Source organism: Bidens hawaiensis, unplaced genomic scaffold (assembly GCF_021521415.1).
Source record: "Bidens hawaiensis isolate Kalapana, Puna unplaced genomic scaffold, B.hawaiensis_p1.1 tig00001842_1, whole genome shotgun sequence".
In the NCBI taxonomy this organism is placed as follows: Eukaryota; Viridiplantae; Streptophyta; class Magnoliopsida; order Asterales; family Asteraceae; genus Bidens; species Bidens hawaiensis.
Window position 1 is genome coordinate 2,748,131 of NW_027491102.1, and position 72,089 is coordinate 2,820,219.

Consider the following 72,089-nt stretch of genomic DNA (forward strand, 5'->3'; position numbering starts at 1 on the left):
TCGAAGAAACCCTTTGGCACCTAAAGGAAGTAAACATGAAGCTCAACCCGAGCAAATGCACATTCGGCGTAGAAGAAGGGAAATTTCTAGGTGTAATGGTCACCAAGGATGGTTTCAAGGTGAACCCAGAGAAGGTGGAGGCTATCCTTGACATGCCCTCACCATCCACCATGAAGGAATTCAAAAGTTGAATGGTAGATTGGTATCAATTAACAGGTTCCTAGCGAACCATGCAAGCAAAGCTACCCCATTTGTTAACACATTGAGAAATTGCCTAAAGAAAAGCCAATTCAAGTGGACGCCTGAGGCCGAGCAAGCTTTCAGTGAGATAAAAGAATGTCTGATAAATCTGCCTGCGCTCACAGCTCCACTTCCTGGCGAAACTCTAACATTGTACCTGTCAGCAGGAGAGCGCGCCATCGGCGCAGTGTTGTTGGTGGATCGCAAGGGAATCCAAACACCAATCTATTATGTGAGTCGGGTGCTGACAGATCCTGAGACGCGCTACTCCATCATGGAAAAGTTAGTTTTGTCACTAACACACGCGTCGCGCAAGCTTCATAGATATTTCAATGGTCATCCTATTGAAGTCCTGACTGGTTACAACATCCAGCAAGTCTTGCGGCGTCCCGCGCTCTCAGGAAGGCTGACAAAATGGGCGCTGGAATTAGGAGAGCACACGATCGCCTATAAGCCCCGTCCAGCAATAAAGGGACAAGTCTTAGCTGATTTCATCGCAGAAATCCCTGAAGGAAAAATTGAAGAGGCTCAGCGCGAGGTGGACCCTCCGCAAGCCAATAATGAAAAAAATGTTTGGAGATTATTCACTGATGGAGCTTCAAACAATGAAGGGTCCGGCGCAGGCCTCAAGCTGGTGGATCCAGAAAGTCATGAGTATACTTACGCAATCAGGTTGGATTTCAAGAGCACCAACAATGAAGCTGAGTATGAAGCCCTGCTGGCTGGTCTGCGCATCGCGCACAAGTTCGGAGTTAAAAAGCTAGAGGCCCATGTTGATTCATACTTGGTAGCAGCACAGGTCAATGGCCTTTATGATGCCAAGGAGAACACCATGCCTCTGTTTCTAGAGCAGGCGAAAAAACTCATCGAGCAATTTGACTTCTTCAGAATCATACATATTCCGCGCAGTGAAAACAAGTCTGCCGACGCGCTGAGTAAGATGGCATCAACCAGCTTCGATCACTTCGGCAAAGATGTCAGGGTGGAAGTAATAAGCAACCCATCAGTGGGAGCGAAGTCTGTCCTTGTAATTCATACAACACCTTCATCATGGATAACTCCATTAATGGAATTCTTGAAGGAGGGAAAGATACCGGACGATCGCGCACAGGCGAGGAAGATAAGACACAAGTCTCAGAACTACGAACTGCTTGATGGTATGTTATATCGACGCTCTTATCTTGGACCGCTCATGAAATGCCTAGATGCTGAGGAAGCAAGCTATGTGATCAGAGAGATACACGAAGGAATCTGTGGAATACATGCTGGCCCGCGCATGGTGGTTGCCAAGGCAATGAGCGCAGGTTACTATTGGCCAGGCATGTACTTGGACGCGTTAAAAGAGATCCAAAAATGCAAAGCGTGTCAAAGCTATGCGCCAAACACCATGCGGCCAAAGAACAACTTGATTCCGGTGACCTCCGCATGGCCTTTCCACAAATGGGAAATCGATATTGTGGGTCCCCTACCGCAAGCGCAAGGGCGAGTAAAATTTTTGGTAGTGGCAGTAGACTATTTCATAAAATGGGTTGAAGCCAAGCCACTAGCAAAAATCACAGCCGAGGCGATGAAGCAATTTATTTGGAGCCACATCATATGCCGTTTTGGCCTGCCCATGGAAATTGTGAGCGACAATGGCAAACAATTCACCGACAGGAAGATATCCAGTTGGCTCAAGGAATTGCGCATCAACCAAATCTTCACTTCAGCATACCACCCTCAGGGGAATGGCCAAGTGGAGCGCGCGAACCAAAGCTTGCTGAATGGGCTGAAGAAAAGGTTGGAGGGAGAATCCCATTCATGGGTCGAGGAGCTACCTAATGTCCTGTGGGCGCACAGGACATTAAGCAAAACCAGCAATGGCGAATCCCCGTTCAGCCTAACCTATGGAACGGAGGCTATGATTCCAGCAGAAATTGGATGCCCATCCCATAGAGTGCTCATGATGAGTAAGATTGATAACGAGCGCGAAAGGAGGTTGGATCTCAACTTACTTGAAGGGCGCAGAGAGGCGGCTATCATCAGTGAAGCCAAATACAAGAAAAAACTAGAAAAATATTACAATCAACGCGTGAAAGAATGCCACTTCAAGAAGAACGATTTTGTCCTTCGGAACAATGAAGCTAGCCGCGCAATACCTCCGGGAAAAATGTCCCCCAACTGGGAGGGACCTTATCAAGTCTCGGAAGAATTGGGAAAAGGCGCATACACTTTAAAAGATTTGAATGGAAAGAAGATCCCGCGCGCATGGAACGCAGCACAGCTTAGAAAATGTTTCATGTAAAAATTGTCAAGTTTGTAATCAAGGCTTTTTAAGCCATTATGAATAATGATAAGCGCTATTTTCTCTTAATGTGTGTTCTATTACCTTTTGCATACATGTTTCACACTTCCCTTTATTAATTTTGAGCAATATGACAACATTGTATTGACATCAAAACTAAAAATAAAACGAAGTAAAACATACATGCATGAGCTTCAAGCTCAAACGCGTTAACGAGTTTTAACTCTAAAACGTCAGGGCCTTAGCCCAATAATATGAGCCTTAGCTCAGGGCCTTAGCCCAATAATACGAGCCTTAGCTCAAATCACTCACAACATCCATCCTACATGCTGCGCAGCTAGACCATAAAAATACATAAGCACAACTAAGGCAAAGCACATGCCAAAACATAGTTGTTAAGGTCTCAGGTCGAGATCGCGCATGGAATTGTAATGGATATCAGAGTAACACATACTGACACGTAAAGGCTAAAAAACTCATAATTCCCTATAATAAATGCGCGATAACGTCGCGCAAAAGAGGAATAATGAAACGCCAAGGCACGTGTCAGCATAGTCAGGATATTGCAAAATCACTTAAAATATGACAAGGATTAAGTAAAATAATTTCCTTACAACCTTGTTCAAATTTCAACGTGCAAGCATATCTTATATTCAACAAGCAAACATGCAATATAAAGAGATGAATGGGGAATGCGCAAGATGCGAATAAGGGAAAAACAAAATTTCATTCCAAAACATAGAAGTTTACAAATTTACAAAATGATGAGATACAAACTACAAATAAAAAAAACATGAAGGGCTTCTCAAGTCTCTATATCAACGTCAGTCTCTTCATCGCCCTCATCATTACCTCCCTCAGCATCTGGCGCAGCCCGCTCCTCGTCATCTCCAAACTTGCCATAGTCAAGCTGTTCGTCTTGAATGGAGTCGTCTTCTATCACAATAGTGTCAGGAGCGGGTCCTTTGGTCACGCCAGAGCCGCTAGCAGAGACAGCATTGCCCGCGCCATCATCGCCGCCACCAGCCCCTTCACACTCGTCAAGTAATTTCTTTAGAGTGCCGAGATCGGGCTGGTCAGCAAGCGAGGCTATCTGCAAATTATAAGGAAAAGTATGAGTACAAAAAGACTAGGAAAATAAGTCAAGGTAAACTCATTAAGGTTAAAATACCTGCTCAAGGATGGGAATGGGAGTATTCAAATACTTCTCCCCCACCTCGACCATGTCAGCGCAGACAACGTCGAGCTGATAAGGGTAGTCGGATGGGTTCTTCTTCAGCATGTTATATTCACAGCCATCCTTAAACCCTTCAGCTCGACCCACCAAGCGCGAGGCAGCGTTGCAATCCATCACAAGGGTCTGAAACTCGTCTGAGTATTTCATCGCATAAGCGCAACGAGTCATACCCTGTGAGACTAGCCATTGGCGATCCTGCGCGAGGGAAGAAACAGACGTCTCAAGAGCAGGAATCTGAGAGTTTAACAACTCAACAGTTTCCTTGGTCTGTCTTAGCTCTTCTCTGTCGGACGCTGCTGCCGCCAAGGCCTCATTCCTTTCCGCTCGCGCAGCATCGAACTCTTCTTAGCCAGACGTTGCCGTCGCCAGGGCTTCATCCGTCTCTGCCCGCGCGGCCTCAAGCTCTTTCTTCAGGCGCGCAACCTCACTCTCTAATAAAGATTTGTCAGTGATAGCCTGCACAAGAGTTTGATCACGCGCCTCTGCATCTAGCTCCAAATCGCGCACTCGCCGCGCATACTTGGCCGCATCCGCCTCTGCTGCCTGCAGCTTCTCCCGCGCAGCCTGCAGCTCATGCCCGCGCTTCACGAAGGCAGCGTTGGCACTTGCTCGGTTCTAGCTGAGTTCTGCTTGGAGTTTCTCAGCTCTCTCTCGAGCGTCAGAAAGATTCCAAGCAGATACCTTAGCCTCTTGCTTGGCCTCCGCAAGAGCATCACGCACCTTTACATAATCATAGCGAAGCTCTTGGGAGGCAGCAAAAAACGCAGACCCAGCAAAAAGATGGTCATTGAGCAAGTCCACGCGAGCGCGGTCCTCCTGAAACCTCCTTTCAGCTGGAGGCACAGAGTGAGCCCAGAAGTCTTCACACACACCCATGGACTGAAATGAGCTATCCTCAGTAATATTCCATCTCGGGCGGTATATATGATCGGCTTCCTGCAAACACAAAGCAACGTTCTAGTCATCTAAACACTAATATGGAAGTCCGCGCAGCGGAGCAAAACGAACTTATACCTGCGGAGAGCAAGCAGAAAAGTCAGCGCCAGCCCCACGAGAAGGCTGCGCCACGAAATCTCGTGGCGCTACAGGGCTTGCGCGGCCACCATCGGAGTCTTCAAAATTGACCTCCTCATCATCCTCTGTAACAGGTCTTTTCTCCTGCGACTTGGAAAAATCAAAACCAGTCTCGCGAGGAGGGTTGCGCGCAGAAGGAGGTGAGGGAGGTCTCGACGCCGCTAGATCAGCGCGTAAAACAGTCTCCTGCTCCTTAGTAATCCCAATGAGGGGAGATTCAGTGCTTGTAGGAGCAGGAGCAGAACTAACGGCGCCAGCAGTGCCGCCAGCAGCTTGTGTGCCAGCTATAATTCCTATGAAAAAACCAACAAAGAGAAATGATTCATGACATGATCTAAAAGAAAAAAGTCAGAAAATAAAAGCGCAATATATACCTTGGCGCACCGCCGTTCGCGAGTTAAACATCGTCATGAAGTCCATTTTCCCCCTTTTCGAGGGTAAAACAGGGGACTTCAAAGCAACCTTCGGCGCAGCCTCGGTACCTTGCTGTGCCTGAGGTTGATCCACCAAGGTCGCCGGCTCTACAAACATTTGAGTGAGCAAAGATTCATTAATAACTCTATCGGAATCACGCTCATAAAACCACAAAGTATAAACAAAGTATACCTGTTGGAAAGAGGAAACAGCAGGCGCAGCGCCGCTTCCCTTTTCCGCCGCGCGAAGAGAGGAGGTGGCCGAACCATACCTCGTGTGGACAGGAGGACTGCCCACACCTAGAGGCAAGGAAGATGAGGAAAACTTGAAGGTAAACCCCTTGGTTTTCTCAAGTCCCTTCGCTTGGGTAGGAGGATCCTGAGCAACAGGGGCATCATTTTTCTTCTGTTTTTTACTGGCCCCTGCGCCAGTTTTCCCTTTTGCTTTACGCTTGAGTTGTGGCACCTCAGCTTCCTCCTCCACCTCCTCTTCCGCAAGCTCCAGCTCATAATTCTCGAGCGCATCTACAATACGTGCAACAGAAATGTTAACCAAATTTGGTATTCTAAAGGCATAAGCATAAGTACAAAGGCCTACCAGGCGCATCGCTGTCAAAGCAAAATCCCAAATCAACAGGGATGAACATATCATCGAAGCGATCGGGGAAACCAACTTCCCCAGCGCCCAGCGCGACAGAGCCACCCTCCATATGCTCATCATAGGCGGCGTGGACGTACTCCTTACTTACTGCATAAAACAAGACAAATGATATCAGCAAAACGAATTATATTCGCGCAGAAATAATGCAATGAGCTAATAACTCACATAAGCCATCAACTTGGATAACAGGCTCAGTCGCGCTGTCGGTCCACCTCCTGCTCATACCAACCCCCACCAGCGCCTCCTCGCAAATATTCTTGGCGGGGGATGGTTCAGCAGTCAACTTATTAACCCATGCGCCAGTTGGGTTTTTAAGAACATTCTCATCCGCGGGCGCAGAAGTGATCGCGCGCATGGTCATGCGGATGGGAACCACACCAGCCTTAATATAAAAAAATTTCTCAGACCAGTCATGAAGGCTTTTGAAGGAAACAGTGCAGCACTTGACCTTCTGACTGCGAGGAATGAATGAGAACCAAGAATCTTGGATTTTTGGCTTATAAAAATATTGAAAGCGCCGAGGGGTGGGCTCCTCGCGCTGAGCTTTGCACATGAACTCAAAATGAGTCATGCGCACAAGTCCAAAAGGATGGACTTGGGATATGTGAATCCCATGAAATTGAAGCAGCGCACCCATAAACCTTGTCATCGGGAGACGAAGGTTGCAGTGAGTGAAAAAATGGCAGTATAAGGAGATATAGCCGGTGGGCGGATCTGCCGCCGTTTGCCCGGCCGCCGGGAGCAGACAGCCGTACTCAGGGAGAAAACCCTGAGAGGCGATGAGACTGTCGAAATCAGACTGTCTCAATTTGCAGGGAATCTCATCCCTCCTCTTCACTGTCTTGCCCTTCCCCACCTCCTCCGACGAGGCCTCGGCAGCCCGTTTTCCCTTGCCGGTCTTCTTCAAAGTGGACATGACTAATGATTTTACACGGCGTTTGCTGGGGGAGATTGTGGCGTCTGGGTTATCAGACATACAACTGTGAATCAAACAGAGGTTACTTCAAGAACGGAAATCTGGAAGCAAAAGACAGGCCCTTAATCGGAATAAAAATGGAAGGAAAGAAAAAGCTCTGAAATAACAATGAAGATGAAGAGTAACAACTCAAAAGGCTTGCTTTTATAGGCCCAGGAGAGAGAGAAACAGGTACTGATCAGAGTTCACGCGCCCCCACTCGCAGGTGCAGGCCAACGCGAGCGCGACACGTGTTCCTGACACTGTGTGAGGGGACATGAAAGGGAACGAAACAGGTACTGATCAGAGTTCACGCGCCCCCACTCGCAGGTGCAGGCCAACACGAGCGCGACACGTGTTCCTGACACTGTGTGAGGGGACATGAAAGGCAACTGTAACACCTCGAGCACACGAAAAGTCTGACACATGTCTCCATCTCTGACGCATGTCAGCACCAACCAACCACGTACATAGACGATTCATTTCAACCAAAAGGATAGAATTTCGCGCAACGATGAGAAATAAAAAAGGAAAAGACAAACCCTATTAAAAGAGAAAACTATTAAGTCTAATATCTATCTTACCTCGCTCGCGCGAGACAAGACACACATTAGACTGGGGGGGCTTGAAGAGGTACGTACCCGCCTTAACATCGAGCGGGGCGGGTCAACCCACAAGATATAGACAAGAGGCTTGAAATCAAGATATCATGAAGGCACAAAGCCAAAACCTATGCGCATGGCACATATCACATATGCTCACGCATATCACATATGCTCACGCATACCACATATGCTCACGCATCACATATGCTCACGCGTATCACATGCTCACGCACCATATATGCTCACACAAATCACATCTGCGCGTGGCGCATCTGCGCGTGGCGCATATCACATGCTCACGCATCATATATGCTCACGCATATCACATCTGCGCGTGGCGCATATTACATATGCTTGCGCATATCACATCTGCGCATGAAACATCTGCGCGTGAGAATAAAGAGAAGACCTCGTGCATCCTCAGGATAGGCGCATATCACACATGCACATAATCAACCTCGTCCTTATCCAAATCAGGATAAGGACAACCTTGATTGTGCTCGTCAGACAACCTTCCAGAAGGTATCCTTTATGGAATAAGAATATGCTGATGTTGACAGCTGCCAATGAAAGGTGGACAACTCAGCGAAACCCATGTGCTACCACGTGATTGCACATGGGTCAGGTGAAATACCTGGGTCAGAGAATAATCAATGAAAAAGCACCAGGTGTCCTAAGGACACGTGGCGCAAAGCAATAGGAGGAGGCCAAAAAGGCCCTAATGGGATCTGAGCCCAATCATTGGAAACCCTAACACTATAAATACCACACGACCTCCACAAGGGGAGGTAAGCAAGAAAATACATTCCAATTCCTTACTCACTCTCAGATTATTATTATCTTCTCCTACAATCTCTTATTCTCACGCCGGAAGGTTACCCCAAAGAGGACCCCTCTGTCCCTTTCTGAGGGGTAAGTTCACGGTGCTGCTCGTTTTGTAGGTGGAAGAATTCATACTCCGGAGAACCATCGGTGAAATAGCATACTCATACCCGAGGAAAGTTGATCGTCTACCAGTGAGCCGATCCACGTTTCTTCAATAAACATCGGCCATCGCGGACTATCGTTTTTTTCTCTATTGCTTCCATCTACGATGTTGCAGGTTAGAAATTAGCATCTTCAATTCGAAATTGGTTTTAGACTTTTCCGTCTTCGTTTTTGTTGTATTGCGATATCAATTTTCAGTCATAGAATGGGAAATTGAGGTTGAACGTTCCTCTTTATTGTTTGTCGATGAGATGTGTCTTTCTGATCATTGTGTTTTTTATTACATGTTTGGGATCATTTGATGTAACGCTTCAAACTATACTTTTAGTTTTGACATGCATGCAAGCTGTTTGATGAAATGCTTGATCGAGATAATGTTGAACAAACGAGTTTTTTATTCCTTTAGGTAGTGTGTGGTAATTTGGTTTGTAAATTGATATCAAATGGTATGAGTCATGTAATGTTTTGTTGACATTGACTTTGATTTCCTACTGTTATGAGACTTCAAAATATGTCGTGCAAAGTTTTTAAAACATTTTTTATTGCTATTTTTCTTAAATTTCAAAACATGAAATTCAGGAACTCAACAGTCTGATATGATTTAATTGGACTACAAATGATTATTTATAACTACTTAAGTGTATTTACAAAACTATCTTGGATATGATACGCCGATACGGTTTCTTATTTTTTATTTGACATCCTATTAACATTATGCATTGTGCTTTTCATTAATGTTTTGGGGTTTTGTCTATGATTGTAGCAGGTCTCTTTTCACTTTTGTTCATGGTGACCGACAACAAAGTTGTGTTTAAGGTATGTTCTTTGTAGTTTGTTTTATTAGTCTCATGTATTAGTGTGCTCTCAGTGTAAGGAGAGGTATTTTTTTTTCAGCTGACAATTGAGTTAAGATAGTTTAGTTGTTACCACCATAATTTTTTCTTTTTCTCCTGCGTGTTTGATTTGTCATAAAACCAAGATTGATAAGACATCTGTTTGCTTTATCATTAAACTGACATGTTACAACGTAAAAGAACACTCAGACAACACATCACCAATACACCCCCTTTACATTATTGTATGCGAAATGATAATACAACACTTTAATGTAGGTTGTAGGTGGCATCCAACACTAGACAAAGAAAAACAAGTCACCAAAAAAAATGGCAACCATATGTCACGATACGTGTTTTGAAACGTTGGGTATTAAAAGGAAGGCGGCAACATTTATGATACCTATTCGTTGACCACCATGTAAGTAGCCACCACTTTCAAAACTCATATGAACTAACACAACGAACCTTACAAATCACAAATTTTTCCACTTGATGCAGCCTGCATGATGACGCAATCGATGTCGTCGCAGACTTGAAAGACCAGTCACACTTTGACACGCGCATCACATATTAGCCATGCCACTACGTTACCAACTACATAGAAATTCCATCAAGAAGATCGATGTTGGTAACGTCACATAAAGCTTCAATCTTGATTGGAAGAAAACCAAGTTCATCCCAATCTCTAATGACGACATACCAACGTGCTACTACAACTTTGCATGTTACGAGGAGTTAGGAGGAGTTAGATGGCGATCACATCAACAAGAGTAAGAGAGTACTGTGGTAAGTACCTGAAACTACTACTTTTTTTATAGAAATAAACTTTACATAATAAGAACATGAACTATAAGTCTATAAGTTGATATGCTAGCAGCGGTAAAACAATTGGATTCCACCCATCTAACAACCATCATTGTGAACCCAACGGGCCTAAACACCCAACAATACATAGACAGGTACCAAGATACTAAAGTATAATTGGTGTACATATCATACGACTATATAAATAATATGTTAACCATTAATCTAATGAGAACAGATTGAAGCAACTCCCGTTGACCATAACACAAAGCCAAGAGCGGATCCCATACAACAGTTAATAAACTGTTGCCCAGCATATCACACCAAAACATGGTAAGCATTCTCTATACTCACACACTTCATTAATGGATCTATTTTGTTGTCACCAACAGGGTAGCTAATTTTGTGCATTTTATGTAACTAAAGTGTATGGTATATGTTTTTGTCATCTTAAGTTTAGGTGTATCGTCACAACAAGTTGAAAACATATAATGTATCATCACAGATTCACAACTCCTGTAGAACATAAAAAATAGAAGCCTTTTTTATTTTGCCTATATAAAAGTCATCATTTTCTCTTATCAGTAAGCAACAATCTAAGCCTAAATGTAACTTATTTTACATTAGGTTAACCATACCAACAAAGGTGACAATTAAAAAGTTGTTTTACATATAAGGCTGCAAATGCAATGGTGCAGACACCAAGCATGCTCTTCTATTATTAAGCATACATCAAGAACTCATTAATACATTATTATATTAGTATTAAGGACAAAATACAAGTGAATTTTTCTTCAAAACCCTGCCCAAAACAAATATGTTACTTAATAGTAGAATCATAAACATCAATAAACTAATCCAATGACACAAAAATACCAAAGACCTTTAGGCAGCACAATCCACCTCAACAGAGATGCACACAGGGCTGTCACCACCAACCCCGTACCCAAAATCAAAGAGGCCAATCTAAGATCTTGTAGGTACACCTACTCTAAATCTTTGATTATTGCATGTAATACACACCACACTAACACATACAACATCAATCATTTAAAATGCAAGTTCATAATGATTATCGTCATTACATCTGATTAAAGTGTCCATCTAATACAAATAGTTTTTTTTAAATTAAACATAATTATCATTTGACCTTTGAATGATATCCCTTAAAAAGAATTTGCATAAACTTATAGATATGTAGGAAAACTATATATTAAACTTTACTGTATCCTATATGACTAGCACACCACATTATCTGTACACAACATGCATTAATAAGTATTATTAGGCAGCGATTAGTATCTGCTTTAACCTCATGACCTATATCGAGAATCACACATTGATAGCGCATTTTTGTGCACAACATGCATGTCACATGACACCTTTTAATCATTTTAATCATTCTTAACCTATCACAGACCAAGCAGCATAGGATGGTCAAACATGATCGACATTTTGGCAGGTTCAACACATTTTTGGCAGAAGACAACTTTTGGCAGGTTCAACACATTTTTGGCATAAGACAACTTTTGGCAAAACTAACATCTCCACAAGACATAAATAACAACCTTTTGTAATTAGTTTCTCTACATGTTTTTTAGACCCTCTAATATGATGTAAAGAAGGGCAATATGGTTAAAATGTAAACCCTAAAATATGTTAATGCAAGCTACAAATGTATAACCACGTTGGTTAATCACCATCCAAAGTCCCCCCCACCCCCCGCAACGCGAGGGAGGGGGGGTGCAACCATCTAGTTAATTAACGTTTACTATATATATTCTAACTTTTTAAAAAACACATAGATCTATATACTATCACTTGGTTTTTATTCATTACTTACTTTTTTATTCAACTAGTTATAAAATTTAACAAATTAAAATTTTAAACTTTAAACTTGGCCAAGTGTTGATTTAACATGTTTTATTTGCCGTTCAAACTTTTTTTTATCTTTACTTTCATATTTCTTATAGCTGGTCTTACAATAACCGAAACTTTAATCATGACTTAAAAATATCCTGTCGTTACATGTTTTTATATCCACGCTTTGACGTTTGCGCCTTTAAAATATATTTTTTTGCTTACAAATTCATGTTTACGAATTTATGTTAGTGCCGTCGATACTAACAGAATTTGCATCGGTTTGCAGCTATAAGGTGCCTTTTTTTTGGCTTTACATATTATAATTTGTTGTATTTTGGCATTGACGGGTTTATTTCTTTTGTTTAGTTTCAATGTCGAACCTAATACATGATGAATTCGCGTCAACTCGTAACGCGTTCGTGGTTTAACGTTTTGACGTATATTTTTTTATTCAGTTCAACTGTCCTGTCGTGAAGCACGGGGCTAAATCCTAGTTGTATTTTAAATTGTTCTTTAATGATTAGAGAAAATGTAAATCAGATTTTTTTAATCTATAATAATAAATATATAATAATTTAAAATTGAATAAGATGCATATTTCTAAATTTTAAATTTTCCTAGATGACAATAAAGAACTTTAATTTGATGATTTGATACAATGATAATCTATTCGATGAAACTAAATCATGTGGTTCTCCAAGGTGAGTATGGAAGGGATTGGGATTGGGATTGGGATTGTGAAGACGATAATATATGTTGAGCGATTGAAGAATGAGAATGAAATTTTACATGAATATCAAGTTACTAGTGAAAAACAGGATTTGAAACTATGCCAATAAAGCTCTATTCTTGAGTTAATTTGAGAGTTTGAGTTAATTTAAGAGTGAAAATAAATTAAATGAAAGGAAAGAAAAATATTACTGTGTTTTAGAGGTTTTTTTATGAAAGAAAAAAAAAAGAATTAGAGAAAATTGTGTTCATTAGTTTTGTTAAATAAAAGAAAATAAAATGAAAACAAAGAGAAATAAAGAGTAAGTTGGAAAGAAATGTTTACTTTCTAATTTAGAAATGAATAAGAAGAAAAGGAAAGGAAGGATAGAATTGAAATGAAATAAAAATTTTATTTTCTCTCATTAAGTAAACTCATTCGGAAACAGAGTGTAAGTGTAGAAGAAGAAGAGAAAAATAAAAAAAGAAAGAAACACATGTACACCCATGAAATGCTAGAGCATATAATTTTATATTTTTTTAACGACCAACAAAATTTATTAATCAAACTATCAAAACGTTAAACACCATTACAACCACAAACACTGAAAGAAAAATAAGCACGCCGCCAAAAGAACAAACATTGAAAGAAAAATAAGCACGCCACAAAAAGAGCAAGAAAGACACAAGTATAGATACCCAAACCCGTTATATAATAAACCGACACCAATACTTCCAAGTAATACCTCTTCTTTCCCCCTATTTTTTATCCAAAGAAATCCCAACACCTTGTTTCTTTCACTGAACTTACAAGATGAATAAGACTTCCCTTGTGAACTAACACATTCCTTTTTTTCCATTAATGTAACATCGTGAAAATATCGGATCAAAAATATCATGTTTATAAAGTAAAAGGACCAAAAATGACAAATTCTAAACCTTAGGGTTGAAAATGAAAATTATGGTTCCTGACCCATCGCGATACGCGATGGATCAGAAGGGAAACCCATCGCGTATAGCGATGGGTGGACTGACAGGCCACATGTCCACACATAGCACAACGTCCGCCACGTGGCATCACGTCTGCCAAGTGGCAAGCCTATATGGCAACTCAACATAGCTACGTCGTGATATGCGACGGGCTAGCTAGAAGCCACCGCGTATCGCGATGAGGCTGCGGATTTTGCCTATTCTCACTTCTCACCCGAAGTTTTCACATACAATTCTCTCTCTAACATCTCTCTAGAACCCGAAAATCGTACCCTTGAACCACCTCGAAAAGCGTGTCCACAATCCTCAATTTCCTTACCCTCGTTTTCTCAAAGTACGTGCCACATACCAACGACGTTCCAACGAAGAAGGTGTTGCCATCCCGACGTCCTGACGACCCGCCTCGTAAAGCGTGCCGACGTGTGGAGAAGTATTGGTGTGCATCGTTTTACGTGCCAAAGAAGGAGTGTCGAAGGAAAGGTGTTTGATCAAGAAGAAAAAGAAGGCGAAGCGGCGTTGAAGTGCTGCTCGGTTGTTTAGGGTTTTCATAAGCCGACAAAGGTAGTCATAATGACCAAATAAAATAATGATAAAATCTTATAAAGGCTTAACTCGATAAATAAAAGGAATATAACAAAGAAAAGAAAATATAGAATTATGAATATATATATATATATATATATATAATATCAACGTGATTATATTATATGTTTCTTTGTTATAGAAATATTATTTAAGTAATAATACATATTCTTAAATAATAAAGAAAAGAAAAAAAATATATGTTTCTTAGAGAAGAAGAAACGTAGGTTTAAAGGAAATAAACTAAAGGTTTATATTATAAAAGAATATAAGTTATAAGAAAGACTTTTAATTAATTTATAAAAGAAAAGAATACTTTTTAACTAAAGGTTTTAATGTAAAGAAAAAGATATTTGAAGTAAAGGTTCACAAAAGAAAATAATCGAGGTAAAGATTATAAAAAGACTAAAGGTTTTAAGCCGGATTGTATATCCGACTAACAAAAGGTTATACTCGTACTACAGGTACGAGATAACAACGGGTGAGACCCCTCGGACGGTGTATTGAAGCCGATCCAAATAAAAAAGGTGAATACGCCCCAAACTTTACAAATTTGTTTTAAAACGAGTCAAACGTGTTAAATGAAAAGGTTTACATGAGACTATGTGTCTCTAAAAATTTATAAACAAGAGTATAAGCCTAGCCCTCAGGCTGAATATACGTTTGTCTGGATCTACATATGTGGTGGGTGATAAGTGGTCCATGGGACAACCCTTAAGTGGTTTAAGTTCGTTAATATTCATGCGTTTAATCGATTTATCCCTTTGAATTAGATGACTATTGTTACTCATATAATTGCAGGTAGGAGAATATAGAGGATGTAATTACGAGAACGTTGGTGAAAACGGTGAAGAAAACTGAGTTGAAATGAGAAAGTTATGACGAAAACAAGGAGGCTTTGTTAAAAGCCACCGTAAGCTACGGTGGGATCTAACGAAAAGCACACCGAATGGCAGTTTTAAGCCACCGTAGGGTATTTGGAAGCCACCGTAAGCTATGGTGGCCACCATAGCTTATGGTAGACCTGACGAGGAAAGTCGTAAAAACGTTATAACTTGTATTTTTGGACGGCTTTTGATATCCGAATCATATCTTTTGATCCTAGAGCGACTTAGAGGCGATTTTGGGGTAAAATAACATTATTGTGAGTGTGGTAATCATTAGAGACTCGATTTTGATTCTTATGCAAACTTTAATTGAATGAATGATGAACCGAATCATGCTCGGCTAAATCCATTTGTGTTTTCCCTCGGATTGTAAGGTTTATTTATGAATGTTTGATTGAATGTTTATGCAATTTCTGAGATAATAGTTTGATCTTATTGATTTCATTATTATGGTGTTTATGCATTGATTGATAGATTGTTAGTTTATTGAATTTGTGTTCTAAACCATCAGTTCTTGGTGCTTTAAGCCATCGAGATTAATCGGGAGGGATTTTTGGATGGATAAACTAATTGGTTTTTGAGTGATTACCTTGCGTTGTATAATCCAAGTACTTGATCCTCAATTATCGCAATCGTTTACATAAGCACGAACTTTATTTATTGTTCATCTCAGTTTAAACATTAACTTTGACATTCATAGAAACCTGAAACCGAGGGAAGACATATTTTCCCTTATTGTTTTAAAGCTCGTTAAATTACTTTCAGTTCTTTTTGTTAATCAAACCAAACAACCAAATCTTTGAATTTATTTTCTGCACTTAGATTAATATAGATAAATTAAATAGCTACTTAGTAACACATTTTCCACAAACTCCCTGTGTTCGATACCCGCTTACCGCTATCCAATTAGTGGTAATCGGTTTATTTTTGAGTGATTCTTCGACCTCACGTCAGTGGGCACACCACACCTAGTTATATTGATGCTTTCCTGCGGGGAGTTAATGACCATGTGTATACATACGGGTACATAACTATGTCAAACGCTGCGGTGTTTGCTGAGGTATTTAGTGTAGAGACTCGAGTTTATAAATTGTATTGTTTAAACTTGGTTATTCCAAAGCCACGATGGGCCGAGACCTACGTAGTCTCGAGGGGTAATCAAGTAAAAGAAAAGTTTTTTAGCGTCAGCATATTCACCAGCATGCGTTGCTGACGTATTTTCTAAACAATTTGCAGGTGATCAAGGTTAGAGCTTGGGATGATGAAGTGCTCAAGATATCCGATGGCTCGGATCTTTTGTTAAACTTAATATAATATGAATGGTGGTTTTGTAATTAAAACAAGTAATCCTTAAAACATTAAACGGGAACTTTTCAATCCCGTCTTTTGTGAATGTAAATATTATATTTTAAATCCACATGTTTCTAAAAGACTTGTTCTTTAACACGTAACTCTGATATATTTACAAATGTGGTACCAACTGTTGGTCATACACCCAGACCTAATATGGGGGTGTGACAATTAAATCCAAGTCTCAATCAAACACACCACATGGAAAACTCTTGCATTTTCCTTTGGGAACTTCGAAAACCTCCATGTCCTTCTTAGATGGTATCCTCTATGTCCTTCCTCTTTCACCGACTCGAGAACCCCTAAAGCGCACTGGAAGATAAGGATATAGGGACTCTATATTTCATCTTTGGTGCCATTGCTGGAGTGATGGGCACATGCTTCTCAGTACTGATTCGTATGGAATTAGCACGACCTAGTGATCAAATTCTTGGTGGGAATCATCAACTTTATAATGTTTTAATAACGGCTCAAACATTTTTAATGATCTTTTTTATGGTTACGCCGGTGATGATAGGTAGATCTGGTAATTGGTTTGTTCCTATACTCTTGCAAGTAAGGCGAGAAGCGATTCTCTTAGCCGGCATACCTACCCAGTTGAAGTAGATTCTTATTTTTTATAAATCAAAACCCCCTCCCAAACTGTACAAGCTTCTTCCAAAGCATACGGCTTTCTGGATGTAGATGGTGATATCTATACAGATGGATCTTATATATAAGGTATAATGAAGTACCACATGGGTGGATATATAGGAATCAAAATCTGCCGAATCTCTCATTTTATGATCTTCTACATCCTATGTCTTCCCGTTCCATCATCTGGCTTATGTTCTTCATGTAGCATTCAGACCGAATGACTCTATGAAATTACGTTGATACTTCCACATATTATGGGTAACGTAGGAGACATCTCTATTTTTCCCCCGGGGAATCTTTAGAATTACCACTGCTTAGCTTTCAATTCGCCCCTGACCATCAAATGAAATGTGAATAATCCGTCCTCTTCTCTTTGAAAGAAGGGGCGCTTCCTGTTCTGTCGGTGCTTGAACAATTTTGTCTTCTCCATATTATTATATCTTTAGAGTCAATAATTTTATATGAGGAACTACTGAACTCAATCACTTGTTGTCGTTACTCTTCAGTACATCTTTCCCCATAGCCCTGGGCTGTGTCTCGATCTCCTATGTGCGAAATCTAAGGGACTTGTTCCTATGGAGATTCCCCTTGGTCTAATTCCACGCCTTATGATGAAATGGGAGTCGGCGTGGCGTAAAGTGAAGATTGAGGGAAGTAGAGAAAAATTACCTTCTGAATAATTGTGTCCTAAATTTCCAGAATTGGGTCGTAATAAAGGATATAATTGACAACCCGAAGTTGCAGATTATCACTTTCCGTCGGGAAAAGTCTTCCTAAATTCATACCATCCTTTTTTTTATGTGGGACTACAGGTTGAACCAAAACAAAATATCTTTTTTCATACTTGGAAAGTTTCATTCGTTGGATATAGAGCCAATTTTTTATTTTTTTGTATTCTTTGGAATTTTGTTTTCCCCCTCCTGGTGGTATCAATCGAAATGCCTTATTTACAAAACTTATGAAGTTCTAAGATATCCCGAAAGCTAAAAAAAGGAAGAAGACATGTATTTTACACCATTGCAAAACCAAACTCCACATAGATTGTGCAGGGCCGCACGACACAAACACATGTTCAACTGACTCCTCTATCTCACCACAAATTGGACAAAAAGCTAGCGAACCAAGATATTCCTTTTTGTCAGAGCGTCGAAAGTTACATGTTTACTATGAAACACTTTTTTATTTTTTTAATCATATCTCATGTTAAAGGAACCATTAACATTGATAGGTTTATCTCATTTGGTACAAAACTACGTCGATTGACAAATATAAAGGCAAACAGTTTTTTTTAAATGGTCATTTGAATCACTTTTACAGACAACTGACTTATCCGATCATCTACAATCTATCATCTAGAGGAAATCCATCACATGTGAGAAAAATCCATAGCCCAATCCCAAACCTCCAATTTTTATTTTTATCACATAAGAGACTTGAACTAAGATACCTATTTTTAAAATCGAATTCTTTACGTCAACCACTTAAACCAAGATCAGATATACAAGTAAAATTTCATAGCTATTAAAATATTATATTATATTAAAATTGTAAGTAACTAACTTCCCAAGAAAAGGAAGCAGTCCAGATCAGTTGCGTTGCCGGTTGGTTACCCGTTCCCTCCCGTACGTATCCACTATTTCATTTCACAGTTGCACTCTGTCTTGCTCAGAAAGAAACCCATCACCTCTACATATACATACATATAGACACAAACACACACATTTGTAACAAAATGCATCATCATCATCGCTATAACGCCTTGCTCGCCACCACCAAAGAGAAACAATCATTCTCCGCCGTCGTAACTTCCGTCAAACAGTCCTATCCTCACTCCACACTCAAATATATTTCACTCATCCACATGTAATGTAACCTCTAATTATTATTACACTCTTAATTCGACATCTGCAACTTACTGCCATCGCATGCTCCTTTATACTTCATTTTACCGCCAATTTTTTACTGTGTGCTTGTCTGTTGAAATTGATAGACTGTTTACCTTAAGAGGCTAACTGTTGCTGGTTATCTAATGAATTCAAATTTTGACAACAGTTTAGATTGCTCATTGAAATAGATAGAATATTCTAAATATCAGGTTAAACATCCACGAATCCAATTTTCACTGCTCAGAATTAATTGAGTTATTAGAATTTTTAAATGCTGAAGCTGAATTCGAATTTCGAATAAATTCAATTATTATTGAACCGAATCGATTTTTACCGCAAGTTTTGATCGTTTACTTGTTTTTTTGGCGTGTTTGTTGAAATTGATGAATGTTTTATTGAAATTTTGATGTATTATTGATGTTTTACCTTAATAGGATAACTGCTAGTTCTGTAATAAATTCAAATTTTGACAACGGTTAGATCCTTCATTGAAATAGATAGACAGATAGATAGAATATTCTAAAAATTAGGTTAAATATCTGTTCAACGAATTTCGAATACTCAGATTAGTCGAAATCGAGTAAATTCAATTCTTGAGCTCCAATTTAGCCGAATCGAATTTCAAGTTTTTCGAGTCCGATTTGCGCACTGAACAAATTGTTCTGGAAGTCAAAATCAAATTACAAATCATTAAATGAAGTAACAAGTTAAATGAACTTCAAATAAGATACAAAAGCGTGTGTGCGTATATAAAATAAAAATTTAATGCATAATTTGAATTCAAATGTCAAATCAAATCTAATTGAAAATCACAAACTCGTATTCGAATACTATATTCAGATCGAATTTGAATGTTTAAAAACTGAATATAAACAAGGAATTCGAATCGAATTTGGAGTTTTTAGAGTCCGATTTGAATACTGACACTTATTTGTTATACAACGCTATTATGAATCATGCAGGTTCATTGAGGCGAAAAGTGAAGTATCACTGGAAGATGTTACTGCTCTTGTGGAATTTGGGCTGCAAGTGTTTAATGCATCACAAGACAAGCTTTATGTTCAGGTCAATATTCTTTCATGTCACCAAGAATATGTTAATTCATTTATATACTGAATTTTAATCCTGTTGTAAATGATTAGGTGAGATGGGGAAATCTTCTTGCGTACTTGCTTAATAGTTTTCACAAGAAGTTGACTTTGAAAGTCAACTGGCGTCCGTTCTATAATACTTTGGTTCAAACACACTTTACAAGGTAATATATCATATGACTCAAACACACTTCAATTATATAAACGGGGACAAATTGTTTTATCTTGATTATTTTTATTGTGTGTATGTTCAGAAATACAGGACCCGAGGGATTTAGGATAAGACGAAGACATTTTGAAGCAGTCACATCTCTTGTTCGTTCTTGCAGAAGATTCTTCCCTCCAGGTTCTGCGAATGAGATATGGTCTGAATTTAGGTAAAATTTTGAACTTCATAATGCTAACTAAAAATAACTAAAGTAATACTACTTTGTGTAATGAAATTGAATGAAATTGAGTTTCAGATCTTTACTTGAAAATCCATGGCATAACTCCGCTTTTGAAGGTTCGGGATTTGTGAGCCTTCCTTTTTCTTCCTACAAATGTTAATAATCGGGACTTCTATTCATGGTATTTATGGTTTTATATATGTTTATTTAAACGAACCCAATGAACATGAACAGAGTATGTTAGTATTTGTTCATTTAAATTTAACCGAACATGAAAAATTAAACGAATGTGGTTTTCTTGTTTGTGCTTGTTCGCTAAGAAATTAACATGTTCGTGATTGTTCATGTTCGTCCGTGAAACAGTTAACGTACGATTCACGAACGTAAACGAGCGAGCGTAATTGAACATAGATGAATGAGCATAACTGAGCTAATTTAATGTAAATGTGAACAATGTATCGGGACTAAAAAGATTTTAAAACTAAACTAAAATTTAATGTTCCTAAAAAATCTAAATGAGTGTATTAGTGAGAACTTACATGAACAAACGAACATAAATGAGGAAGCAAATGAAAATAGGAGAACGAGTGTTCACAAACATAAATGAACAAACGAGACATGTGTTCATGTTCGTTTATTTATTAAATGAACCAACGTAAGCGAACGAGTTGCTGAACGTTTGGCTTGTTACATGTCTATGTGTATTCTATTATTTTATTTATTAAATACTGAAGCTGTTTAAAAACATTCTTTTGTCATGACAGTGAGTGGATTGACGCGTGTATTTTTCAATTGGATTCTATATCAAATTGCAAGTTTTGGAACAGCCAATGGGCTGCTATTATGGCTCGTGTTATTAAAAACTACAAATTCAAGAACTGGGAGGATCTTTAACCTGAAATATTTAGTCGGTTTCTCAACATGTTTGAGGTACTTTCAACATGTTTGACTATAATTAAATAAAAAAGATTGTAATGGTATTATAATCATGTATGGCAAGTGGCGGTGGGGCCTACCCTTTTTCCATTGATGTCCCGGAAAATACAAGTTTCCTGTTTTTCAATAAATCAAAAACTCCAGCTAGAGCAATTGCAAATCAATTGTAAGATTAATATGCAAGTGATAAAAATGTGTTTTTTAATTTATATTTGGTCATTAAACAGATTTTTTTTTTGTTAATGCAGGTTTACTTGTTAAGGCCTGGTAGCTCGGCTCAACAACACTTTGACAAATTGGTCAACCTCTTAGAACAGTTTGTTTTCTAATTTATAGATTTTGTTACTTTGTTACGTGCAGTTTCTATTAATTTGTGATCATAGTTTGTGTATCTAAATGTTTGAATTTTATTGCAGATATTATCATCCTTCTAATGGTGGTCATTGGACAAAATCACTAGAGAGATTTTTGTTTCACTTGGTGTATACCTTTAGAAATCGTTTGCAACGAGAGAAAAGAGTAAGAATTTCCATCCACTTTTTGGCGTCTTTTTTTTTCTATTAATTGTCTGACTTTATATGTAAAAATGTGTTTGTATAGGAATCCGGATAGCAATGAACAGATTGGATTCTGTTTAGGTCAACCAGAAAGGGAATCTTTTACGCCCTGCTTGCGGTGCGCGCATATAATGTATATATGTGTGAACCCTTGGGTGGGCAAAAGTGAAATTGCACTAATTTTGACGTTATTTTACTAACCTCGTGAAAATAACGTTAAAAGTGGCGGAAGGTTAATCAGGCATCATGTGGTGGCGTTGATAGCCGAAAGACATGCACCGATCAGCTGGTTTCCCGATGATTGAGTGTTATGTGCCTTATGTCCAAGGCTTGATGCAAAACTACTATCGAGCCGGGGGTCTCACCGGAAGCAGCCTCTCTATCCCTATGGGGTAGAGGTAAGGCTGTCTACATCTTACCCTCCTCAGACCCTACCATAACCAGAAAGGGAATCTTTTGTGAGGACTGTTCTGAAATTAATTGATCGTGGTCAATACAACAAAAATGAAGACCTTTCTGAAACAGTTGCATCAGCAACTTCTATTTTGTCTTATGTGGAGCCCGCTTTGGTTCTCCCCTTTTTGGTGTCTCGTTTTCATATGGCGTTAGAAACGGTTAGAGAAACAATAACATATTTTTCTGCAAGTTGACTTTGACCAAATTGACCTGTTTGACCTTTCCCCTTTTTGCTAACTTTTTAATGTTCACCCAAATGACCCGTTTGAGATACTACAACCCAAACCAAACAAAACTGTAAACGGGTCCAAACCGGTGAGGCTGGGCTGGAATTACATTTACATATTCAACATATTTTATCAAATTGTAACATATTTCAGTAAGCTGACTTTGACCAAGTCGAACCATTTGACCTCTTTGTCTTTTTAGCTAACTCACCCATTTGACTCGTTTGAGATGATCAAACCCAAATTAACCCAAAATGTAAACGGGTTGGACGACGGGTCCAAACGGGTTAGGCTGGGCTGGGCTTACCTATTCAACAAATTTTGTCAAATTATAACATCATATACAAGAATTGACTTTGATCAAGGTGACCCGTTTGAGCTATTTATCTTTTTAGCTAACTTTTAAACACTCACCCATCTGACCCGTTTGAGATAATACAACCAAATAAACCTAAAATGTAAATGGATCCAAATGGGTCAGGCTGGACTGGGCTTACCTTTCAACATATTTTGTCAAAATGTAACATATTTCTTCAATTAGTTGTCCTGTTTGACCTCTTTCTCTTTAAGCTAACTTTAAAATGTTCACCCATCTGACGACCCGTTTGAAATAATAAAGCCCAAGTCAACCCAAACAGGTTGGGCTGGGCTTACCAATTAAACATATTTTTGTCAACAACATATATCTTCAGTACGTTGACTTTGACAAGTCGACCCATTTGACCTCTCTCATTTTTATCTAAATTTTTAACGTTCACCCATCTGACCCATTTGAGATAACACAATTCAAAATGCAAATGGGTTGAAATTGCCACCACTAACCCCAGGTGCTGTATCCAGTGGTTGTGTGATTGAAGTTTTACTCTTGCTGGTTTTTATCTGGTTTGATGACAGCAACACATCAATTGAAGACAGCTGTAACGTCAGTGGCGTTTTCTGGGCGATCATTATTTTTGAAGTCATTATCTGCTTCAAAATTGGAAATAGATGATGTTAATGATGCTGATATGTTTCGTGATCTTTTGATGATATCTTTGAACAATGCATTGCTCGGGATGGATGCCAATGATCCACCCAAAACCTTAGCAACTATGCAACTCATCGCCTCCATATTTTCCAACGTAATTACAAACATTAATGCATAATATTAAAAAGTTGCCAATTTTTTTGAAAATATATTCATTTAACTGAAATGCCGATTCAGATGACAACATTGGATGATGACGATAAGGATAATTTGCCATTCATGCCTGCAGAACAGATCTCAGAATGGCTTGATGAGTTTCTATGCTGCCTTTTTTCTTTGTTACAACACTTGGAACCTATTAGTGTTTTGTGAGTACCCTATTTACATGTTTAGCTCTTCCAATTTGGAACTTTTGACTTTTGCTCCTAAGTTTAGTTTTTGGTAATTCATTAAAGAAAATGATGACATGCTGCACAAATGAAGATGCTCACTCACCTGCCACATCCGGAACATTCTTAGTTGAGGATGGCTCTCAATATTTCTGCATGTTGGAAATATTATTCGGAAGGCTTTCAAGATCCTTGTACAACCAGGTATAATCATAATCTTGCTTATCTGGACTAAAAGATAATTTGTTCCATTATAAATATTTTATTTATTTTTACTGAATAGGCTATTAAAAAAATTTCCAAGTTTTTGAAAACAAATATTCTACCGGGAGCTATTACTGAAGTTGGGCTGCTGTGTTGTGCTTGCATACATTCAAATCCAGAATTGGCGGTTAATCAAGTTGTTGAACCTCTTTTATCTTCTATTATATTAGCTTTCAAAGGAAGTCCTCTCACAGGTTTGGGTGGAAGTGGAAATTTCACCAGCCAATCTTTGAATAAGGTTTTTGATTTGTAATTCTTTTAATAATTTGTCGTATGCTTGACATTCATCTTGTGTTGATACTTAATTTTAATATTTATAATGAATATTTTTAGGCAAGATTGACACTTTCTCCAGCCCTAGAAACATCAGTAGAGTACCAGTTGAAGGTGCTGTCAATTGCAATCACTTATGGTGGTCATTCAGTTCTCAATTACAAGGATCAGTTTAAGGAGGCCATAAATTCTGCCTTTGAATCCCCATCTTGGAAGGTTTTATAAATCTCTTGGATTTATGGTTGTGCATGGTCTGTTTGAGTCATTTTCTGGGTTTATGAAAACTGTCCTGTTTCAGTTTTTCGTTTTTTTACAATGGGTTCGTTCGGTTTTGGTTTTTCAGTTTTACGGTTTAGGCTTGAAAATTTTGGGCAAAAAAATTGTACATAATGGATTTGGGCCTGGAAGTTGGGTCTAAATTGTACAACTGGTGATTGATTGATTGATAATTACAAATTTAGAACTAAATTTTTGGTCTACACCATTTATTAATTTCTTATAAATTATAAATGACTTAAAGTCGGGGTTTTTGCAGTTTTTAATTGACAACAAAACCGAAACCGAACAGAGAAAACAATTTTTTAAAAGCTTAAAGCCAAATCATTGGTTTTCTGTTGGGTTTGGTTACGTTTCAGTTATTTCGGTTTCGTGCACACCCCTAATTTATGGTTCTTGGGATTAAAGATTTTCATATTTTTTTAAAAAAAATTCATAATTTGACAGGTTAACATAGCTGGAGATCAAATTCTGCGGGCCCTACTTGGATGTCTGATTCTTTACTATCCTGTTGATCAGTACAAGTAAGTTTAATTTATCATATCACTAAGATTGAATGAGTTTCTATTACAATGTGAGTGTCTCAATAACACAGTTTTTGATGATATGCTGTTTGACTTCACAGGTCTGATTCACACCATTCTTCAATGACCCCACTGGAGGAATGGATTAGTAGTAAAGATTTTTCAAATGATGAAGTGCTTACAGGGCCCACGTGGCATATCCCTAGCGCTGAAGAAATTCAATTTGCTAATGAGCTCCTAAACCTGCATCTGGAATCAGCTTTAGAGGAGCTTCTGAAAATATCTCAAGATAATATTCACTCTGATCCAGGTTGACCTCAATGACTAAATTCTTGTTAAAGTATTAATATCTTGTTTTTGAAAATATATAAAACTATATGGATTTCCATTTGTAACGTTGCACAGGAAGTGAAAAAGATCACTTGAAAGTGACTCTTTTACGAATAGATTCTTCGTTACGAGGTGTTTTGTCATGTTTGCCTGATTTTATACCATCTTTCAAAAATGGGAAAGTTGAAGATCCACCTTTCTTAATTGCTGGAGCAACGGGGCCAATTGTTGGTAGAACTGGGTTGCGTGAAAAAGCTGCTGATGTCATCCATGTAGCCTCCAAGTAAAGAATTATGTCCTCCATTTACCATTTATTGTATTTTCTTTCTTTTTTTTTTCATCTCATAGTTATATGTCCGCATGGGTTACAGATACTTGCTTGAGAAAAATTCAGATGACAGCATTCTTTTGTTACTCCTCATTCGCATTATCGAGGCTTTGGGGAACTATGGTAATGTACACTCCAACCATATTATTTTCACGTATGATGGGTCAAACAAATAAAACAATAGCTTAAAAGTGAACTGGACAAGTGGTTAAAACAGGTCAAAAGCCTATTTTAGTGCATAAAACCGCACAAATCATTTGCTCGAAATAATAGCTTATCACTAATATAATATAAGTTTCTGTGATCATAAATGACACCAGGAGTGTGAATTTCTGACACGACATGAAACTAACACGAAATTCCCAGGTTTGAGTTTCGTATAGACGGGTTCGGGTCAGTTTCTGGTCAAACCTGTTTAGCTAAACGGGTTGCGTTCGTATCAATCCGTTGGGTTCTTGAGTTGACCCATTTCACCCAATTTTTTTACTTTATTTTATAAATGTGTTTTATGTCATATATTAAATTGGTTGGGTATTTTATGTCAATATTTAAAAAGTCTTAAAAGAGAAATTGTTATAAGATTTTATAGTATATACATTTGTATCTTTTGTTATAATTGACCAATTTGCTGTACAGGAAGTGGTGAATTTGAAGAGTGGAATAAGCATAGGCAGGCTTGGAAGGTAGAATCTGTTGCCATTAAAGAACCTCCTATTAACTTTATTGTGCCATTTAACTCTAAAGGAAACAAAAGGTAAACTTTCTTAAATACATACGTACTGACATACTTTTTGTTGGGTTTCTATGGATAATTAACACTTAGTTAACCATTTAACTAGTCACAATTAAGGCGGAAGCGTGATATTTACAAACTAAACATATCTATCCATATGTTTATATATATGTATATCTTACAAGTTTATATAAGATAAGTTCATGAACAACCTAGTTCATGCAAGTATTAAGATTACCAATAATCTATTTATTAGAAACCCGAAGCAAGGATCAAATGATACGGAAAAGCTAAACTATCAAAGCTATAAACACTTACATTCTTAACCCTTTAAGATTGTAGTTGATGTTGAAGAAGATGATGATGTTGATGCTAGACTTTCAAAGGAAAATCCTCAAATGGAATATACCCCGAGCCTCCAACACACACCGAGCTATGTTAGGGAGCTTGAACACCAAAAACCCGAGACCCGAGCCTCTTCCTTTCTTTGGCCGATTACAAGAAAAGAAAAAGAAAGAGTGGTGGTGCTTTTTTTTTGGTTACTTGAAAGTTCTCTTATATTCTTGATCATTATCTTTTTATCATCATATCCATCCATCCATGATGTTAGGTATTAGGTTAAGTAAATAATACTCAATCTATACCAAATACATGACAAGATTTGACCAATACATTGGGGTGTGGGGCCCACCCAAAACCGGCCCCAAATATATTATTTTTTTTTTTTTTTTTTTTTTTTTTATTATTTATTTTATACTTTATAAAATATATAAACACCCCATCTTTTATAATCCATTTTATAAAAGAACACATAGTTAAATAATCATTCCAATAATAATTATTTGAATAAATAAATTAACCAATTAATTTATTTAACACTTTCAAGTAAATATTCAGAAACCCGATTTTCTGAATGTGTCGTGTTCTGTATTTGTCTTATAGATCTTATCTCAACAAATACATAATTGGTGTGTGTCTAACTCGTTATTGGGTATGACCCGACTTGGATCAAACACGACTAGCCACATTAACCTAATTATGTGTCTCGGGCATACGGTATTCCAACAATCTCCCACTTGCACGTGACTCATAAGAAGTTAAAGCTAATGGTGAATACCGCCTAACAACAGGTCACCACCCCTAGTGTGTTTGACTAAGTGCCATTCAATAACATCATCCCCTTCAAGTCCATACTTGATATGATATAGGTAAGTCTTATCACTACATCCCTTTGTTACTAGATGTCCTGTCAAATCGAAGAGACACAGAGTGATCATTCTCTCAACGATTCAACTTAACAGGCCTTAGACATCTAAACTCTCAACACATAAGAGGAACAAATCCCATCTTGACTGCATACATCCTCGTTGACATCTCATATAATATCTGAGCTCTTTCTTACACGTCATCGTGTTACCGAAATAACAAAGAATAGAGTCAAGATATCAGACTTGATGAAAAACCAGATCCGATATGCATCTCAGGTCAAAGGACACAATGATACTCGCCTTTACTCAAGGATTACTTATGATCAATTGCACTAACTCCATGCAGTGATCCTTGAGAGCGGATCATGTCCAATATTTGTATCCCACAAATATCTATGAACCTTGGTGGCAAACCTATGCCCTATATTCATCACATGAATATCAACCAATCCGGGTTCATAATAGTCTTAACTTCATACTTGTTCCCACAAGTATGATCGACTACGGACGTTTAGAACAACATAAGTCATTCATGGATTAAACATGCAAATATAGAACATAACTCATTGAATAATTAAAACATAATTAATTTTCATGAGATACCCATTACATTCGTTCTTATACAAACACTAAATACAGATTAAATCCACTCACTAGAATACCGAAGTCCTAATGCACAAACATGACCCTCATGCTTTGGCCTATCGAGGAGCTTCGTGAGTGGGTCCGCAATATTTTGATCGGTATGAACTTTATGAATACATATCTTTCTCTTTTCAACTTCATCCCTTATGTAGTTGAATCTGCGCTCAATGTGCCTCGTTTTCTGATGAGCACGAGGCTCCTTGATCTGTGCAATAGCACCTTCATTGTCACAGAATATCTCTAGGGGCTCCTGAATGGTAGAGATAATCCCTAGATCCATGATGAACTTTTTCATCCATGCAGCCTCTTGGGCTGCCATTGAAGCGGCGATGTACTCAGATTCTGTAGTGGATAACGCGACAACATCCTGCTTCGAACTCTTCCAAGAGACAGCGCCTCCATTCAAAATGAAGACATATCCCGACTGTGATCGAGAATCATCTCGGTCAGTTTGGAAACTCGCATCCACGTAACCCTTTACGACGAGTTCCTCCTCACCAGACCCATATATTAAAAACATATCCTTAGTCCTTCTAAGGTACTTTAATATATTCTTGACAGCCATCCAATGACTGTCACCTGGGTTGTGCTGGTATCTACTCGTTATGCTTAAAGCATACGAGACGTCCGGTCTAGTGCACATCATTGCATACATAATAGATCCTATTGCCGAAGCATAAGGAACATGCTTCATCCTATCCTGCTCTTCCTTAGAGCTAGGACTTTGGGATGAGCTTAACACGGTTCCTCTAGGAATAGGTACCAAACCTTTCTTAGAGTTTTCCATCCTGAACCTTTTTAGGATTTTATCAATGTATGCACTTTGATTAAGTCCGATCAATTTCCTTTTTCTATCCCTATAGACCTTTATTCCCAAGATATATGTCGCTTCTCCAAGATCCTTAATTGAGAAACGACTACTTAACCACGTTTTAACGCTTTCCATACTTGGTATATCATTTCCAAATAAAAGTATATCATCGACATACAAAATAAGGAACATGATTATACTCCCACTAGCCCATTTATACACACACGCCTCATCACCGTTTTGGACGAAACCAAACGCTTTGATTTCTTCATTAAAACGATGATTCCACATCCGTGATGCTTGTTTCAACCCGTAGATTGATTTCCTTAACTTACATACTTTATCAGGATTAGATGGATCGACAAAACCTTCAGGCTGAACCATATGGACATCTTCCTCAAGATATCCATTTAGAAAAGCGGTCTTGACATCCATTTGCCATATCTCATAATCAAAATGAGCTGCAATGGCAAATAATATCCTGATCGACTTAAGCATCGCAACCGGCGAGAAGGTTTCATCATAATCAATACCTTGAGTTTGCGTGAAACCTTTTGCGACAAGTCGAGCTTTGTAAGTATCTAAATTTCCATGCATATCGGTCTTCTTCTTGAAGACCCACTTACATCCAACCATTTTGGAGTTAAGTGGACGATCAACCAATTCCCAAACTTGGTTATCGTGCATGGATTGCATCTCGGCGCTCATGGCTTCAAGCCACTTGTCACAATCAGGTTGTGACATAGCATCTTTGTAGGAGATCGGTTCATCCGAATCGACCAAGTAGCAATCATCCACAAGAAATCCATATTTCTTGGGAGGTCGACTAATCCTATTAGATCTGCGAGCAACGTGTGTATGATCAACCATTTGATCACCTTCAACATCCTCGTGTTGAAAGCTAGTATCGACCAACTGTGTATCATCCAGTGATTCTTGAACCTCTTCAAGTTCCACTCTCTTTTCACTAGGTCCTTCCATAAGGAACTTAGTTTCTAAGAAGTATCCTTTGCGTGAAACAAACACCTTTTGTTCACTAGGATCATAGAATATATATCCTATATCATCCTTTGGGTATCCTATGAAGATACACCTGATGGATCGAGCCTCAAGCTTATTTGGGGTGTCACGTTTAACATAAACTATGCATCCCCATACCCTTAAATATGAAAAGGATGGAACCTTTCCATGCCACACTTCATAGGGTATTCGATCCACCTTTTTGGTCGGGGCCATATTCAAAATACGAGCCGCTGTAAGTAGCGCATATCCCCAAAATGATGGTGGTAGTGAGCTTCGTGCCATCATTGATCGAACCATGTCCAACAGTGTTCGATTCCTCCTCTCGGATACTCCGTTATGTTGAGGAGTACCAGGAGGGGTGAGCTGTGAAATAATTCCACAATCTCTAAGATGACTTTGAAAAGCATCACTTAGGTATTCGCCTCCTCTATCGGAGCGGAGTACCTTGATTGTTCGGTCGAGCTGATTTTGTACTTCATTTTGAAATTCCTTGAACATTTCAAAGGCTTCATGTTTGTGTTTCATTAGATACACATACCCATATCGACTAAAATCGTCGGTAAAGGTAATGAAGTACCTTTCACTATTCCTACTAGTTGGCTTGAAGGGTCCGCATACATCCGTATGTATGATACCCAACAAGTCCTTAGCCCTTTCATTTGTACCTTTGAAAGGCTCTTTGGTCATCTTGCCTTGAATACAAGATTCACACTCATCAAACGAACCTAACTCATTTGTTTTCAAAAGACCATTCTTTTGGAGAGTATTTACACGATTCTTGTTTATGTGTCCAAGACGACAATGCCAAATGTAGGAATCACTCAAATCCTTTTTGAGTCTTTTAGTGGAAGTTTGATATAATGAGCTATTTAAGGTATTGTCATGAACCAATTCATAAATACCGTTGTTTGGTACAGCTTTAAAATAAAATATACCATTAGATGATACATGCATTTCTGATTTTACAAATTTAAAGTCAAAGTTACATTGTCTAAGAAGGTGCACAGAAATAATGTTCCTAGTCAAACTAGGAGCATACAAAACATTTCTCAAAACAACTTCCAAACCACTTGGAAGCGATAAAGTGAAGTCTCCTCTAGCGACTACGTGCACCCTTGCACCGTTGCCCATGAAAAGACTCACTTCGCCCTTCTTTAAGTCTTCATTCCTTTTGAACCCCTGCAACCAATTGCAAATATGAGTTCCACATCCGGTATCCAATACCCATGTGTTAGAAGAAATAAGATTTAGCTCAATATTAATCATAAAGACATTACCCGAGGTATGCCCCGCATTCCTCTTGTCTCTTAGCTCCTTTAGGTAGACCGGGCAATTGCGTTTCCAATGTCCGGTCTCCCCACAACCAAAACAAGGATCATCCTTATGACCCCTCGGTTCCATAACCTTTTGTTTCTTTGCCATAACCGGTGATTTGCCCTTACCCTTAAGATGCACAGGAGGACCCTTCCTTTTTGCTACCTTAGCCTTAGGATTGGGCTGAGATCGAATCTTGGATCTACCTTCATTGATCGCAAACACGGGTAAAACCCTTTTACCCATACTCGCCTCGGCTGTTTTAAGCATCGAGTGAAGTTCTCCAATGTTTTTGTCCCACCCGTTCATGTTATAATTTAACACGAATGTGTCGAACCTTTTCGACAAAGAGTTAAGGATCAAATCCGTTGCTAACTCTTTTGAGATGGGACAATTGAGCTTGGCGAGGCGATCAATGTAACTTTTCATCTTAAGTACATAAGTTGAAACTGGTTGATTATCATCCATTCTACATGCATGCAAGGCTCGAACCGTTTCGAACCTTTCAACCCTCGATTGCTTAAGGAACATTTCCTTAAGTTGAGTAATCATGTCGTACGCATTATGGTTTTCGAAATCCTTTTGGATTTCGGGAACCATAGTCGCCAACATGAGGCATGACACTTGAATGGAATCTTCCGTGTGTTTGACCCAATTCATGTATTCGACCTCAGTTCCCTCTTCCGGTTCGTTGGGGATAGGTGTTTCCAAAACATGATATAATTTTTCTTGTTTTAGAACAATCCTTAAGTTTCGGAACCAATCCGAAAAGTTATTGTGGTTAAGACGGTCTTTAGCGAGAATAGATCGGAGAGATACGTTTTGGACGTTAGGGATTATGTTGTCGTCGACGTGTGCGGCCATCTGCAGAATTTTAATTAAGTTCATTTTAGCGTTTTACATATTTTAATTATTAATACCCTTTTATATATATACCAAATATAATTAATAATTAAAATCTAGAATCCAACGATAAACCCGACTCCGGTTAGGTGACCTTTTTCCCATTGTCGGTTTATCAAGGTAGTTATTCATAACAATTGCAAACCCTTTTGCAACTTCTAGAGTTTATGGGACCGGTTCGAAATCATATTTCGTGTCGGCATGTTTATCCCATCAACACCTATTAGACCCCATGCTTGGGTGACCCTCTTCACATGGTTCTAATTTAAGTCGTCCTACTTGTATCAACTTGTAATATTAACATGCAAACGGTTAGGTGACCTTTTTCCCATTTATATGCCAATATTACCTCAACATATTAATTTACTCTACGCGGTTAGGTGACCTTTTTCCCACTAAGAGCTTACTAATATGTTAAGCGTTAATACAAAAGGATGGTGTTTAACTTGTTATCCTTAATTTCAAAAAGGGATTTTAGTTTTAATAATTCTAGTTATAAAACTCTAAATCATGTTCTAACATGCATTTAGTAACATGATTATTTTGAAATCATTTTCAAAATTCTAATTTATAATAAAACCATTTTATTATGGGCGTGAGACGGCTAGTTAATAAATCCATTTTATTAAACTATGTGTCACGTAATTACCGATAATTATTAGAACCCGTTTTATGCTTTAATTAATTCTAAGTGACGAAGTTGATATCCTAATATCTAACAACCACACAATCAAACAATCAATTAACAAGCATACATAATTATACTAGACACGAGCCACTAATTTAGACCACACTTGTTAGCCGAAACAAGTGTGTGTCTTAGGTCCAATCCTAAGGGACACATGACACATGGATGTTGTAGCTCCCACTCGATCCCGCATCCAAATGCTTCGAGCATCTTCTTCAACCTCGTTGTGATCCATTGGGTTTGAACTTGGGCCTTAGCTTCCATAAGCTTCCATTTGGGCTCATTGGGTGGGCTTAGGTCCATTTGGGCTTGAATCCCTTTAATGGGCTTGTGAGACCCATTATCACCATACCCGGCCCAATAAGGCCCAAACTTCCAATTTTGCAATCTTCTTTAATTTTACAAAACCAAATGTCCTAATACATTTTTTCTATAAAATAAAGATATTACAAATAATCTATTTATTACATACCCATATGAATAAATAATTACAAAATAGCCCCTAATTAATTATTACAAACCGAAACTTTGAATAATTAACTACAATCACAACATCAACCACAATCAAAATTCCATTTTGGTCTACGGCTCGGTCTAGTTTTAACAAACATAACCCGTTATGTCTTAGGAACCCATTCCAAAACCCCTTGACCTTATCGGGCCTAGCCCAACCCATTTGGGCTTGACCCAATAACATGTTTATGGGCTTCGGCCCATATGTCCAAAACACATGGGCTTCGGCCCAATAGAAAGTTTCATGGGCTTCGGCCCATTTAACCAAAAATGGGCTTCGGCCCATTTACTCTTTCCCTTTTTTTTTTTTTTTCGGTTAGCCCATTAACCAAAACAAGTGGGCTTCGGCCCAATTTCACCCGAAATGGGCTTCGGCCCATTAACCCGGTTTTATATATATTTTTTTTTTTTTTTGAACAAAGCCAAAATAATAACAAGATTAAATACAAAAAAAATCATGCATGTTTATTTTTGTATAAAATCTTTCAAGGGGAAAAATATAAAACCGAAAACCCGAAGCTTAGTTTCCCGTATCCCGGCTCTTGATGCCATTTGTTGGGTTTCTATGGATAATTAACACTTAGTTAACCATTTAACTAGTCACAATTAAGGCGGAAGCGTGATATTTACAAACTAAACATATCTATCCATATGTTTATATATATGTATATCTTACAAGTTTATATAAGATAAGTTCATGAACAACCTAGTTCATGCAAGTATTAAGATTACCAATAATCTATTTATTAGAAACCCGAAGCAAGGATCAAATGATACGGAAAAGCTAAACTATCAAAGCTATAAACACTTACATTCTTAACCCTTTAAGATTGTAGTTGATGTTGAAGAAGATGATGATGTTGATGCTAGACTTTCAAAGGAAAATCCTCAAATGGAATATACCCCGAGCCTCCAACACACACCGAGCTATGTTAGGGAGCTTGAACACCAAAAACCCGAGACCCGAGCCTCTTCCTTTCTTTGGCCGATTACAAGAAAAGAAAAAGAAAGAGTGGTGGTGCTTTTTTTTTGGTTACTTGAAAGTTCTCTTATATTCTTGATCATTATCTTTTTATCATCATATCCATCCATCCATGATGTTAGGTATTAGGTTAAGTAAATAATACTCAATCTATACCAAATACATGACAAGATTTGACCAATACATTGGGGTGTGGGGCCCACCCAAAACCGGCCCCAAATATATTATTATTTTTTTTTTTTTTTTATTATTTATTTTATACTTTATAAAATATATAAACACCCCATCTTTTATAAACCATTTTATAAAAGAACACATAGTTAAATAATCATTCCAATAATAATTATTTGAATAAATAAATTAACCAATTAATTTATTTAACACTTTCAAGTAAATATTCAGAAACCCGATTTTCTGAATGTGTCGTGTTCTGTATTTGTCTTATAGATCTTATCTCAACAAATACATAATTGGTGTGTGTCTAACTCGTTATTGGGTATGACCCGACTTGGATCAAACACGACTAGCCACATTAACCTAATTATGTGTCTCGGGCATACGGTATTCCAACACTTTTGACCGATGGCATCATTCTATATTTTCTTAGTTTATATTTTTTTTTCTTTCATTTCAGGCCAAGGTGGGCCTTAATTGACAAAGCATACATGCACAATACATGGAGAACATCAAAATCATCTTATAACTTATACCGTACAAGTAAAAACGCCTCTCCTTCAGAAAATTTGGATGTTTTAGTAAACGACCTTCTTAATCTATGCGTTCATAGTTATGATACCGTTCGCAAGTGAGTTCTTTTCTAGTTTTCTACACACCCAAAAAAGTATTTTAATAATTTTTTTTAATTAGTTTTAACTTAATGTAACTGTTTTTATATTTGAGTTAATTACAGAAATGGTCCCTGTGGTTTCGCCAGAGTCGCATCTTTGGTTACTAAGTTCTAAGAGTTGCAAGTTTGGGTTTTATGGTTTTGATTTTGTAACAAGTTTGGGATCTAAGACTAGCTTCAGTTAATTTTTCTGTTAAATTCATGTAAATTGACCAAAATACCCTTTGAACTTTTAAAAGAATATTTTCGTAATTACCTATCCAGGGACTGCAAAGGAGAAAGATGGGTTATTTATTTATTTATTATTTTTTTTTACTTTTTGAGAAGTTTGAATTTAACTTATCTTTTCTTAAGTTACACAGATAGCCCCTGTAGTTAAAATACGCTAAATTACATGAATGGCCCTTAGGTTATAAAAGGGTATTATGGTCATTTTATAAGAAGGTAACAGAAAAATTTATGAACATGCTACAACAAAACCTAAACTTGCAACATTTGGAACTTAGACCTCAAAGGTGTAACTTGGATCAAACCATAAGGACCATCTGTGTAATAAGTTATTCTAATTTACATATTGGTCTTCTTCAGGCTTGCTGGGAAATCACTTGCGAAATTGATCAAAAGATGGCCATGCTTAATTGAAAAATGTGTGCTTACACTCACTGAGAATTTAGAAGCCCAAGCTCATCAGAATACACTGTTTTAGGTTCTTGTGCGGTTGTTGGAACTCAAACCGTTCTCAAGCATCTTAATTTGGTATGTTAGTTTTCATTATATTTCAAGGAGTTAAACTTTTAAGTTGTGCCTTCCATTTTTCTTGCTTACTTGATTTTATTTAAATACAGGAACCAAAATCTCTCTCATCTTTCCTACTTGGGATTCTTTTGAGGCAAGTGTATATGATTATTCAAGTTTTGAATATTATTGTTGAATCTGGTATTCGTGTGACATTTAATTTCTTTTTTCATTTTTTGCTTTCAGTTCTCAGCATGAATCCTTAAAATCCCAGAAAGCTATCATTGAGGTATATGATTATGTCTAGAGATGGTTTTATCGCATATTTCAATGGTTTGTATCTTCTGACTTATACTACTTATTTGCCAACATCAACAGCTTTTTTTCAAGTACAACGCCTATTTTGAGGGGGTCTCTAGAAACATTTTCAAGAAGTTGGAAGACCATTCTGGGACAGACTTTGCAGCTTTGCTTTCTGAGATTGGTTCAGTGAATTTTGAGTCAAGTAACTTGCATTGGAGGTATAACTTGATCGTTCATATACATATGCATGTGCATATAGGGACGCATTCTTTTCAATACCAGTTTTATGTTGAGAATTGCGAGAACCGCATAAAGCACTTGCACAGTTGTACGTTGTGCAGTAATGATTTAATTAGATAGTGGGTAGGCGGTTATGTAATCGTCTTCTGTATAACACTTAAAGCAAGGGATACGATTATGCTGTACTTGCAGTTGTCAACATATTTCTTGGTTCTGATTTGAACACTCCCCTTATCAATATATGTTTTTCTATGTATGTATGTATGTATGTATGTATGTATGTATGTATGTATGTATGTGTGTGTATAGTTGTGCTGAATTTGCTTAATTGTTTCATGTAGGTATAACTTGATGGCCAACAGGGTTCTACTGTTGTTGGCAATGTCATCTAGAGACGAGCCCAATTTGTCATCAAAGATTCTTAATGAGGCTGCTGGTCATTTCTTAACGAATTTGAAAAGTCAACTTCCACAGGCAAGAATTCTAGCAATCTCTGCTCTAAATATGTTACTAAAAGAGTCAACTTACAAAGTTTCATCAGTCAATTCACAAGAAAATACTAAATCGTCACTCGAAGGCACTTTAAGTAACATATTTCAAGAACAACGATTCTTTACTGACACTTTTGAAAGCCTCTCTAATGTCCATATCATTAGCGACACCGAAAACTCGTCTTCCAGGGGCAATAATGGAAATTCATCATTTCAAAGCATTGTAGACAAATCAATCACCCGTTTCTACTTTATTTTTTCATCTGCATGGCCCCGCACACCTACATGGATTTCTTCATTCGCAACTGATACTTTTTACCCAAGTTTTGCGCGTATATATAAACGTTTAGTTCAAGAATGTGGTGCCGTGGTTCTACTGTCGCTAAAGACTGCCTTAAACGAGTTTGTCAATGCTAAAGAGAGATCCAAACAGTGTGTTGCTGCTGAGGCATTTGCGGGCTTGTTGCATGCTGATGTTATTGGGCTTGTGTAAGAATGGGATAATTGGATGATGGCCCAATTGGAGAATATTATTCTTGCACCATCAGTTGACTCAGTTCCTGAGTGGGCTGCTTGTATACGATATGCGGTTACGGGTAAGGGTAAATATGGAACAAAAATACCACTTTTAAGGCAACACATTTTGGATTGTTTGGTTAATCCGTTGCCCCACACGGTAACCACAACGGTTGTTACCAAACGCTACTCGTTTCTTTCGGTGGCTTTGATTGAAATCTCGCCTGCAAGAATGCCTTTATCAGAAATTCAGATCCATTATAAACTGTTGCAGGAGTTGATGGATAATATGAGTCATCCTACTGCCCATGTGAGTTAACATTTAATAATAATCTTTTTGCAACTTTATGACTTGTTTTTGGTAGAAAATTGGATATAAAGGTAATCGATTTTGGTCAACTTTTCACCCAAACTGAAAACCATTAAATTTCAGAACTTTTCAAGTTAAGGTTAACTTTTTGATAACATTGACCATTTTGACTTTTTTATGACTTTTTAGAAGTTATTGTTTATATTATAACGTTGACCATGTTGACCTTTTTCTTACCTTATACTTGGAAATCAGTTGACCTTAAATCTGAACATTTGTAAATTGAATTTGTTTTTACTGGGCTAAAAGTACTTAGTTACTCTGACTATGACTATAAGTTTGACCAAAGCAGCCTTATATGTCAACAGGTTAGGGAAGCAATTGCTACTGCACTTTCTGTATTATGCTCAAATATTCGGTTACATTCATCCGTTAACAAAGATTATTCATTTGAGAATGGGAAACATACACAAATTGGAAAGTATGCTGGTAGTTGGGACCAGATTTTACTTAAAAAAGCATCAGAACTTGTAGTAGCAATTCAGAATGCAAGTCCTTCTGATAGTTTGGATTATTTAGCAGAGACAAACACACTCTCGGGGTCAGATAGTAACTCATCAGATGATGTTCAATGGATGGAAACGGTACATCATAATGTTTATTAACTTATTTTGTTTTAGTTTTATACATGTATTAGTAATATCTGGTTTCTTTTTTGTGTAGTTGTTCCATTTTGTTATCTCGTTAATGAAGTCTGGGAGATCTGCATTCCTACTGGATGTTCTTGTGGGGTTTCTTTACCCTGTGATCTCGTTGCAGGTGTGTAATTATATATATCTAATAATAGGAACAAAATAAATATTAATAACGATATATTTGTTATTTTGAAGGAAACATCAAATAAAGATTTATCAATATTAGCCAAGGCAGCTTTTGGGCTTTTAAAATGGAGAATATTCACAGATGATCATCTCAGAAAGGCGGTATCGATTCTTCTATCTTTAGCAGAAGATCCTAACTGGCGGACCCGATCTGCAACTTTGACTTTTCTAAGGACCTTTATGTACTGGTATGCAGTTCTTTTTTCTTCCAAATTTAATGTCCTTATCATCGATTAAGATGTGCTTTTTTTTTTCAAATTATTGATGCCTTTGGAACCGTCATTCTGAATACTCAATTTTCACAGGCACACGTTCATTCTTACTGATGACGAGAAACGGAAAATATGGAAAGCAGTTGAGAAGCTTCTTACAGATAACCAAGTAGAGGCAAGTTTTCATTTTAAATAAAGATAACTGATCATGGAAACTATAATAATTATCCTGTACGACTTGATTCTAGATTTGATGTTTAGTACAGGTAAGGGAGCATGCAGCAGCTGTATTAGCTGGCCTAATGAAGGGTGAGGATGGAGTATTATCAAAGGATTTCTGTGAAAGAGCTTATACTGAAGCTATGAAGCTTCAAACGAGGCGAAAACAAAGGTCTCCACTTGTTTCATCACATTAAAATATATGTTTGTGTGTTTATTAACTGTTATGATCAATTACAGAAGCTCAGGTGGCAGTTCTTCTTTGGCTTCCAAGCACGGTCGTGTTCTTGCTCTGGCTGCTTGTGTGTTATCTGTTCCTTATGACATGCCTAGGTACATAACTGATTTTTTTTCCTTTTTATAGTTGTCATTTCTGATACTTTTTTTTTAATCAAAAGTGTGACTAATAATTTTGGATTTTATATATTTCGTTTAGCTGGTTACCCGAGCACGCAAGCTTATTAGCCCGTTTTGTTGGTGAGCCATCACCTGTTAAATCCACTGTTACAAAAGCAGTTGCCGAGTTCCGTCGAACCCATGCAGATACTTGGAGTGTGCAAAAAGATTCTTTCACTGAAGAACAACTTGAGGCAAGATTATAATTCACTTATATTTAGTTGTTTTAACATAAAAAAGTCTTTTTTAATGTGTTTGTATTTTTCTAAAATCGTGGTTGATATTTGTAGGTGTTGGCGGATACATCATCTTCATCGTCATATTTTGCTTGATCTGGTAACTAGTCTGATAAAAACTGTAATATTCTTAGAATATATATACACTTTTCTTAATGGCGTATGACATGATATAAATAAACATTTCCCTATAAATCTACTACTCTGCACATCTGCTTGTCATTAGCTTATCTTTGCTTCAATGAGTCCTGCAACTGACCCGATAAACGCCACCACCGAAATTACCATCAGAAAACTGCTGAAAATTTGTAAAACCACCCATTTCCGGCTCCAAGTTTGCACCTTTCTTTGCACAATGTACATTTCTACAGGAAAATATATTGCTAATGGCCATAGATTTAAAGACCCTAACAGACCCAATATTTCATTGAAATAAGGGAACACCAACGCGATTCCAGTCGTTGATACGACGTATAAAGTTCTAAAACATAACCTGAATAAATTCAACTCAAAATCTGGCAAAAATGGCAGCTTTAAACGATCCGTATTCTTCAAAAGTATGCTGTCTGGGAACTTCTCTGTTAACCACCTCTCTGCATACGCGTATACCGGCTGACTGTACAGCTGTTATTACAAATAATGAAAAAAGAAAGTCAAAATTAAGATTTGACCTGAAAAGTCAAAAAAAGAATTAAGTGTTTTAGTGTGTTTACTTGATATCCTCCAATTAGATGTAGGATGATGCAAGCATTAGCAAAGTTAATGAGCCAGTAAGGTTCGTAAAACCCGAAACCGGTCAACAGGTTTCCTGGTGTATTGTCACCAAAAGCTGCATACCCAAAACACCCACACCCGAGATAGAAGAAGGTTGTCACTAGAATTGCAACAACAGAAGCCTTTTTATAACCTTGTTTTCTGGTGGGGTTGACTTCAAAGTATCCTTAAAACACAGAAAACACAAGAATATTTCTTATATTAATATTTACTATTCTAGTCAATTTTCTCACACTTGGATTACTGTTTACTATAATACTATGTCTACTAACCTGTATTTCAAGAAAAACTAGTGAATATGGATACGCGAATGCCACGTCACCGATAGCTTGAAAAGTTAACAGTAGTTTCACGGGTGTGCTTACGGCTGATGCTCCATACACGCCCCCTTCTATTTTACCATTTTGGCATTTTCTGTTTAAAATTTTATCTTTATTGGGAACTGTTTGAATGGAACTGGAGTATATAGATTTAAACCATTTGACACATACATACCGATTACTTTGGCTATACCGAGTCCAAAACCAATAGATGCGTAACAAAACGACATCATGACAGCAACAACAGATATCCACATCATGCTATGGAAATCGGGTATCTGTGACATAACAATTTGCACAACTCCAAACAAAAACATATATAGATTACCACCGTACTCGCAAGAAGCCTCATGTCCTTGGTTGTGGTAACAATTTGATCTTTGAATTGCACTGGTATCAACAAAAGCAATGTTTATGGTAACAAAACGCATTGAAATCTATCGATTCAAATGCACTTATAAGAAATTTTACCTAATACAAGTCGTGGTTGTAACAGTATAAGCAACACCCGTCCCATAAAAGTTCCAAAACTGAAGTAAACCACATAACATTGCCTGTTTTTCACCTGCATATCAATATCATGTTGGTATTCATTCACTTAACTTAGATGCTAATCCACGTGTTAGGACACAAGAACCAAGTTATCGGCTTGTAGGGATGTTTGGCATTGTATAAGGGCTGTAAACGAACCAAATGTTCAGTGAACCGTTTGGCAGGTTGTTCGTTTATTCAATAAATGAACGCACATGTCATAACAGGTGCCTCACAGTTTAGGTTTTCTTTTTCGTATAATGTGACATTGTTTTCCTTTGTCAGCATCCTAATATTACAATATAACATGTTATAAAATCCAGATAATAACGTTTGTGACTTTTTATTCATATATACATTTCAATAAAAGTGTTGTTAAAAATTCAACAAGATTGTTAAGCATACCGTTATTATCCGAACCGGTTAAAACAAATTTTTTTTTTTTTTTTTTGTTAAATACAACAGCTTTTATGCATTGAAAGAGTTGTAAAGAAACTTTTCTATGGTAAACAATACTGAGTACCTCTACTGTAAGAAGCCAAGCTGTATTTACAATAATGTAGTAAACCATTACTGGTTTTGAGATGAATCGAATTGATTCCAATTGAAACAAACAGTTGATGCCAAACGCCTCTAAACAGCAAAATACCTAATTACCTAACCGCACACAAACCAACACGATTTGGACACTTGACATGAATAAAATAAGCAATTTTTTACTTTTAAGGTCAAACTTGAACCTACAAATTTATTTCATTATGTTGTTGAATCATCAAGGCTTTTGGAAAACTATCAGTGCCAAGATCCAACCACTAAACGGATTATCTTATGTACAAAATGTCACCGACCAATCTTTTTAGTCCCCGCGTGGCGTCCGCTTATAATCCGGGTCCATTGGTTTCGTCCTGCACTCCTGCATTGACCACATGTTAAAAATGTTAACAAATCTGTTGGTAAGTGTATACCTAATTGTAATCAAAATTTCACTCTATGTCAGAATTCAACTAAAAATCATGCATCCAATTTCTTGGTTATGTTGGTATACAAATTGAATTTAGGAACAAGTTATAAAATGATGTTTTAAGATATACGAGGTCAAATTAAGAAATACATACTTGAAAGTTGAAACATTTAATAAGTGAAGATTGTTCACTTCGAGGAGGTTATAATGAATAGAAATTGAATTTTCTAGGCGTTGATTTTGCATATATACATGCACTTTTTTTTCTGTTGCAATTCAAAATTTCAAACCGACCATAATCGATTTAAACATGCTTGAATAACAACTCAAGTGTCTCCAAACCATAGTCGCATGGTTCGAGGTAAGGTCCGGTACGCGGTTCGTGTATTTCAAAAATTAGGTATGAGGGGGTAGGCTCATTCGGAACGTCAATTCGGTACGCAGTACGGTGTACTATATAGTCTGGTACATCGTATCATACACAACAATTTAATCAGATTTTTTGTAATAATTTTTATAAGTTTATAATATAAGTTAACTTAAATTTAACTTTATACAAACTTTATAATGGCTTAATGTATAAATAACATCTACAAAGTTAATAGTAAATTTTAATGAAAACTCTAGCTTTAAGGGTGAAAAGTGTAACTTTTATAAATATAAAATAGTAAAAACAACCTAATTCTTTCTTCCCTTCTCATCTGCCGCCACTGTCTTTAATACACAAAATCATGGCATACAATTTTCCAGTACGCTATTTTCACGATCCCAAGCACCAAAATCATTCACCAGAAACGTGAATTAGATGAAAGCAGAACGATCTGTTCAACAATCGGGTACGATTAAACTTTCCAATCCGGATTGCGTTTGTACCGCGATCCAGTACAGACGATTTGGATCGCGGATCATGGGTATTCCGGCGTTTTCTGTGACTATGCTTCAAACAATAACCACCAAATGAACGTATAAACATATAGAATTATAATATTCATATTATAAAGAAAACTAAATAAAATGCATCACAAAATGTATTAGACATGTATATTATAACAAGAACTTTAAAAGAATTATAAGAAAAAACAATGTCTCAAAAGTTTTGATTGAATCAAACACCACCCAAATACAACAGACCTCTACAGAAAACAAAACATCAAACAAACAGTAATACATAACAACAAATGTACAATTTCCAGATCAACAATAACAAAACCCTCATAAACTCATCTAAACAGCCCAAAACTTTGTACAAACAGCCCTCAATGACTTACAGGGTCCTGAGTGTGGAATTGATGAGTTTCATAACCACCAATATGCTTGACAGCTCAGACACCGAGGTGGTTGGAACACTCATTTGATGGTTTAGTATCGAGTTTACTTGTTCGAAGATCGGGCGCACGTGCATGGCTATCATCCCATCTGACGGCTTGATTGCAACCACCACATCCATCATCCACCCGAGCTTCTTTGCCGTATCGTTTCCAATATCACATGCCAACTGCTGCAGCAAGGATAACAATACTCCCTGACTCAGAGGCAATGGATTGCTTGCTAATAATCCCTGTAAATCAACCTGTTTTGACCACAATCCAGTTAAAAATAAGCATCATTAGAAAACAGTAATAGATAGCGGTGCAAACAAGCCAAGCCGCTCGTGAGTTAATACTGGCCTACTAAAAGTCTTAATCGAGCCAAGCTTCAACAAGCTCTGGCTCAAAATAAGCTTGGTTAATAGGAGACCAAGCCCAAGCTTCACTTGCTCGAGCTGGAATGCGAGTCTAAAGGAGCATGTTATTTACATAACTTTTATTTAACATATTAAATATGTGCCACAATAAGTATAATGGCTTTGGATCAAATACAAATGAAATTAACATGCTAATTGTGAGAATCAAGTTGGAGTAATTATATATACAAGTAAAGTAGTTATATTATTGCATCATAAGTAATTACATAATTATTCTATAGTGTAATTATATAATAACTCTACTTGTATATATAATTACTCTACTTAATTCTGGCCATGAGTCACATTCTAGCTCCTCAGGCCATAACTCCATAAGGCTAACAAAGATGGCAAGCATGTTTCTTTTGACCCAGGGGGTACAAGTTTAGAGCCAGAAGAGATGCCGAGTGAAACGACCCAAGAACTTAGACTGTTTATTCGGGTTGTGATAATAACAATAAACAAGAATTAGGTTGATGTTCCGTTTGACCCAGAGGCAAAGCTCGGGGACGAGTTTTTTTCGAAGACGGGAAGTATGATGCAGATTATCTCCTTATCTGAATTCAGATTTTTAATATATTTTATTATTTGTTTAAAATTCAAGTTTCCTAATAGTTATCGTTCTTTTTCTTGTTTAGTAAGATAGTTGTTTAGTATAAATCTATGATGCACGAAAACTACGGAAAGGTGTGATTCCCCGTCCCGGGGACAGAAACGCCGGCAAAACGTTTCCCGACCGATTCCGGTAATTGGGTACGGATCAATCGGAGTTTCTGGGATGTTTGCTATTAAAATTAGGATTTTATGTGTAAACTTACATTTAAATTGGAAACTTACACTTAAATGTTGATTTACATTTTTTTCCGGTCGCCAGCAAGGGTGAACGGATGCGTTTGGGTGGAAGAAGACGATAAGTATTTGGAGTATTAAAACCAAAACTATTGTTTTGTCTTTTCTTTTTTCAACTGTTTATTACTTTTAACCGACCCTTTGTTACTTTTGTTACTTTATAAAAAAAATTTGTTGTTTACTTTATTTGCAAATTAAAAAAAAAATTAGGGTACTTGTTAATAGGTGTTGCCAATAACTTTAAATGTTGGTTTTTTTTAACATTTAACCCCCTTTATTTTTCACTTGTTTGCATCTAGTCCCTAAAACTTTTAAACTTTTACATAAAAGTGTTTTCTCTCCAATCTATTATCTCTGTGTTTGTCTATTTCATTTGTAACCCAAAGTTTTAAAGTAACGTATTCAATAATATATATCTATTTTGGAATATGTTTCATATAACTGTATTTTTTTTTATTTTTTATTTTTTTGTCGTACCCATGCCGTACCCGTATCTTGGATTTTTGATTTTTGCCGTTTCCCGTACCCGTAACGTCCCTGTATCCTAGTCCCGTACTCGTTCCTGTGCTACTTAGGTATAAATAGGGTTAAATGCTATTTAGCTTTTCAGTTTTTTATTTAAGTTTATTGATAAAGAACTTTGTTCTTAGAACCTTTGGTTCGATTTAATCGTCTTTGATTAATCATGAGTCTCTTGAGCCATTGATCGCTTCCAAAACTGCATCACTGTTTACACTATTATTCACAGAATTATTGCTTAATATACTAAATACATCTTATAATAACTAGTTATACGTAATTGAGATAAAAGTAACTAAATAATGATGATGATTTACCTTATTTTAGTCACACCACTATGCTATTGTCTTGTCATATATTATATATGTTATGTGTTAGCTATATTAATTTTACTACGTGCTATTATTAGTTTTATGACTGAACTTTGATCCCCTCTTATATTCCTGCTGACATATGTTTTTCTAGAGCTAAGGGTCTCTCTGGAAGCAACCTTTTTATCCCTTTGAATAGAGGTACGGTGTGCCTACATCCCACCCTCCCCATACCCTACTTATAGCTTTGCTATTGGCGGAATTCCACTGGGTATGAATGATTGATATATATATATATATATATATATATACATATATAATGATGATGATGAGATAAAAGCAACTAAATAATAAATATTATGTTATATAAGAATATTAAAGTAATAAATATAAATGTATATATATTAATTATTGGGGTGTTTGGGATTCCTTATGACTTAACATAAGTTATAAGTTACAAAGTTGTAAATTATGACTTATACACTCACTGAACCTAACTTTCCCAAACACCTTATAACTTATAACCTATAAGTTACAAGCTATAAAAAGATAACATAAGAAATCCCTAACACCCCCTAACCAATAAATTATATGTGAGCAGAGCCCGGACTGAGCTCAAGCTTGAAAGTTGAAAAACTGCTCAAAGTTCAAGCTTCAGAAATCTCGATAAAAACATGAAATACCTGAGAGCATAACCAGGACACGATCCAAACATCACTTCTCTGAAGGGCTGTAGTGAAAGCTTCCTCATATTTGTGTTCGTATACTAATCTAGAAAGCTCTTTTGTTGGATCCAATGTTGCCTCGATCTATTGCACAAAACATACAAATTATAAAATTACACAAAATAATACCATGAGACTTCAAAAAATTACCTTTTCGTGGAAACTGCCAATCGGTCCGTTGCTCAATTGGGTTATCAACGGGTTGACCGATTCCGAATTTGCCCCTGAAAGTGCAAGAGCTACCAACTTCCTTTGTCCATCAGCCAAATCACCACTCAATGTTTGAGTCAAAGACGATGCTGAGTTGACCGCATCCTAAAAATACATCACATGTTAACAAAAGAACAGGATAAATCATCAAGGTTGCAATTTCTTAATTCTTACCCTCAAAGCAACCGCTAAAGGAGAATGTGCAGTCTCAATTTGTTGCTGAGCTGTGCTCATATGTTCAACCAGTCCCTTTTGAAATGTAGCATCAATTTGATCAAACATGGCCTTGCAAGACATCTCAAAAGCAGGTATAACAGAAGCCTCCATACTAGACTTAAGTGCTTCCTGTAGCAAACATTTATCACAAATCGTGTGTAGACTAGTATAACTAATAACTAGCAATTATAACCGACAAATTAGTTAGAATACCTGTAGTGCTTGTTTACCAGAAGTTTGAAACTGGGTTTGAATTTGCCTACCAATAGTAGCTTCAAGCTTAGAAGTAACCGATTTCTCTATTTGATTTACAGACTTATCAGCAACGCCTCTCTGTATAAAGCTTAATCAGACTTCAAATATATAAAAACTATTATAAAAAAAAAGTTGGAATATGATGTAACCTGGAATGCCTCGGTGATAGCAGTAGACACGGTTTTTTCAATAGCAGGTGTAATCAAACGCGCAATAGCAGGCACGAGTGAAGATGTTTCTTTTTTCAACATTTTCTCAAATGCTGCTGCTAAATCCTTGTACCCATTTGTTATCAAACCTGAAACTTGTTGACTTCGCTCTCGGTTTGACTTCTCTAGCTTCGCAAACTCTTCTTGAGTGCGGGCCCACAAAGCATCATTGTTAGTCTTGAAACCTTTCTCCATTGTTTTTCCTATGGCCGCCTCGATTCTTCGCCCTTCTTTTGTAACCGGTCCCGCCACCAGTCCCGGAATCTGCTTCTGAATTTCTTTTTGATTATTCGAAACCTGCAATTGAAACTGAAATTAATTTAAAACTTCAAACAAGCTTTTAGCAATGAAAAACAAGTCATATTTACCTGGGTAATAGCTTGTTGCATAGAATGAAGTTGTGAAAGTATCAACTCAACAGAGGGAACACTAGAACCAGTTGCCGGTTCAATAACCGAGTCGGTTGAATTATAAACACTCGGAGAAACAGAAGACGAGTTTGACCCTTGGGCGTTTTTTCCTTTCTGTTTTTTCCCTTTAGCTGGCACCGGTGACTCAATTGTTGCAGGTACAGATGTCTCAACAGGTCCAGAAACATCGTTATTCGAGTCTTGACTTCCATCTTGACCACCCGAAGTTTGACCCGACCCTTCAACTTGCTTTGACTCGTTAACAATATAACTTTCCACACGCCCAAAATCTGACGCCTGTGAAGCAAAACCGTGAACCTCGGTTTGAGAAACGGGTTCAACGGTTTCAACTTTTCCCATTTCACCAACAACCTTAACCTCCAGCTCCGCGTTCTGTATATCAGAATTTGAAACCACATCCGGTACATTTAAATCAACGTCATTCTTTGGTTCAGAGACGTGGTTTATTTCAGATGATGATGTGGCCATTAACTCAGCAGGCGTCACTAAATGAGTCGGATGCTTAAACTTGGTTTCATCAGTCACTAAATCACTCGCCAATGAGGCGTTCATTTGCTTGTCAACTGAATAATCAACAACCTTAAACTCACCCGATTCATGACTAGCAATTGGACTTTTCAAATCAGACGGTTCACGGGTCAAAGTTGGACTCATAGAAGCTTGTCTTGAAACAGATCCAACATCAGAGGTAGGTATAGAAACATCCAAAGATGTTTCTGTCTTGCTTTTAGGAGGTTCTAGAACATTCAATCCCTCGGTTGTATATTGTTTATCAATTGGTGGCGGTAAGCATTGTGACATGTCTAAAGCATACTGTTGAATCGCCTGCGTTTGAACACAGTAAACCTGAACAATTTGTTCACCATGTGGTGACACGTCACTAGTGCCTGTAAAGCTTAATATGGGCATAGTAACCGTAAACTCTGCAATGTAATCCATGCGGGTCGATTCTGGGTTGGGCCCATATTCTAAATGGACCACATAAATAGCATTTTTCTTTGCGTTTGCTAGTAATAAAAGGCCCGCTTGTGGCAATGCAACAACTTGGTTGAAAAATGCATCTTCATATCTTGATTCAGATGAACTCGTTAATTCCAATGTTTGTAAACAGTGCCAAGAGTCAGCATCACTCGGAAGCAACCACCCTTCTTCACTGTCTGAAGCCCAAATTTTCACTTCACGGTTCAATGGACCCTGTAATAATTTTCAATACGCCATAAAGAATATAAATAAATGCATAAAATATTAATATGGAACAATATATGAATAGGCCCGCCCGCAAACAAACCAAACGATCAGTGAACAGCTCGCGAAACGTTTGGCAGGAAGTTTGTTTAATTGATAAACGAACAAAACATGCACTAAAAAATTAGTTGATTTAGTTAAATGAACAAACATAAACACATGTCTTGTTCGTTCACTTACGTTTGTGAACATTTGTTACATTCATCATTTAAACATTTATGTTTGTTTGCTTACATTCATTTATGTTTGTTAGTTTACCATTGTTTAATTTCAGTAGTTTAGTTTGTTAATATATCCATTCAATTTTTTTGGCCCATTACAACATACTCTAGTTTTAGTAACTTTTTAGGGCTGACACATAGTTCTTCACATTACTTTTAACTTATTTTAGCTCAGTTATGTTCGTGCATTTACATTCGTGAACCGTTCATTTATACTGCTATCAAACAAACATGCTCATTTTCTTTAATAAAAGAACACGAACAAGAAAACTTCGATGTTCTAACTGTTCATGTTCGATCGTTTGTTGGGTTAAAATTATACAAAGGAACACAAACTTGCTCCATTTGCGTTCTTTCGGTTTGTTTACAAGCCTACATATGAAAACAAAAACTGATAAGCATGTACCCCGGTGATAAGTATGACGTGATCAGGGCGTTGATGAGCAGTTAAGAATGTAACAGAGTTAACTGGCGAACCATCATGAGGCCTTAATACTGCAATTGGCGATGACGTTTGGTCTTCCCAAATCTTTATCTGTTAAATAATAAAATGCCAATTAACAGTTTTAGATATAAAAACTAAACACAATTCAAGCCTTTAGGCAGACTCATGTTAGATTAATTAGCTAATGTTAAGATATCATTAACTAACCGTTCCATCAACTGAGGCAGAAACTAAACGAGTAATCATCCATTGACACATTGATAAATCGGTCACCTCACCATCATGACTACCAACAAACTGTACTCCATTAATCAACTTATCAACAGGGCATTTAAGCGGTTCCTCTGCAGAATACACTTCACCTCTCCCGACCTTTGTTGTATCAATTCTCAAAACTCGTTTTCCTATTCCAACAACCAGGACTTCCTGCAACATAAAGAATCAAGCAAAAATCAATAAAATGTCACCTAAAAATTAAAACTTATGATCAGGATAAACATTACTTGTTTATGACAGTGCCAACAAACACGAGGATGAACAGATTCTTCTTCTCCTATAATCTGAATTGCAATAACTATCTTCCCTGTAATCAGCGGTTTATCTTCCTCATCTGTACCTTCCTTAATTTTCCATACATAAACCCGTCCATCTATGCTTGCGCCAGCTAGAAGGTGAACATCTTCAGCAAAGAAAACCATATCCGTAACCCTCTGAAACCGAACAAACGTATATAATCAATTCACATATCACCAAGTTTAACAATAAGATCAAGATCAGAACTTTAATCATCATTCACAAAGAAAGTAATCAAAACAAACAAACCAACCTGAGCTAAACCTTTAAGCAGTGATCTTAAAGCGGTATTAATATTAAGAACCCGAATCGCCCCTAGTTTCAACCCATAACATATATAACTCTTGTTAACCGCAATCTGCCGGCCCACCACAAGCCCCGGATCCGACACGTATTTAGTAATCGGAGTAACTTCCAGCTGAGGCTGCATCTCACCAGGCAACCTAGCATCAATATCATAAACGACCCGATCGCCACCCAAATGCCGCCCCTTCGGCAGCTTACTGCTCGGCATCCTCAACGGCCCCGAACCCGACCCCGGCCCACTATGCAATGCCGGAACCAACAACGACGTCAGCGCAGGGTTTGCAGGCTGCAAATTCGGACCCGGGTTATCGACAGCTGTAGGCGGCGGAGTGCTTAACAGCGCCATCAGTCTCGCTCCGTGGTTGGGGTTAGGGTTTGGTTGCAGGGGTGGCGTAGGATAAGGAACGGATCGCTGGTGGTGCAGGTTAGCAGGTGGCATGGGGTGGTAGATGGGGGTCTGTGGCGCGTAGGTGTACGCGCCGCCGGTGACGGTGAGAGGTGGGTAGGAGGCGGCGGAGGAGATGATATTGTTGTTAGGGTTTTGGAAATTAGGGTTTGGTGAGACTGGTGGTGGAGATGAAGCTGGATTGAAGAAGCGTTGAACATCGAATGGTGGCTGATTAGGGTTTCCATTGGAAGCCATGAATTGGGGGAAATGGGAAATTGAGATCTGATTGTGAAATTGAGATATGGGTTTTGCTTATTATGATCCGAATTGAACGAATCCGGGTTTAATTTGATGATTGGTTGAAGACTGGCAGATGGTGTGGAGTGAGGTTATGACTTTTTGGAGACCAGAGCCCATGAAGAAGAAGATGCATTTTGGGTTTTTATTATTTTATTATTATTTTTTTATGGGTTGGAACTATTTGGGAATTATATTTTAGTTCCTTGGGTATTGGGAAATGTTATAATGGCTGTTGAACTTTAATATTTCATACTTGGTTGGTAGTAGTGTACATTGAAGTTTAACATTGTACAATATCTAAAAATGATGAAAGCACATAGAGTCCATAAATATTTTACCAACAAGGAAATAAAAGTGTATGTACTTCTTGTTTTTTTTTTTTTTTGAGTAAAGTGTCATTTTCGTTTTTGTGGTTTGACAAATAATGCGAATTTAGTCAAAAAAGTTTATTTTTTGTATATGGACCCTTCACGTTTCCCAGTTCTTGCTAGTTACATCCAAATCACTAACCCTGTTAAATTTAATCGTTAAGTCAGGGGTAGACATGTTTTTTCACCCTTTCTTTATTATAATACTTATTTTAGGGAACTGCGGTTTTCGTCCTTGTAGTTTGTCCAAATCTGCGGTTTTAGTCCAATACTTACAAGTTTGCAATTTCTGTACTTGTAGCTTCATTTCACTTGCAATTAAACCTGAATTTATTAACCTCGTTAATTTTGGTCGTTAGCCTACTTTCGTGCTCTCACGTGACGACCAGTTTTGTCGTTTCTCTCCCCAAATAAACTTCAGTCCTAATTCATAAGCCCCCTCACATGAGGGGCTGGGTGTATTTGGGGAAAAGGAAAAAAACAAGGAACAAATCTGCCCCTCACGTGAAGGGCACACTGATGGGTTTAACGACTATACTTAACGGTATTAGAGAATTCAGGTTTAATTGCTAGTTAAATGAAACCATAGGGAAGAAAATTGCAAATTTGAAACTACTGGACTAAAAATGCATATTTGGACAAACTAGAGGGATGAAAACCACAGTTCACTAAAATAAGTATTATAATAAAGAAATGGTGAAAGACATGTCTACCACTGACTTAACAATTAAATTTAACGGGGTTAGTGATTTGGATGTAATTGGCAAGAACTGGGAAACGTGAAGGGTTCATATGCAAAAAACAAACTTTTTGGACTAAATTCGCATTATTTACCAAACCACAAGGACGAAAATGACACTTTACTCTTTTTTTTTCTATGCTAAATTACAAGGGGTTTTGGGATTTTGAAAAAGATTTGATTTTTTAAACTTAAGGGTGTTTATAACTCGATTTTAGATAGTTAAACCGTTTAAATCCACCATCAATTTGGTTTCATGATCATTTTTTTTGTTCTTAATCGGATGATGTCAAAGAATTCAAACTATAACAAATGATTCGTTAAGGTTTTCAAACTATAGCTACTGTTTAATTTTCTTTTCACTAAATTGAATTACATTGAGTTGTTGGCACATAATTATTTGTGAAAATATGATAACCACACAATGCACCTTCTTTAGAAAAACTAAAGAGTTAAAATTAGCTGCTAATTATTTTAGTTAAAAATGTTTCTATGTTTTATGCATATTTTTTTATAAAGGTCTCAGCTTTACATTCATACTCATTCAATTGAACCATAAGTCCAAACTAAAACTAAACCATCATTAATGGTTCGTTTTATTTTTTTAATGGTCCGGTTTGATTTTTATGACCAAAAAACTCTATTAACGTTTTAGCTTACGGTTTGACCTAAAGACCAGACTATGGTTTATGAACACTCCTAGTTATTTTCAAAGTTCACTAGTTAACTTGGTCTAAAAAACGATCACCCCACAAATGAAAGAGACAAGCATTCATGATTTTTCATTGATTATAATTAGTTTCTGTGATATTCGTCAATTTCGCGTTCTATTTGTATTCGTTTATCACGTAAACTGACCCGATTTATATCCCGAACATTTCAAATATATAAAATATTGGATTTTATGTTACTAAATCATTCCCACATGTTCGATTTGAAAAACCCCTTTTACGGATTCGAAAACGCCTTTAAAACGATCAAATTACATCAAAAACGAACTTCCGGGACGCAAACCAAACCACGCAAGACGAGCTGACCAAACCCACCCTCATGGGCGCCGCACCGAGCGGCCATTAAGGCTAGGGCGGCCGTGCGGCGATTACTCAGACCTGCAGATTCGTTTTTTTTTTTGCTTTTATGCTTTCTTGTGTTTATAACAAACTCATTTTCATGCAAGACTCTTTAAACTTGACCATTTCAACTTACCATATATATACACACTCATCTTCTTCATTTTTACACTTTCTCATACTCAAAATTCTCTCTCAATTCAAAGATCTTAAAGGTTGTTCTTCATGTTCCTGGTAATTTGACATTCCAAAGTCAAACTAACCATACTATTTCATTTTAATTAACTTGCTAACTCTTATTAATACTTGAAGCTTATGGCACAACATAATACACCCCCTTTTACCTTTGGTAGTTACTTATCTGGCCCCGGTTGGTTAAGTTTCGGACCTCGTAAGGCAAGGCTACATGGAGGACTTTCGTGGTCTTTGTTATATATTTTCCGCACCTAACAATCTAACTTTATTATTGCTTACTAACCATGATTAACTTATGCTTATCTTGCTTATTTATCAAGTTCCATGGTTATGGGTTCTAAGAGTCTATGCTTCGGTTTAATCGTAAATAGCTCTAGACTGTAAACCGAACTTTGTTTACTAGTTTTGTTAAATAATTTTTTAAACATGCTTATTGTTATATTTAAGTTTCTAAAATCATTTTTACAAGTTCTTTGATATTTGGGCATGTGGAAACCATCTATGAACTTATTGTGAGATGGAAACCGAACCAACCCGAACTTTCGTTTAAAGACTTTATTGTTAACTTTTTTATTGTAAAACTTAAGTATCATCATTTATAAATTGCTACACAAGTTCTTTGATATTTGGGCATGTGGAAACAATCTATGAACTTAGTGTGAGATGGAAACCGAACCAAACCGAACTTTCGTTTAAAGACTTTGTTGTTAACTTTTTGGTTGTAAAACTTAAGTATCATCATTTATAAATTTCTATACAAGTTCTTTGATATTTGGGCATGTGGAAACCATCTATGAACTTATTGTGAGATGGAAACCGAACCAAACCGAACTTTCGTTTAAAGACTTTATTGTTAAATTTTTGGTTGTAAAACTTAAGTATCATCATTTATAAATTGTTATACAAGTTATTTGATATTTGGGCATGTGAAAACCATCTACGAACTTATTGTGAGATGGAAACCGAAACAAACCGATTTTCACTCGTTTAAGACACACGAGTGTGTTTTTAGCTATCAAGACTTGTATAAATCTTTAAAAATACTTTATAAACTGATTTTAATTATTTTCTTAAGTACTTGGAAATGTTGGATCCAACTTGATTTTATAACAAAGTTTGGACCGACAAATCCGAACACTCGCTTAAGGTACGTTGTTAGTTCTAAAACAATAGAACTACATACTTGGTTAAGTCTTATTAAATTTTATTGGGTTATCTTATAGTGTCACACCCCAACCTACGGCGGAAATGCCGGGGCGTGAACTGATTGCCACAGCTCACAAGGTTACTATCATGAAATTATAAATTAGCGACAATATCTAATTAATTTATTTATTATCAAACAACATTCATATACAACAAAAATAAAGAAAATTACAAATATAACCAACTATTCTTGTATATGTTTTATCCTAAAGTCATCTCTATGTGAGCTTCAGTTCGATAAGCAATCCAAATCTATAACCTGCAAATGCGTACAAAATATATGTTTGTCAACAACACATGTTGAGTGAGTAGATCACCAGTTTTGACACAAACAAAAATGGTAATATTATATAATGATATAAGTGAATAAAAATAGGCAAAACTGTTATCTGTGAGCATAACCAATTAAACCATAGCACGTACATAAACAATCAACCATAAAGAAAGGGCTAAACCGTTGCCATGCGAATGGGTGAAGAAAGGGCTAAACCGTTGCCATGCGAATGGACATTGGTTACCAAAAATGAGGTGTCGGTGAAACCATTGCCAATGCGATCGGGCTCCGGCCACTACGACAGTCGTATGATCATACTATAATGAGATTATGTTGGACCTCTCCGAATGCAATTCAAGTAAGCAAGTAAGCAAATAGCAAGTAACATGCAATCATTCAATTGATACACAGCACAAAGATCACAGTTTGCGTTTGAGAAATAATATGATAAATGGTACGCAAGTGTCCCCAAAACATTTGAAAACAAGTAAAATAGGGGAGTGATTACTCACCTGTTCGGATGAATGAAATATAGGTGAAGATGATGATGAGAAAGATGAATCCCTCGGGATATACCGTCAAAGATTCCTAGGTAGATAATATGATATTAAATTAATTATAACTGAGATAACATTATTTAAATGAATTAAAATTTTGATGTGATTAGAGTTATGTTTGGGATTGAGATGTTATTGATTGATCGATGGAAATCTATTGTTGTTATTAGTGCAAAACAACATTGTTATTCACCATTTATCTAATGGATTATTAGCTTTATTATTCATAAAATACCACTAATATACAAATTAAATAAAAGGATTTGATTATATATAATTAGGGATATGATATTTGAGTACATAGGATTATATAATACTATATATATATATGTGTGCATATATGTATATGTAAACGAAAACTCTTAACGAGGTTTAGCAAGACCATAACACCAAGATGTCGGTTTTAATAGAACAAAGTTTATTTAATAATTAATATTAATTTATCATTTAATAAAATTAATTATAATAAATAACAAATAACAAAACTAACAAACATAAAAAAAAAGGATCTGGGTGGCCGGGTTCGAACCCGTGACCACCAGATCTTAACCAACTCACCCAAACCAGATGGGCTGGAACGTCAGACTGATTAAATTTCAGTTTGGTAAAATAAATACATAAACCCAGAAAATCCCCAAATACTATGAACCCTAACTTTATGAATCGATTAATCCGATGATGTTTAGTGTAATTAATTATAGGGCTAATGTTATACGATGAACGAAGATTATAATCAACATAATAATTACCTGCAGTCATAATGAATCTATGGTGGGTGATGAACAAAACCCGGCGGCGCACCAATGGATCAAAGCAGATTATGCATGTCGATACAAACCAATTAATGTACGGGATTTGGTCGCGAGGTCCACAGTTAGTTGCAGACAAGAATAATTGCGTTTATTTTAACCCTAATTGATATATTCCTAGTTGATATGAGGCGGTTTTGGTTAATATTAAGAATGAGATCAATTACTGATTATATTCTATAATTACATCGTCGATGCGAGTCGTTTATGCCTATTGAACGATATGATATAATACATTCCATGTTTAGATGAAGATTAAGCTCCAAGTTATAATCTAGATCGTTTTTCATGGTTCGAATATGGGTTACGGGTTGGGTAACGGGTTTGGATCTTTATTTATGGGTTAATGGGTGTTATATTAAAAATTGCAGATTGGTCCTTCCAGATTAGGGATGGAAACAATAATATATGAAAGTTTAGTTTGGGGCATAAAATGTATATATCTCAAAGATTAAACAAATAAAAATAATATTAAAATAATAATGACTCGATAAACAATATATTTTCTTTTATTGGTAAAATTCCCCGAACACAAACGGTGGGGTAATATGATTTGGAAAAACCGAGTTGTTACAGTCTCCCCTACTTTAGGGAATTTCGTCCCGAAATTAAAGGATACTATAACAAAACCATTAAATTTTGAGAAAAGGAAAATTTGCAATATAATACAAAAATTTATCATGACACAGAACTTTGAGTAGTTAAAACAACGCTTCAAATGAAAACCCGATAAGACCACTTATATATAGGATGTACCAGCGGCGTATCCACCATGTCCTTATCATCTCTACATTTGTACCGTTATCCAAACTGCTTTCGGTTCTATATCATGACACACAATTGCACGCATTATGATTTTCATGCGAGGACTTCGATAATTATGTAGGCCTCCATAATTACTTAGATCGTCGGATGGTCCACATAACTCATCCCATCGTTTGGTTTACAAAATATTTGAAAGGCATGATTTTGTGAGAAAAGCTATTAATTTATTATAAATATGAGGAAAGTGTTAACATATTATAAGACCACTGGGAGTTGATTTATTATAAGTGAAAAATCAGAAGATTTTATAAAATATTTCTAATAACGCAATTTAGGTGAACTTTCAAGTTTGATTAATGAAATTAGTGAAAATTTTAAAGTAACTTAAAAGTTAAGAGAAACGGAAACATTGAAGTTGGGATATATGATGCGTCGACAAGATCGATTGTGAAGAAAGAGAGTGGGTATACGAGCCAACTAACAAATTTACGTGAATTTACCAAAAATTCTATAATTGCAAGGATAACATCAACAAAAGTTTATGAAGGAATTAATTGATAATTGTAGACAAATAATAACCTGTGAAATTTTTAAATATTGCAACATTCGAGGTAGAATTCATAAGACCGTGAGTACAAATTTGAACAAGATTAAACGAAGACTTTGAGGGATTTAGTTTAGTTAAATGAAAAACTCATGAAATTTAAAGAGAACTTTATACAACATTGAAATATCGCAATTGTGTATTTACGGTGAGGTAAATTATAATATTAAAGTACTGGTAGTAGTAATTGAGAATGCAAAAATGTTAATGCAAATATTTATGTATACAAACAAACTGCAAATAGATGAAATTGAGAAGCAGATATTCATGAATCACCGAGATAGTCCTATTCCAATTATTTTTTTTAAAAATAGATATCGTATAAAGTGGGTCATTATAATATCCCCATATTACAAGGGATTTTCCTATCTCCATAGAATCGTTTAAATTAAAATAAAGAAGTTGCAATATTCATAGTTTATCATGAAAGATTAAATAAATAATAAGTAATAATGAAAAATAGAGATGAATTGAGAAATAAAATAATTAAATAGAAGAAAACGCGAAGTTGGATATGCATGAACCACAATGACTATTCCAATAACAACTAAAGAAATCATCAAAATATTTTAAATTCTCAATATATTAAAATTTAAGTAAAGAGTTAAAATATCCATGTACCACCGCATGTTTTCAACAAAAATCGTGAAAATGCCAAAAACTGAAATGAGTTGTCATGGAAATTTAATGAAAAATTCCTTTTAATAATGAAAATTAAATTACATATTGAGAGAGAAAATTTCCATGTGGAGATAATATTGGTTAAATGATGAGGAATTTAATTAATAACAAAACTACAAGAATTATATTTCAACGCCGAAAATTTATAAGATGAAAGATAAATTGTGTAACATGAGATCAATAAATATATGATGTACCAAAAATATTAATAATCGAGGTTGAGGGTAGAAATTGACACACTTTCAATAATTTGAAATAACAAGATAAATGAGAAAAGACAATTTAAATAATATGATCGACAACTGATTGTCAAACTTTTGTCTTTTAAAATTGAAGATTTGTTTCAGTTTATGAGAATCTAAATATTTTGATTAATTGACGTAATGTTAACGAATCAACTCCTAAGATTTTTTTTGATTAAATAAAAAAAAACAGATAAGTACGACAACTAACGATATTGATATTTGGGAAGATAAGAAAATTTTCATTGTATGCGGAAAAAAAATACTTAAAATGATGGATTTTCCAGGTTGGGTTTGTTCCAAAATAACTAATTTAGACAAATAATCATTTAAGGTATAATTGAATACAGAATACGTTTAGATAAAAATGATGACGACAATAAAAATCTTTTGAGTGAAAACTTAACTACGATTGGTTTGATTTAAAATACCTTTGTTAATTGAGTTTATGAAAGCTTAAATAATTAGGATTGAATGATTTGAGGCGCCTCGAATAGGTTTGTGAAAACGAGGTTTGACTAAGGTAAGCTTGATGAAATTAAGTCTTACGGGTCTAGAATCGAGTAAGCGAGAACGACCTTGTTACATGAAGAAAGCCTGAAAGGCATAGAGTTGGTTGGTTTAAGCTAAATGAGCATGGGTGGTATGGTAAAGTGCCCATATAATTTGAACTCGGCGTAAATTAGTAAAGAACAATGCGTTGTTATGAGGGTGAGTAAGGGTAAATGAATAGAAATTTCTCTGAAAGGAATTAATGAACATATTAAATTGATTGCATTAGTGTTTTGAGTTAGAATTTATACCATAGAGATTGTAAGAGTTATCTCTTTGACAGTACCTATGGTCATAAAGCGGGTGTAGAGAATATATGATCTATATTGTTTGATGTAGAAATTCTTCTATAATTATGTAAATTGAGATTAAATGGGTATAAATAATAAGTTGTGTAAATTTCTTATTAGGAGATAGTGATATTCGACATAAGTTGTGCTGGCGTTAATCATGACTTAAGGATAAGTCAGAATTTAAATAAGATAATCTATACGACAATTTTTTAAGTAGATGATATAATCATTGAGGTGATTTGATATGAGATTTTTGTCGAAACATAACAAATTAAAATGTTAATACTTAAAATTTGAGGGTGATAACTGATAGTTATTGGGGGGATTGAGTTACTTGTGATAAGTTCGTTAATTGATAACGTGATAATCGTGAACATGAGAGATATTGTTCAAATATTAAGGTATTTAATAATACTTTTATTATATTTGATAGTTTGATGATGTTGTAACATGCGTATGAGAAACTAGCTATTAATTGCTCTTGATAATTTGTGAATGTGATAATATGAGTGGGAGATAACCGATTAGATAATTAAATAGTAAATTGTTTAGATCGACTTGTGATAACAGAGTCCCGGTGAGTGAATGATTTGTGCTCCATCATGAGAATGAAAATATTTGTGAGTATGTGAATGAATTGAATCAATAAGTCGTGTTTCCATGTAAATGAATAATTAAGTAATTGAGTCAGATCGTAACTTGTTTCACATAAAATAAAATACATAAACAAATAATAAATAACGTAAATATCTCGATGTATTGGGTTTCTCATGAGCTTGTCCATGGTATTTTGTTGGCCCATGAGTGTTGCGTGCCATTTTTACCGACCAAACTAAATAACAAATGGCAAATGTATGTATGAGTAGTTGAAGTATCTCGTGTATCATCACTCGTGATATTGCTCCAACCAAATATCGTAAATATAATAATTGTGAAAATGAATAGTTGGCGTGTCCATGGCGTCCCATAGATTTTTCACCCGACTATACATTTAAAAAGTGATAAAATAATAAAAATAAAACGAAATGGAAAGATGTAACCGTTAACTGATCAAAACTTAGGAAATCCTAAAAGAATTTCCCTTCAACGAAAACAACCAACAAAAATTTGAATGTGAATATATATCTTGGGAATGAGGCGTTGCCTCGGAGTTATAAAAATATTTTGAGAGTAAGACATAGTCTCGGAATTATAAAAATATTTTGAGAGTGAGACATGAGCTCGGAGTTGTGTGTGCATGACAATAAAATAAACATTAAACTAAGAAGTTAAATAAGTACTAATCTAACGAGTAATTTACGTAAGCTGTAAACGATCAAATAAAACACATAAGGTAAACAAATAAGCACGTATGGGGCTCCTAAGCATGTTACTAAGGCACCACTAACGACCTATCTTAAACCTTCGGTTCTGATACCAATCTGTAACACCCCGGCCCCTCGCACCACCAATATTGTCCGCTCTGCCCATGAAGAGCTCACGGATTTGTTTTTGGTTGCCCAAAACGCGTTGGTGATGTTAAGAGGCAGGACATTACTTATGAACCAATGATCTCTCTTGTCCATGGCCGATATGGGATAGCCTAAGAGTGGGACGATGGTGTGTTTGCTAAGGGTGTTACATATAGCATTCATTATTTTGAAAAGTTGACTTTGAGTTTGACACCCGAACCAACAACCCGAAACACTCGTTAAAACCCGTTTTAGTATCTATATAAAGGGACCTGCATTCTTGAATTTTTACCCACCTTAAAACTTAACATATGTTGAGTAAATATTTAGGACTGGATACTTTAACCCGGCTTCGAGAAAACTTATATTTTAAAAGACTATTATTATTATGTTTTCCTTAAATATATACATTTTCAACCTTAAACTTTAAATTGTTTACATTTCCTAGCATCTATTTTATTTAAAGACTTCCTAAGACAACCTTTCTAATACAAGACTTCCCTTTACCTAGACTTTGCTCGTTAAACCCCATCTTTCCGGTTACTCGTCATTTTACAGAATCAAGTTTATTACTTGAACGTGAGTACTTTCATACCCCGTTTTCTATCTTTTGTTTTGAGGGTGACATTTCATACTTATTCAAACTAAATACTTTATACTTGAGTCTTAAACCACAAACGTTATTGTATACTTTACTTAAATAATTGTTCGATTTGGTGTTCTATGATTATATGCTCATGTGTTTATCGCTTTTGGTTGGTGGAACTATAAAATCCTAGTCTATTTGGCAACACCTTATAGCAAGGTGTCGTTAACGTAATGCAATTAACGATAACTATAAAATCCTAGACTATTTGACATCCCCTTGTAGCTAGGTGTCGCTAACGTAATTCTATTAGTGATTTTATCTTTTATCCAAGTTATTGCTTTTATTTATTGTTTCGTATACGAGTTTTGTGGCTTTTCCTTACTATATACTATATGCTCAAACTTATGAATTGCTCACCAACCTTTGTGTTGATAAACTTTATTTTATGAAATGTTACAGGTTTGACTTTGGTTGACTCGAGAACTTGACGAAAAACGTTATCAAGACTAATAGGATATTAGAAAAACGAACAATATATATTTGTTTACTTGTATTCAATTTGTTTGTATGAACAAGATGTGTTGTTTATTGATTTATGAAATTAATGAGTTGATTAAATATTGTCATTTTAATAGTGTCTTGTGTTTTGGGCAATCCGTTGCACCCCGACATGTTCCGCCGTTTTTGGTCGGGGTGTGTCAGTTTCGCTTCAGCTTTCACTCAAATTTAGTTGATTATATAAAAAATGAACCGCTCCTTTGAGTTTGATTTATTAGCTCGTAATCAAACAAGTGACACAGACGTTTCCAAGTATAGCCAATTAACCATATCAGCCTGCTTAGTTTGGATATTAAAACACTTGTATGATGGATATGTGTTAACAACTACATTTATTTATATGCATGCCTTGCCTTGCAAATATCTTTGCTAGTATTAGTATTATGACTTTTTCCCAGTGTACATAGTTTATATAGATTCCATTTACTTCTTAAAATGGCACGAAAATAGATTTAATACTTGATTAACGGATATAATATTGTATTTTTCCTTTTAACTTTTTTGTATATACTTTTTTGTTTTTTTTTGTAAGGAATAAAATGACATTTTATACATCTTGATATAAAAAGTAAATCGCATGATATTAAATAATACGTATAAGCTTTAGCTCAACTGACATTGAAGGAAAAATTAAAACCTAAACTGAAGACTGTAATGTTTCAAGTTCAAACCGGGTGTCAACTAAGTTTTATCGCAGTGGGCATCCTCAGAACATGAGATGATAGGCTTCGGCTACCTAGCGGTCTACAATCTCGAATTATGGATCTATTTTTGTCATTTGATTACCTCTGGTAGCCGGACTTTATTCGTTGATAGTGAAAAAAAATATATATTTGATGATGACCAACCAAATGGATTAGTGGTGGCTGTGATTATTTGGGCGTCCATCATTCATGGATCTACTTGGGCACGTGAGCTAGGCCTAAATTATATGGGTTTGTGGAATTGATTTAAAAAATAAATTTAATATTTAATAATGTCAAGAGGATAACTTATCATTTATTTTTGAAAAACTTTTTATCTGTTATACAATATTCAGTAGTAGTATATAAATGATACATTTTACAATTTAACATGCTCAACTTGTTACGCTTCTTTATAGACAGATCTACTCGCTACTCAACAAGTAAAAGATTTAAAAATGTAAAGGCCTATATAGGACCTTTTTGATCTAAAATGTTCGCTAACTGATATGAAATAGGGCCAATTAATTAAATCAATTATGGATATATATATTAAATGAGTTGTATTTAATTTATGATAGTTAATTAGATTAGGAGGTAAACATGAACGTTTTATTTATTATTTAATTAGGAGTTTGAGTTCATCTCTAATTGTATCGAGGCATGATCTATATAACCTAATTAAAGTTGTGATTATGGTTAGACGAGTTTGTAATCGGTTTTAGAGTTATATTTTTCTCATTATAAGATTAAGAGTTTGATGAATTATATCAATTCGTTCGTGATAAAACACCACCTTACCAAATTCCTAATTCAGTGTCTTTTGCATTCAAAGTAGAAAAAAGTTATTTGTAGCCCTGGTTTCATTCCATAATTCATAATCTTCCTGCATTTCATTTATATACTACTACTTTAGTAAGTTCATTCAAGACAAAAGGCAGTTTTAGCTTGTCTCAAGGGGGCTCATGCCTAGGATTTTTTGACTGTTGTGTCCATTGAAGGTCTTGGGCAACGGATGTCGGCAGTTGAATACAGAGCCATCCTTAAATACCGGCTTATGATTCCCCTTTTCCCTCCAGATGAATTATGCCCCATTTGTAAAAAAGCTTGTTTGGATAGATTCGGTGAGCATGCCCTCCACTGTAAGGAATTGCCGGGATTCAAGTATCGTCATGACTGGGTTAGAGATGTGTTGTGGGATGTGCTTAGACGTGCCGGGATCTCAGCCAAGAAAGAGGCACCTGTTAACTTTTTGACTGATCCGCGTGAGGGAAGATCTACCCTGCATCCTGCCGATGTTCTTGTGTTTGGCTGGGCAGGGGGTAAGCATGCGTGTGTTGACTTTACTGGGGTGTCCCCGTTGGTGGGGCTGAGAGACAGTGGCTTCGTACCGGGACAGGCGGTTTTGAGAGCGGAGTCTAGTAAGGTTTCTAAGCATGAGACATCGTGTTTGGAGAATCAGCACGTGTTCATTCCATTTGCCTTCGACACTTTTGGATCCCTAGCTCCCGAGGCGGTTCGCTTCTTGGAGCGGGTGCAGAAGGTGGTCCACAGTGACTCGCAGAGCCCGAGGAACCAAGGATTTATATTTAGTAGAATAGGCTTTGCGATTCAAAAGGGGATAGCGGCGTAGCTTGTTGCTCGCTTACCCATTATCCAGATGTAGTTCGGTTTGTGTTATATATAAAAGGATCAATATTTTCTCTAAAAAAATTGTTAAGAGATTTCTTGTACATTCTTTGAAGTTTACTTATTTGAAGAATCTTTGTTATATTAACTTATTGGGTTATTTCTATTTCTATTAATTCATTATCTATAGTGGCGAAGCTTGGACATACACGTCTAGCTGGCCGGAATCAGTATGTATAAAAAAATTCATACACTAGAGGGAGGCAGGCTCAAATTTTCGGTTGGAAACGGGTAAATTTACATTATGTTTAAAAACTCTCGGCCGAAAAAGGATAAATTTACCCTGCCGAGCAAAAAACAGAGGGGGCCGAGCTCAAAATTTCGGTTGGAAACGGGTAAATTTACACTATGTATAAAAAATCTCGCCCGAAAATGGATAATTTACCCCGCCGATCTAAAAACGGAGGGGGCCGGGCTCAAAATATCGGTTGGAAACGGGTAAATTTACACTATGTATAAAAAATCTCGACCGAAAAAGGATAAATTACCCTGCCGAGCGAAAAACGGAGGGGGCCGGGCTCAAAATTTCAGTAGGAAACGGGTAAATTTACACTATGTATAAAAAATTTCGGCCGAAAAAGGATAACCATTTTGGGTATGGAACCGGATTCGGGTATAACAGGGTATTGGTAATATCCAGGTCGGGTTCGGGTCCGAGTATTGTCACTAAAAACCATACTCTATGCATCGGGTATTTGAATACCCTATTTTTGAGTATTGAAAAAACTCTATTTTTGGGTTTTTTCCAGGCATTTTTAGGGTATATATTGAATTTTTTAAGGAGTTGCACTTTTTAGAGGTATTTTTTGGGTAATTTCGGGTATAGATTGGGTATTTAAAATATCCGGTACAGGTTTTCGGGTATTTTCAGGTACAAGTCGGATCCGGTTCCAGGCACGGGTTTGGTACTGAAATGTATACCCTATCCTTACCGTATGGGTAAGGTCGGGTACGAGTTTGGGTATTAAAATCCTGGTTCCGGGTTCGGATTTTTTATGCATCTATGCAATGTAGTATTAATGAGACCCAAAGAAAGGCCCAATTGCCCAGAGAAGAATTCTTATTAAGAGCGGGCCCAATAGGCCAAAGGAGAAATCCTTATTAAGAACGGGCCCATCCTTAAAGAAATCGAAAGCATGGCATGAATTTAATTGTTTCATATTTCTCCTTTATTACGAGGAAAATGTTATGGCGAAACCAAGCGTGGACTACAAAAAATTCGTGCAAAAGAAATGGTTCTCACACATAGCATATTAGCAGTGTGGGAAGTTGTTCCCGGCCATCCATGTTGAGTCTGTAGGTTCCCAGCCGGATCTACATAGGAGTATCTCGTAACACGAAGGTGCGGAATCCCCACGTAATACGATACGAGCGTAAGATAGATAATACGTTGAACCGATAAACAAACACACGTCACAATACTAATAAACACGATTGTATTGCAACACTTCAACACGTGATATCGATAATCACCAACACGTTCGTAAAAAACTCTACCTTAAGATAAGCCGAAGTGAGGTTTATATAACCTCGACAACTTCGCCTAACATACTAGGCGAAGTTGTCATAACTTCGCTTATCTCCAAGTTCGCCTACATCCCAGGCGAACTTGTGTAAAACAATATTCAAAACCAAAACAAACAATCTAACACGATTACAGACACATACAAAACACGAGATATTGAACCACTGACATTATGCACCAACAGATTCCCCCTTGGCAGTAGCTTCATATCTCTATCTTCATTCTCGTGTCTAGTAATCCCAAAAATCTCGTGTCACCCGTCTTACACAGACAGTGACCACCCTCTGGTACTTCTTGGCTTCATCTTTCCATGCAGGAATGTAGAATATCTTCTTATCATTTAGTACCTTCAAATCAGCTTGAGACAAATTTACCAAGTGCATGGGATTATACACTCTCAGAATCTCCTGTTCGTCCTCATCTTCCATAACAGCTTCAGCTGTTTGACTATCAACGTACCACCACTTGAGACTCTTTAAAACATCCTTGGGCATTTTCTTCATCGGCACTTCTTTCAAACACCGAATTGGCTTATATTTCATCACCATCCAAGGTTTGCAATCAGCTCGCATTCCCCTTTCCTTATCTTCAACTAACTTCCCTTTCTGGGGTTTTAACAACTCAAACTTCTTTTCTTTCACACTTTCTTTCCACACGATCTTCCCAATTATTCTAGCCATATTGTCATCACTCCTATTAATCAATCTCAATCTAGCCAAATCCTTCACCTCACACTCATGCAAGGTATTGAGAGATCTCAACGTCTTCTTAAAATACTGAATCCCATCAAAGCGTTTAATCACAAATAACTTTAACTGCTCATCATACAGCCAACAAATAATACCTTTCTTCGACTCAGCATACCCCTTGATATTATAACTCTTTTTGAACATTGTTGGAACCGCTGGCTTCTTTGTCTTAACAAACCACTGAGCATAGCCTTCTTTCCATCTCGTTTGTTCTTCCCATTCAGACTCATCTGACACATCCATATCCTGACTCACATTCACCTTGTCAACGTCTGGAATATCATGTTCTACACTATCATCCACAATTTCTCCTTCTTCTATCTCACTATCAATCACAATCTGTTCTCCTATCTTTTCAATCTCCTCAATAGTTAACACATCATCATCACCCACATCATCATCACCCAACATTTCCTCATCATCCACAACCACGACATTTTCACCACCTGATCCACCTGCCGTACCAGTTGACTCCCCCTGAGATGTGGAAGTCCCAAGAGTTTGTTCAGTTCTTGGCAACTCACCACCTGCACCTTTCGATGCATTGGGATCATCGTCTCTATCTTGTCTCTTCTTGGTTCTCAACTCGTCGCCCTTGCAACTCGTCTCCCCCTGAGATGCTAAGAACTGTTTTAGAGCATCAAAAAGTTTACCGTGCTCAACAAGGAGGGACGATTGGATCTGATTTTCTGCTACAAGTCGCTGGATAGCTTGAGTCTGGATTAGATTGATTCTTGTTTGTTCAGCAACTAGCCGTTCAAGAGCAGCTATCCTTTCAGTATCAGACAAGGTAGCATCAAAATCAAAACGCATGTGTGAAACGTCTTGAGCATAAGGTGGAGGTATTCTCAAACTGGCTGGAGTATCAGAGGCAGGCTGAACAGTAACCGCGGGTGGTATTGTTACCGATAACCCCGCAGTAGCTACCAATGTTGACTCAAAAAATCTTGCAACAACCTCCGATGGAGTAACAGTAGGAGGTGGCAAGGAAACTATCTCCGGAGCAGAAAACTGAAACGTGGTTGGTGGAATACTAAATGATGATGATGTAGTCACCACGGGAACACTTGAGGTGATCGGTACTGTCACAGTCATCGAAGCAGGAACCATAGTCATACCAGATAACGAGGGTGGAGAAAAACGAACCACCCTTGAGCTTTCACCCACTCCTGAACTTTCACCAGCTCTGACCTTCTTCGATCTTCGTATCAACTTGTCTAACTCCTCCTCATAGTCAGATTCACTGTCATCCGAGTCTTTCTTTCTCTTGCCATGTATTCTTTCTTGTCTGACAAGAATCCGTTGTGCTTTAGCGATATCATCAGTGGAGGAGTCAGAGTCGGTTCTCTCAGAATCCGCTACTGACGTAGCTACCATCAAAACATTTACACCAGATGCCTCAGCTACTGGGGCTCGAACCTCAGCAGCTGGATCAATTTGTTCCATGTCAAAGAACCCTTGCCCACCAAAGGCTGCTTCAAGATCGACCTGTTCTTTCGGAGCTGCAATAGGGTCAGCAGGCAGTGCTTGCTGTACAGGTGGTTGAGGAACATCAGCCTGTTGCGGTGCCGGGTCACGAAATTCATCTCCTGGAGGAGCAATATAAGCAGGGTTCACTAAATAACCAAACAATGCAGTGTGCCGCAGACGAAGCTTTGGTTTGCTACGAGCACTTGATTCAAAATTCTCTTACTTACACTCTCAACATAACGGATAGGACGTCGTTGAGGCAGCGTAGGGGCTACATGATTCAAAATCATCTGTAAAAATCTCGGGTACATTAAAAATCTTTCCCGGGCGACCGCGCGTCTCTGACGATCAATTTCATAAAACACCATCTGACTAAAGCTGTATGGCTTGTTGTAAGTCAGGGCTGTCATTGCAGATTGCATCGTTGCCCCCATACCGTCTGTACCAGCTTTACGACCAGACATGCACACTATCATCACGTGCATCAGAAAACGCCACTGATCTAATAGAAATCCCTTTCTCCTTTGAGTGTCACCTAACGGACCCGAATAGCCCATACGTAGAAACGCATCATCTCTGAATGGAGCCGGAAAATCTGTTGGATCATCTGTAGTTTCAGCCCCGAACTGCAAGGCGAGTCTGATTTGATCTACCGAGAACTGCACCACCTGATTGTTCACTGTAGCGTGCATAACCGGAGGATCAACTCTACAGTCATATTCTACCGTTCGCCAAAAGTCTTCAATATTTGGTAGAGAAATGGGGAGAGTAGTAGTGATGGCGTGAAAAATACGTGAGCGAACGAGGAAGGAGATGATCTCGCGATAGTCGTTGATACCACTAGCATCCGGATCCAAAGTGATATACATGCTGTGACCCGGAAAGAACTGTCGGTTGTTGTCACCACCTTCGTCACCACCAGCACCACCAGCCCCTGCCACAACAGCCATATCTGCACAACAAACGGTCTAAGTTAGAACATCGACGTAGCAGATCATAACTTCGCCTGTTACCATGAGCGAAGTTATGATAACATCTAATGAACTTTTAAATAATAAAAGCTTGAGCAGGCGAAGTTAAACATAAGGCGAAGTTGAGTTTAACTTCGCCTAACCCTAACTTCGCCTGAGAACAAACCAGAACACCTGATTAAAGTAATCTTGAACAGGCGAAGTTATACCTAAGGCGAAGTTGAGGACAACTTCGCCTAAACCCTAACTTCGCCTGTAACTGAAATGGCGTATTACTGTGATCCGATCAAGGTTTTGTTTGAAGTATTTGAGCAACAAAACATGAAAAGATAGTTCCATTGAGATCTAGAAGACTAAATGGGTTACAAACACAGTAGAAACAGATAGTTTAACGGGTGTTTAAAGGGTTGCACAAATTATGTCCAAATCGGACCACAAAGGCTTCTGATTAACACCATTAATATGAATTACAGGTTTAACCGATCCTACACACCTTTATCTCGGACAAGAAACAGATAATAATGAGGTTCGATTCAATGTTTAAGTTCGCCGAGGGTAGAAGTGTGGGTATAAGTTCGCCGTGTTTCTGATAGTTTTGAAAGTGTTTGACCAAGTTGACCCCTTATATAGGTTTGAAAATACATGGGCGAAGTTAAGGTTAACTTCGCCCCTGTGACAACTTCGCTGGTTAACTTCGCTGTGATGATAACTTCGCCTGATCCAACTTCTTAATAAACAACATCGCCTTAAATTAGATTAAAGAGAAAGGAATCAAAACTAGTAACCAAGTGTTTACTAAAACGTACCAAGGTATAAAACATAAAATACAGTAAAGATGATTAATTAAACGGGATCAAATTTCAGTCTTGACGAGAAACCTGCATGTTTTAGAAAAGATCCGGACAGGAATCATACTAATTAAGTGGCTGTCACATAGATCCATGTTCAGCGATATTATGACATAAAGAAACAGGTTGTAAGCAGGTATAAAACTTAGTATGGTTTTCATCGCTTCTGTGATACGGATTAGGTCAATTAAGCTCAAACTTTAGATGGACATCACATGAGAGATTATGATGCCTCCTATCTATTCTCAAAGCGTATTTGTCTTTCCCCAAGTCACCCTGAGTTGACTTCGACCCGTAGTGTCCGATTAAACAGTAAGCACACATCGATCTTCAGAGTCTTCTTCCCGTTCTCTTTCTTGCCTTTTTATTGATATTTGAAACAACCTAAGCTTCCGAAGGCTTAACAACATATATGTTTTTTTAATAAAGACATGAATACAACTTCAAATTATAGACAACTGCAAGTCCCGAATTTGGATCACTGCAGGTACTTGACACTATCTTCTCGGGAATCAGAACACTTACGGGCTCGTGTATGACTGGGTAATCACTTTTCTACCTATCATTCGGAAAGATGTATATGGAGACACGCACAACTCAGAATGATTCTCCACATTAAATCGAGGAGATTTAGTTTGTATCACTTCTACTTTTACGCACCATAGAAAGCTACCCTAACATACAATGGCTGTTCTAGAGTCTTTTAGGCCTAATAACTTCACCAGTTAGGCACACAGAATTAGTTTTTCTATCACTTTCCATAGTTGGATCAATTTTCTTTTAAACATTGTATTGAAACTTATTACGAAGTTATAGACTTGAAAATTTATATCATCTCCCGAAAAAATTTTAAATTCTATCGCCCCGATCAAGTCAAACTCTTCAGGTAAACGGCTATCCTGAAGATCCAATGGATCAGCTGGACCAACCACATACGAGTATGTGTCCTTCTAACTAAGTATGAACGACTATTTTTCAGCGAAAGAATAAAAACCCATCATAAACCGCCCCGGTCACTTTCAGTCATCTGGTTAATGGCTATCCTCATAATCTACTAGTAGAAGTAAGGACCAAACATATCCGAAGATGTGTCCTTCAAACTGAAGCAACCGACATAATTCTAAGCGATAGTGATGTTTTTTTTTTAAATAAAAACGAAAAACAAGGTTACTCGGAATTGATCATCCCATTCAGCTCGAAAAGATTTTGAAAACGGGATCGGTCAAACGCTTTAGTAAAAAGATCGGCGAAATTATCCAAAGAATCAACCTTTTCAAGCACAATTAATTTCTTCTCAGCACAATCCCGTATAAAATGATGACGAATGTCAATATGTTTAGTTTTGCTGTGTTTGACGGGATTGTTAGTTACTGAGATTGCAGCAGTGTTATCAATTCAAATAGGAGTTTGAGTGAAATTCAGACCGTAATCGCGCAATTGCTGTTGTATCCAAAGAACCTGGGAGCAGCAGTTCGATG

The 72,089-nt window shown here is 37.0% G+C and overlaps 1 protein-coding gene and 2 pseudogenes across 3 annotated transcripts; 1 reads left to right on the forward strand and 2 right to left on the reverse strand.

The window, feature by feature from the left end:
* The first annotated feature begins 19,943 nt into the window (after positions 1-19,943).
* Positions 19,944-40,402, forward strand: LOC143598103 (proteasome activator subunit 4-like; annotated as a pseudogene). Its single transcript, XR_013147049.1, has 34 exons — positions 19,944-20,063; positions 20,141-20,253; positions 20,344-20,466; positions 20,554-20,659; positions 21,243-21,408; positions 21,447-21,608; positions 21,663-21,730; positions 21,831-21,933; positions 22,236-22,260; positions 22,368-22,584; positions 23,541-23,775; positions 23,859-23,993; positions 24,077-24,214; positions 24,294-24,512; positions 24,608-24,763; positions 25,271-25,347; positions 25,449-25,657; positions 25,753-25,960; positions 26,049-26,128; positions 26,642-26,759; positions 35,460-35,630; positions 36,261-36,428; positions 36,518-36,561; positions 36,654-36,696; positions 36,786-36,928; positions 37,292-38,267; positions 38,636-38,911; positions 38,991-39,086; positions 39,158-39,336; positions 39,454-39,535; positions 39,627-39,751; positions 39,820-39,912; positions 40,016-40,169; positions 40,266-40,402. The product of XR_013147049.1 is annotated as a proteasome activator subunit 4-like (transcript).
* Positions 40,181-42,124, reverse strand: LOC143598113 (putative amino acid permease 7; annotated as a pseudogene). Its single transcript, XR_013147052.1, has 6 exons — positions 42,052-42,124; positions 41,784-41,870; positions 41,634-41,695; positions 41,258-41,566; positions 40,925-41,151; positions 40,181-40,835 (listed from the first exon to the last, which is right to left on the reverse strand). The product of XR_013147052.1 is annotated as a putative amino acid permease 7 (transcript).
* A 1,826-nt stretch (positions 42,125-43,950) lies between these two features.
* Positions 43,951-51,678, reverse strand: LOC143598310 (enhancer of mRNA-decapping protein 4-like). The gene is made up of 11 exons (XM_077076555.1): positions 50,983-51,678; positions 50,660-50,866; positions 50,364-50,582; positions 50,118-50,246; positions 48,183-49,439; positions 47,755-48,111; positions 47,564-47,683; positions 47,309-47,479; positions 47,075-47,239; positions 46,883-47,008; positions 43,951-44,367 (listed from the first exon to the last, which is right to left on the reverse strand). The coding sequence occupies exons 1-11, from the start codon at positions 51,676-51,678 to the stop codon at positions 44,062-44,064; spliced, it is 3,753 nt and encodes a 1,250-aa protein (XP_076932670.1). The 3' UTR covers positions 43,951-44,061.
* Positions 51,679-72,089: the final 20,411 nt, after the last annotated feature.

Excerpts from the sequence above, each read along its gene's own strand:
- LOC143598310 (XM_077076555.1), bottom strand. The coding sequence starts at position 51,678 with ATGGCTTCCAATGGAAACCCTAATCAGCCACCATTCGATGTTCAACGC. Across the intron at positions 50,247-50,363 it reads CTGCCTCAGTTGATGGAACG|ATAAAGATTTGGGAAGACCA; the intron begins GTTAGTTAATGA and ends ATTATTTAACAG. Across the intron at positions 48,112-48,182 it reads TGCAACAAGCTATTACCCAG|GTTTCGAATAATCAAAAAGA; the intron begins GTAAATATGACT and ends TTTCAATTGCAG.